The sequence below is a fragment of the Parus major genome, chromosome 5 (genome assembly GCF_001522545.3).
Source record: "Parus major isolate Abel chromosome 5, Parus_major1.1, whole genome shotgun sequence".
In the NCBI taxonomy this organism is placed as follows: Eukaryota; Metazoa; Chordata; class Aves; order Passeriformes; family Paridae; genus Parus; species Parus major.
The window spans coordinates 2,865,001-2,937,089 of NC_031774.1; the positions used below are offsets into that span (position 1 = coordinate 2,865,001).

The window sequence follows — 72,089 nt, forward strand, 5'->3', positions numbered from 1 at the left end:
TGCACTTTTCAAATTATATTAATGGCTCTTTATGTTGTTATTTAGCTATATAATTTTTTTTAATAATTTCATCTTGCTATTTTTTTATGTTTTGGCTTGTATTGCTCTACTCTCTACTGTCTACTCTCTACTCTCTAAGAACACTCTTTAGACCAATAACCAAAATATATTTTTTTAGAGAGACTTGGTAGCACAGGAAGGTATTAAATACAGTGATTTATATACTCCTAATTAAGTAATTGAGAGGCACTAGTATTCCATTACGTTCTTCTTATCTCCTTGCAATTAATCATTTGTTTTCCACCTTATGGTTTATCTCCTAGATTTTAGTCACAATTTTTTTTTCCCTTCAAAGTATTGCCACATAATTCAGGTTTAGTGTGGATTACTCCTGAGCAAGGAATGTCAAAAGACTTGTGAGAAATACAAGAAAAAAGATAAATATGAGATTATGAGAGACAGCAACTTCACAGAAACTGCATAGGAACAATCAAACCCACTGAAAGACAAAGAAACCTTAGGCCAAGTTTCATTTTGGTGTTGCATAGCTGCACAAACCTCAGATTATTAATGATAGGCAACTTGAGTTATCCCAGTAAATAATCTAGAATTGTATTTATTGTAGTTATCTGAATCTGCCCATCTTCCTTCCCTGGTAGTATCTGGGCTGCCTTCTCCTCCTCATGGAAGGCAGGCTGCCCAAAAAATGATTCACCCATAAATCAGAAAATATTGGCATACATTATCTGCCCCTCAGGCCTGTGCTTTGACCCGAGTGCTGATTAATAAAAAGCCTGATTAAAGAGAGAAGGCAGGTGGCACAGCATGGGCTGGCTGCTGTGGCATGGAGGGCCCCCAGCACTGCAGAGCTTCACAGGCAGCTCTTGCTGCCAGTACCTGCACAGGCGTGTGAGTTCCAGACACCCAGCACAGCAGGACCAGCTCCACGGGTGCTTGGGGGGTCAGCCCTGTACTCATCCTGCAGCTCTGGGGCAAGCTGGGGCTCAGAAGGATAGCCAGCCACAAATGGAAGGAAGGCACCAGGTGAGGAGCACAACCACTGCCAGCATCCTGTCTCCATGACCATGTGCTCCCAGACCTTCTGCCTAACCCAGGCTCCTACGACAAGCTGAGAGAGTCTATTAGGGAAAAGCTGTGGAAGTTGTTAACCTGGACCTTAGTAAAGTCTTTGGCACCTGAAGAAACTGCCTGCTCATGGCCTGGATGAATAAACTCTTTGCTTGGTGAAAACTGACTGGAGAGCTGAGCCCAAGGAGTGGTGGTGAATGAAGCTACACGCAGCTGGCAGCCAGTCACAGGTCAGGCTCCCCAGGGCCAGCTCTGGGGTTTAATGTCTTTATTGATCATCTGGACAAGGGCATCAAGGGCATCCTCGCTGAATTTGCAGAAAACACCAAGCTGGTGAGAGTGTTGATCTGCTGGAGGGCAGGAAAGCTCTGCAGAGGGATATGGACAGGCTGGATCAGTGGGCTGAGGCCAGTTGTATGAGGGACAAAATGTAAGTGCTGGATCCTGCACTTGGATCATGATAATCCCATGCAGCACTGCAGTCTGGAGTCAGAGTGTCTGGAAAGCTGCCAGGACCTGAGGGTGCTGGCCAACAGTAGATGAACATAAGCCAGCTGTGCCCAGGTGGGCAAAAAGGCCAAAGGCATCTTGGGCTGTATCAGAAATAGTGTGGCCAGGAGGACCAGGGCAGTGATGATCCCCCTGTACCTGGCACAGGTGAGGCCATACATTAAATTATGTGTTCTGGGCCCATCACAAGACACTGAGGTGCTGAAGCACATCCAGAGAAGATCAACAGAGTTGAGGAAGGGTCTGGAGCACAAATCCTATGAGGAGTGACTGAAGGAGCTTTGGGGGCCTCAGCCTGGAGAAGAAGAGGCTCAGGAGGGACCTTAAGGCTCTCCACAACTACTTGACAGGAGGTCATGGCAAGGTGGAAATCGGCCTCTTCTTCTGGGTAACAAGCAACAGGACAAGAGGAAACAGCTCCAGGTTGTACCAGAGGAGGTTTAGAATGGATTTGAGGAAAAACTTTTTCAAGGAAAGGGTTGCCCTGGATTGGAACAGGCTGCCCTGGGAGTTGTTTTTGTTAGCAACCTTGGAGGTGTTTAAAAGACACTTAGATGTGGCACTCAGAGGCATGGTTTAGTGCTGGGCTTGGCAGTGCTGAGTTGGACTCCGTGACCCTAAAGGTCTTTCCCAACCCAAACAATTCTAGGATTCTATTCTATGATTTCAAAGCTCTTCCATAAAACTTCCAAATTCACTACCCCAGGGTGCAGGGCATGCAGCATATGCACAAGAAACATGTTGTGACCCACAGGTGAGTCTTAGCATTTAGGGTAGACAATGTGAGTCTGAGAAGCCATGAGATGGAAAATCTGTTTGCTTTTCCCTCACTGTTTGCCCAACTTCTCTGCTTTTTCTTCTAATTTATGTACACTTCAAAAAACTAGAGTAATTTTACCCCCACATTAATAATTACTCCTTGCCAGTGTTTTGCTGTTAGGCCATGTGAATGATAAGGCATATCCTTGATATTATGGTGCAAATATTTTTACATGGATCTTTTCCCAGTGTCAAAGTAATATACTCAGCAGACACAGGAGAAGAGTCATTATATATTTCTTAGAAAAAATTGTTGGGACTGCCAAATCTTGACCGGCATTATTATTGTGGGTAAACTGCTTTGGGACCAAGATGCACTATCAGAGTAATTTACTGGCAGTTTAAATGCTCTCTGCCTCAGTTTTTGTAAAATGGACACAAAAATGTCCCTCAAAGCTGTAAAGACTTATTCAGGTTTCTGAGAGATTTGTGATCTGTGCCTGACACAAAATAATCAAATGTAATGCAGCTACTGATGAGGGATATATGCTGTACAGATTCAGGAATAAGTTATATGCATAGTTTTGAAGAATTATGTTCAGTGCTTTTATTACCCACCAGTTATCAGACTAGTAAACTAAAATAGGATGTCATCTAATTCATACCAAGAGAGACAGACTCACAAAATCAAGCAGATTTGGTTTGTGTTTCTCCCATAACTCTGTAGTAATACCACTTTAATTGAAAAAAACCCAAAAAACTCAATTTCTAGTTGTGCTTCAAAGTATTTATCCTTAACCATAGAAGCTCTACTCTTCTGTGTTTTATCTTTGTTTCTTTGAGAGAGCTGGTATAGGGTAGTTTGTGACATTTTCATAGTGAAAGATGCTTAACATTAAGCAGTTATTTAGAACCAAAAGCCTTTGCCCTAAGATACATATGGTTGCACTTAAGCTGAAATCACCACTTTACGTTAGAAAATATTGGTTTCATCATAAAAGGTAAGTGTTCCCAGAAGTGTATTAAAATGCACACAGATACAAAAGAGAGATATTGGAATTCAGTCTTGGGTATCAATGTAAAAGTATTTAAATATGCTATAAATTGCACAGATCCAGCATGGTTCACTGAAGAATCTTTCAGGTTATTAAAATATTTTCAGTTAAATAACAGACACTAAAAGTAATCATGCAATTTGTGTGCTGCTCAGTGTTAGGAACACTTCTATATATATTCATTCAATATTTATTCAATAAAGTCCCCCAAGTCACAAACAAAAGTTACTTCATCTCCTATGAGAAGTAGTCAGAACAGGAGAGCACATGAGAAAAGAGAGTGGAAGAGAAAATGTGTAGGTTGTATCTGGTTCAATTCCAGTGGAGGTGTGAAAGGTAGAAAGTCCCTTTTTGGCTGAAGTGGATTAATTGATAATGACATCTGTGCACCCAAAGTCTCCATATGTGCACTGCCATTAAGAAAGGTATTAACTCATAGAGCTCTTGCTCCATTTAAGGTAAATTGACAGCATTACAAGGGACACTAAATGAAAACAATGGCTTCTTTTTGCCATTCTAGTTTCAGGTTTTGGGGAAAAAAAGTCATTTTTTGGTCTCTGCTGGAACAGAAGATTTGCTAATTGCTGTACAGTGGAGGTTTTGCTAATGGCCCACCTTTTTGACAGATCATCAGGAAAAGCAAAGGAAAGGATGCTGCAGCAGTTATGTGGACTGCAAATGGAAAAGGCATCTTCAAATCCATGATGCAAATACAAACTAGGAGTAACAACAATATTTTTACTATCTATCTATATATATATATATATATATATATAGTATAAATATATCTATATTTATACTATATCTAACACTGCTGCATTTATGAATTTATCACAAAATCCTAAACAAACCTCTACAAAAATTTTCATCTAGAGTTGCCCCTATCTTTGCAAAGCTTGGTTTTGGAAACAGATCTTAGCTCCACAGCTTCAGATTGAATAAGGAGAATAGATCTAATTAATCTCAATGAACAACACATCTAAAGAGATGTGTTTGGTTAAGTGTGGAATTGCTCTCTTTAACAGGAATGAATGACCCTATCAAAAAGTTAAGAGAGGGTAATAGCACCACCTGAGACAGAAAGCATCATGCAAATTGTCATAAGACATAGTTAAAGCTTCATGTGCACCTTAGCTCAAAAACATATATACAGCTCCACAAAATAGTACTTTTTTCTTTGAAAATTTATTTGTGCCCTAACTGAAAGGTGTATCAGGACCTTGTGTTTTGGAATCAGAAGTCTTACCCCAAGTACCCCTGTTTTCTTCAGCAGTGCATTTATAAAGCTCTCAACCTTGTTTGCCAAACTGGGATAGTGAGACCATAGTGTCTCATAGGCTGTTTGTCCCCCAGGGTTTCATATGCATTTTTGCAGCAAATGTTTTTAAAGTATCTTGTTCTAAAGGATCCTTGCAGGAATTCTTACATGGGAGCAGCTTTATTTATTTAGGTCAACATTAGCACTATTTCCTGGTTGTTGTGAATCCTATCTCAGGGGAGAATTTGTCATTTTAGTCTGAAAACGACAGGATAAAAATAGACGGGACAATTTCATACATAACTGGGATGGAGGTGTTTTTAGCTAACTTGTTGCTAGAGCCTGGATGGAGGTTATTATTTTACTAAATGCCCCCAGTTCAGTGGCAGCCTCATAAGAGTTTCTCTGTATTTCTACTTTCCTTCATAATTTTTACCCTATAACACTATTTCCCTTTACCCTGCATCACTATTTCCCTGTTCCTCTCCTCTCACCCTCTTCCTCTTTCACACAGGGAGCAGAGTCTTGCAGAGAGCACAGTTATATTTGAAAGAGTTCATCCTATGAATGCAGAGACAAAGTCAAGGGTCACTCTTACTCAGAGCTTTGCCAGCATCTCTTAATAATCTTTATATGACAGGCATCAGGTTCCTCATGCTCTCTCAGTGTATAATTTCTCCAACAGATATTTTGTTCTTAACAATAACATGTTTCTCTCATGCTCCACGAGGTTCAAACATCAAGCTGTTACTGCAAGTTCCCATGGAAGCTGATAGTGTATTTGACTGTTGGGAAGTAGATTAATATGGTTTGGAAGGTAGTTTTCTTACAAACATTAACTTTAGAAAGGAATTAAGGTATGTGTTTACTTTTCACCTGTAAGTACAATTAAGGCTAATCCCCTACAGTTTTATAAGGATATTTCTGTGCTGGAAGTGCTGGTTTTCTTTACTAACTCACATCTGCACATAACAGCATTTAAAAGTACGATGAGGCAGTGGTGTAGCTTATTTTTTTCATGGTCACACTGTACATTTTCTCCTCAAAGAAGATTGAAGAAAGAATCTCTTTTTAAAGGCTGACATGCCTGGAGATATTTCCTTGTGGTCACATGAAGTAAGGTGTAGACTTTAATGCCAAAAGAAAGGGTCCCTTGTTGATGAATCCTATAATCAGGTTGCAATAGTAACAGATTACAGCTGTCATGTTTCTTTTTCTCCAGGTTCTGATTTCTCTCCCTATCTCTGGTTTTCTTCCAGTAAGAGATACCCGGTGTCTCATTTTGCTCAGGTCAGGCAGGAGAACTTACATGGGCCAATAGTTTCCATTACATTTATCTAATCTCCTGTCTTTTCCAGCTAACCTAAATGAGTGCCATACAAGTGTAATAGTTTGAGAGAAACAAAACCTTTATTCTGGGAGTTTTCCTGAAACACACCTTCTCTCCATAAATGACAGGAACAGTTTAAGCAAAACCTTTTTGCAACAGTGCTTTTTTTGCTATAGGTTGATGGCAAATAAATAATTAATGCCAAACTCTCAGACCTGTTCTTGAAGCCTTGCTACGGCCCCACTCCACTGTGAGAGGGATGTTGAGGTACCTACAGCCAGCTGAAGGTGCAGAATAGAGGATTTCCCCAGGATCTGCAGATTGGTGGCTGACTCAATGCTGACAGACCCCCTATTAGCCCTGACACACGTCCTCCCACTGCAGCCTGAGCTATTGCCTCTGCAGATTAGGAATGCTGGCCAAGGCATCTGTCTCAAGGTATTTGCTTCAGACAGTATGGATGATGGAAACCCAGATTTATCCTGACTTGCAGCAGGGCTGGGTTTCCTTAAGAATACTGAGCTCTCCTGGTTTTACCAAACGTGAGTATGAGCTTGGAGAGATTTGTGATGTTAAAAGAAGTCGATGTGCAAAATGCCTCCCGCTGATGGTGACATTGAAGCCCTTCTCTTGTGGGCTCAGGTGGGTTGGAGCCTAAGATCTGTGCTGGCTATGGGCCCACCACTGTCCTGTGGGAGCCTCACCCTCTCTTCCCTTCCCTGCAAACACCTGCTTGGAGATGAGTCCAGGCTAAGCCATTCTCTGAGGTACAGCCACAACAAGCACATGTGCTTGTCTACTCCAGAGGATTTCCTGGTTCTTTCAGGAGACTGAAAGCAAGCTGAAATGTTCCAGCACTTTAAAAGAGGACAAGGCATCGGTGGGAGGCTTGTTTAGTATCTGAGTGGGATCATGACTACGATGTTCATCTGCATGTTACCAGCATGGAATATACGCAGTTTGAAGACAAGTCGGCTCAGAAAGAAAGGAAAACTTCTAGGGAGGGAGGAGGCAGAGTGAAAGACTGCTAACACTTGCAGCGCGAAGATCAGGAGAAAGATGGAAATATCAGAGCAAGATAATCTGCAGGAGGAGGAAATCAGGCACAGAAAATCAACACTTGATGGGAGGCTACCCTAAATACGTACTGGGAGGCTGGTATTTACCCTCCAGGCAGTAGCAGGGCAGGTGCCAAATCCGCCTGTTGAAGAAGCAGGAGGTTACCAGCAAAACTAGCACACCATAACCCTGGGGGACCTTTCTTGCAAACACACCATTAGATTGCTGGCATGGAGAGAAGTTGGCAGCCCCGTTTCACACTAGCGATGATGTCACATAGCTCTTATTTCAGAAGCATCTCTGTAAAGCTGACAGCTTACTGCTATCATCTGATTCTGCTCAGATTGCTAATGTTGGTGTCTGAGGCTGGGTTTTCAGTGGTCTCTGAAGGAGCAGCTGTAGGAAATGAATGGAAGGTGTCTTTTGCACGTGCTCAGCAGTTATCCACGTATTTTGGTAGGCTTTCAACTATGTGAAAAAGCCGACCAGTAACGGCTCATCATTTTCTAAGGTATTTAAAGGCAGGGAAAGAACATTTGCAGCTTGCTTAGGGTTTTGGGGTGTTTCACAGGTTTGATTTAAGGCACTGTGACTTTCTAGCAATGCCCCTGCAGTATTCTCCACATTGTTTTGTCTAGGAGAGGGAAAATGTATGGCTGATTCCCGCTTAATTAGGCCTCATCTGCTAAACAGTTATGTCACTATTTACATATGAGTAGTCCCCACTGAAGTCAAGTCCTGCAGCTGTATACTTCATCTGGCAACCATGTGATTCCAAGATAAACAGACTTGGAACAAGAGATGTACATTGCCTTATATGTATGAACTACCTGCATACAGCAAATGCTGTGCCGTGTCATTCTGGCAAATGCTAACAGCTATTCTATTTCAACACCCTCTAAACAGACCACCTGATTATTAGTTTTGAATAGTGGGCTAAACTCTGCTCACTAGTCCCAGCTTTTACTAAAGTGTATGACTTTTCAGGTGAGTCACTTGTGCCTCGCTATGGAAGTAAGGGAAAAAACCCTCCACACCAACACACATCAAGAGATTTTTCATGGCTGGGTCTCCCATGGCCTGGGGATAAGCTCTTCTAGAGATAAAAAACATAGCTGGAAACAAGGCATGGGGAAAGGAAATGTCTAGAAACTCAACATGAATTTAGGTTTAATTCTAGTCCATCCCCTTTCTAATGCCCCTCTTGCAGGAATCCCTGACAGAGGAGTGACTCTCCTCTACCATTTTTGTGCATTGACCTGTGTCTCAACTTCAGCTCTGGTCCATCAGCATGACTTGGGCTGTTCTCTCACCTGGGAATGTCACTACAAGGAAAGAACTCTGATAGTTTTATACTGCCTCCTCCTACTCATCTTCTGCCAGATAATGCCCATTCTCCATAGCACTTTTTATTACCCTACCAATGACCTTTTGTTTTTCCATACCCTTTTGTACCATTCCCTTGATTACAGTGCCTGTTTATTCTATTAATTACCTTGAAGCAATCTAAAGCAATCCCTCCAGAAAACATATGCTTAATTTGATCTACTGAGAATGAGTTATCAATTGTCACCTATCCCCAGTGAGCTGGGTGGAAGCAGTTTCTGTCCTTAAGCAGAAACACTGACCAGGAGCTATTCTAGTTAGTTCTCTAAAGAAGTATCTTTGCTTGTGGTTCTGTCAGCATGAGCCTGCCTTACTACTGCTGACAAACCCCATCAGTTTCCTCTAGAAAATGCATCTGGACAGGGCTGGAATGACACCATGCTGCTTCCTGCTTTGGATCTCCTGGGAAGCTTTGTGAAAGGATTTTCTTTTTTTGTTGTTGTTATAAATTAAACATTATTGCATCAATATTATACTATGACCCACCAAAGGTTTCTCCTGGGCATCTCAAACAACTGAGAACTTCATCAGAAACTGAAGATGCCTAGAAGTTAATGAAATGAGAAGTAGGGGAGGAACGGTGCTGCAGAGTACTTTCTTACAAGTGCTAAAGAGGGAATTACCCTCTCAGTGAAAGACTGTGTTTCTTGAGCTATAAAATAAGTATGTATTATAAGTAAGTATATATTGTATGTGAAATATGCTTTAAAAGATACTGCATCTTTGTAAAGTTCCCTCTATAAAACACTGAGGACTTCACAGGGTCAGAAACCTTTAAGATTCAGATATGTGTTTATGTAGTCAAAACTTGAATTGTGCAACTCATTACCCAAAGTAGACATTACCAAATTATTTTATTCTCCTGAGGAAGAGGCAGGAGCAAATTGCTTAGAAGAGTGGGAGAAAGCAGAACTCATTGCAAGTCCACTTGTTGAAACACTTAAGCTTTTTTTTTTTCCCTTCTTCTTTACTTTAATGCCACTTAAAACCGGTATTCCTGACCAGTATTAACACTGAGTACTTGTGACTGCTGGAAGAAAACTTCAGCTTCCTAACTGAGGATCAGCACTTGAGGACGTATCTGGGGTGACACCCTAGCCAGCGCCAGGGTGATGTGTCGGGTGCAGTGTTACATCAGCAGCAGGCTTTCTGACAGGCTCTGCCTGCACATGGCACACAGGCTGCATGTGATGCGGGTGGAGGGATCCAGCGGTTCTCCTCGGGGCAGCTCTGCTGGATACCACTTGGCTTTTCTTCTGACACCTTGTCCCCAGGACAGCCAAGGCAGAAAAGTACCAGCTGTACCAGTCTTAGGGCAGCATCTGCTGGTTATTGCATGGATCAACATAGATGGTTGTCATGGAAGAGGCTGCTTGCTTTGGCTCCCAGGCAGAGGTACCTGGGACTCGGGGGGCGGGAGAAACAGGCGCTTTGGAGAGAAATGACCCGTAAATGTAATTCCAACAGCCAGTCAGGAGAGAACGGGAGCGGACAAGGAGCTTCTCGGTCTTGCTTGTTTTTTTTTTTTTTTTTTTTTTTTCTTATGAGAGGCAGCACCCACAAACTTTGGCAATTCCAGGTTCGGTTGACTGCAATTCGCCTTCAAAGGCAAACAAACCCGCCCCACCACCTCCCACACCCCTTCCTGCACCTGCTCCCCGCGGGGCTCTCCGGGCCGGGGAGGCGGGGCAGCCACTGAGAATAAACCCCAAATACGAAGACAAAATGGGGACGAGGACTTTGTGAGCCTTGGCAGGAGTGATACTGGGGCTCGGCCGCCTGTCTCGGGGAAAGAGACTGCAGTTGCGCCCAGGTGTGCGGGTGTTCTCACAACGTAAGCAGACAGGAATTGACTTAGCGATAGAAATCACGGGCGGAGTCGGGGCGCTGCTGGGGCCCCGAGGGGAGAAGGGGAAAAGGGGAGAATGGGGAAGGAAGCAAAGGCAGATCCCGGGGATGCGCTCCGCTCCTCCCCTCTGCCTTGCCGGCGGCAGGGGCTCAGCGCGGGGTCGGGGGAGCAGCTCAACCCCGGGATGCGGCTCCCGGGGAGGGTGGAGGGGAAGGAAAAGTGTGCGGGGAAGTTTCAGCTCGGGAAAGGCAGGGATTTCGGAAAGGAACTCGTCCTGGCAACTGTGCCATGCTCCTCTTGTGGCAGGACCTAGTATGCAACAAGTCCTCGGAGCACTTCCCGTGAGAGCGCAGTGAACGTGGCATTAAAACAAACAAACAAACAAACAAACAAACAAAGCCCCCAAACGCTTACTTACCTGTCCCGAACGTAAATCTCCAGAGCCGGCTGGTCTTGCCCGGCCCCAGGTGCGAGCCGGGAGGTGGAAGGAGGGCGGTGGGAGTCAGGGCTCACCGCACAGTGCGCCCGCCCGGCCAGGACTTTCCTCGGGAACTTTGTGTCCCGCTCCGGTTTCCTGGGAGGCGGCTGCGATCACGTTTTATACTGTATTGGTTGGTAACCCCTCTCATTCATTAAGATCACGTAAGAACTCGGAGGGAAACGTGACTCTGAGCTAAGGCGTTTGCGTAAATCTATAGGTTTTTAAAACTCCCTGCCAGTTGCTTTCTGTCTTCTGTAGGCACCAAGGTGGTGGAGAGTTTAAGCTTGCGGATATTGCAAAGGGTTATTAGATTCATAAGTCACACCAAGTGGTGGGCGATCCACTGAGCAAAGCAGAAGTTCTCACATGATGACTTCAAACAAGACACATTACCTTCCAGCATCTGTTGGAGAGACTGGATTTTAAACCACTTCTGTCTCCAGGACAGCAAAGAAACAATGGTGAGTACCTCCAAAAAAAAAAAGCTTATTTTTTAATACCCGGAGAGAAGAACAAAACAACTACAACAAAAAGCTCGAGATGTTGCTTAACGACAGTATCTAATATCACGGGCTCGGCTTTCTAGTACTTAATACGCCAAAGAGCGTAACCCGCCGAGGCCGGGAGAATTGTGTTTTAGACGGTGTAACTTTAATTGCGACGCTCTTTGATTTAGGGCTGCGATGGAAACAGCGCGTCTGAGAGAGAGAAACTTGGAGCTGTGGCGGCCGGGCTGCTGCCGGGCGCTCGCCTCTCCTCCCCGGCTGGCTCCTGCCCTCTCCCTCGGCGGGCACAGGAGGCGCCTGACGCCTCCCGTCGGGGGGGCTGGAGGCGGGGGGGGCCCTCCGCGCCGCGGAGCGGGGCTCGGGGCAGCCCCGGCGGCGGGGGGGACGCGGAGCGGCCGCGGCACGTGACAGCGGAGCGGAGCGGGGAGCGGAGCGGGGAGCGGCGGCGGCAGCACCCTGGACAGCGGCGGAGGGGGCCCGGCGGAGGCGGCCCCGCACCGCTCCGCATCGCTCCGCGACCCTGCGGCCTCGGGGAGCCGCTGGCACCCGGTAGCGGCTTCCCTCCCCCGCCAACCCCCGGTCCTTCCACTCCCCTCCCTTCCCCGCCCGCCGCCCTCTCGCCCCGCTGGAGCTGGGCTAAGTTGAATTCCTAGCGGTGCGGACTGGAATAGGAACAAGAGAGGAGGGATAAAAAAAAAAAAAAAAAAAAAAAAAAAAAAAAGAGTCTTGCAAGCTCCGGGGGTTGGTTTGACGGTGTCAACTTTGGGAAATGCCAGTATTTATCTCCGCGATCTAGCCACTGCTCGTGGTGTTAGCTGTAACCAAGGTAAGCGGAGGGGGGACACCCCCGGCGGCCCCTCTGGCTCCTGCCTCTCCCTCTCTGTGGTGCGGGGATGGGTGCCTGCTCTTTGCCTAGTTTTGTTACCTTGCTGGCTGCTTGGTGTGTGTGAGGGCTAGAGAAGGAAGGAAAAACTGGATGAGATTTAACTACGAGTTAAGTTGTGCCTGATTTAACCTAGGAATCTCGTCTATGTGTGTGTGCATGCTTTGGGCAGAGATGCAACTGATCTTTACCTAGAGAAGCAGATGCGACGGATTTTTTTTTTTCCTGGCTAAGGATGCAAGTTGATTTTGCATAGCTAAAGAGATGCAGCTGAGCTCTAGCTGGCACTGATCTTTCACAGATAAAGGGACGCAGCTGATCTTTACCTATACGGAGATTAGCTGACCCCTCTGTATACGCAACCTATGGCTCCAAGGGAGAGCCGTGCATGTATTGCTGATGATCCAATATCCGCATCTACTTTGCTATAATTAATGGTGTGTGTGCATGCGTGCGTGTGTGTGTGTGTGTGTGTGTGTGTGTTTGGCAAGCCTGAAACCCAAACGCAGCCCCCCCAACTGGAGATCATTCGGATAAGCTTTCTGCTCATCTCCCTCCCTATCTCTAGTGCCTCCCCCCACCCCTCCCCGCGCTTCCGATTCTTCCTACGTAGAAATGTAGCTAATAATATTTAGTCTCCGGGCTAAAAATAAGCTCTGGAAAGTCAGCAGTTTGGCGGAGAAGCGGCGGTAGCAGCAGCGCTCGCAGGTAGAGATGCTCTGGGGGTCTCCGGCTCCGCACGGAGGCTGTGCATCACCCCCCTCCCCCGCTCCCCGCGCTGCCGGGGAGAGCGCGATCCTGCCAAGGAGGGTCCGCACGGAGCCACGCCGTCCCCGCCGCCCCGTTCCAGACAGACTGCGCTCCTCCGCCCGGGGAATCCCGGCCACAGGGAGCCACCCCTCTTCCCCGCCCCGGTGGATCCGAGGGGCGGCCGGCCGAGCCCCCCATCGCAGCCACGGCGCCGGGGCGACCGGCCCTCCCTGCGGCAGAGCCGGCGGCGCCCCGCAGCCGGCCCCGCTGCGGTGCCGCGGCCCCGCCGGGAGGGAGGGCGGATCCCGGGGCCCCGCCGCCCCCGCCTCCCCCCGGGCTCCCGCTTCGGCTCGCACGTAGCGCCGCCGAGCAGGGAACCCCCCGGCAGGCGGGAGGCCGGCCCCGCCGCGGGGGAGGGGGCGGTGTCCCCACCGCGCAGCAGGGCGGAGACACCGCGCGGAGCGGCGCGCACCCCGCCGGGCCGGGCCGGGCCGGGCCGGGCTGCCCCCGCCGGGCCGGGCTGCCCCCGCCGGACCGGGCTACCCCCGCCGCCGTCCCCCCGTCTTCCCTCCTCCCTCCCCACCGCAGTTGCTACGGCGACCGCCTCCCCCCAGGAGGCACCGTCCTGCGGAAATGGGGGCGCGGTGCCGCGGGGATGGGGGCGCCGGCGATGCCGCCCCTCTCCCGCCCCCCTCCGCCCCGCTGCCCGGGAGCAGCTCTTCGCCAGCGGCCCCTGGACGGCATCGCTTGCAGCGGCGGAGCCGGACCGGACACCGGCGCCGAGCGCGCAGCCAAAATGGAGGTGGTGCAGGACGGCACCGGAGGGGCGCCGGCGCGGGGCTCGCACGAAAGTCGGTCATCTGTCGCCTCTGCTGCGGTCGTGTCTGTTTGGGGTGGCTGGCTTTGGGGCTTTTATCGTTAAAGGAAAGCAGCCGCTCTCCTCTCCGGGAGATGCGCTACCGGCGGCCTTGGCTTAGCGCCGTTCTCCTTTTACCCCCCAGCCCCCCACGCCGGCTGGGGAAGAGAGCGGGCAGGATCCCTCCGTGGATTTTTCCATTTCCACTTGAAGAACTTGCGTTTGCTGGGGATACCTGTCAGGGTGCCATATGAGGCAGTTCTTAGCAGCTGTAAGGCGAGGAGAGAGGAGCCCGAGAAGAGCCAGGTCTCAGCAGCATCCGTCGTCAGGAGGCCGGGTGACACTTAAACACCCATGATTTGCAGTATTGGTTTCATTAAATTCGTAATGAAACGTCCTCTGACCTTTTTTTCACTTAGGAAAAAGTAATGTGGTAGAGCTAATGTTTCAATACATCCACTGTGAACTAGAGGTTGATGAGCCCTACTAAAAATCCATCCACTTCCCAAAATAAATTTTTCTGTTATCTAGGAGGTTGTCAAGGAGCCTCTAGTTATGTGAATTTTCCACTCCATGCATAATTTTGTGTATCTTCCTGTATCTGAAGTTTGCACCCATTACTTTCTTGCCAGCTCTTAAAAAACTCCAACATTTCCCTTTCTGCCTCTGTTGCCATGTTTCTCTTGAATTCTAATCACTCTCTGCAGAGAGGCATGGGATGGACGGCTGCTAACAAATGACATGGGCCATATTTGGTCCCATTGTGGTGACTCATACCTTAATCTGCAAGTAGCTTTATTGATTTTAGTATCTACTGTTTCTCCACGAGCTGTCACTGCTTTGGTGGTGGTTCATCACCACCTTTCATCTCTTACAGTTATGATACTGTAAAATGGCCGATCTTCCTGGAGTATGTCTTCATCCTCCAAAGTTTTGATTGTCTTTCTTGCCTCTTTTTTTTTTAAAAAAAATATATTTTACCTGGTTCCACAAGTGTTGTCTTCGGTGGTTTGGTGTCTCTCAGGTGTCTGTGTCCAGCGTGAGATGGTTTTTATAACATGGTATTTGACACAGGCATTATCTGTATACAAAGTTTGCCATTCTCAACAGCTCACCATTTGGACAACCTTCTGATTTTCAAGATTGCTTAATAATTTCCTATTTCAAATGGTCTGATATTTCTCACTATTTCTTTTTAGTGGCCAGCATTCACAGGCATGTATGCCAGTGGATTAATGTCTAGCATTTCATTAATCTGCAGTGGCTGGATGCATACATTTGGCTTTGTACAAGTATTTTTTTATTTTTTATTTTTTTCCTTTATCACATTAATGCTGTTGAGCTCTTAGAAATGCACTAAGAAAATGCAGACTGGCTGCCATTCAGTAACCATAAGTTACTTCCTAAATATAGTGGCATATGGTTGTCCTGCCATAAGAAATTCTGGAAAGGTGGCTAAATCCTGAGGGACAGATTTTCCTCGGAGCTGCAAGTCCTACCATGAATCATTGTAGTAAATCACCACTAAGCACTTGAAGATGTAGCTGCTAGAATTTTTTTTAATCAGATACACAAACAAAGAGAGCATCCATAAGCTTTCAGGAGAACTAGTTCATTCCTCTGGCAAAAAATAGTAACGTCAAGTGCAGTAAACAGCATCTGCAAGAAGCAGTACCTATCAAAGTTGTTGAAAATCAGTAGATTCCCTAGACCTTGGGAATGACACAGGTAGTGCAAGGTAAAATATGTATGAAAAGACGCTTTCACGGCTCCCTCCCCTTTGAGCTAACATTAGATTGGGGCTAAGAAACTGGGGCTAGCAAAAACAGGCTTGTGAAAGTGGTCCTTAAAATGGATTTGATGGCTTTTGGGGCATGAAGAACTAGAAAGAAAGAATGGAGAAATGCAAGACTGGTTTAGTAATTCTCATTTTCATTTGTGGTCAGCAAGTCCAGCTAATAATAAGGAGTACAGAATATAGACAGATGAATGTAAAAGAAAAGCTAATACTTGTATGCCTGGAAGTAAGACTTTGAAACAAGTGTGAGTATCCCATGTTTCTCTCATGTTTGGGTTTCCAAATATTTTTACACTTCCTTTCTGCATCTCTCCCACCACATTATTAGGAACAGTAAAGTGCCCTGGCAAGGGAATGTCAGGGGACAACCTGCAGCCCCCAGGGCACGTGATGAACAGGTTCACTTGCAAGCTGCTCACCACCTTTGGTGAATTCCTACACCCACGTGCCAGCAAGTTGTAGGGTAGGGCACTGACTTCTCCCATGAACTGAAAATATCTCTGAGACATACTTTTGCAAAATTATAGCCAGGAAAACATACCGACTGACATGGAGTTCATATAACAACTGCCCACCCATTTCATTATTTCACAAATGTGTGATTCTTGCTTGTGAGCTGTCACCATTAACATTTCCATCTGTCTCAATATTGCTTCTATTCTTAGTTGCTTTGTGATAGATGTAGGTGTATGAAAAAGATTTTTCCCCCCTCCATGTGTCATGAAACAAGATAAATGAAAGCCACATATATGTATCCACACATTTCATGCAGGCAGCAAGAGATACAGGCACTTCCATGGCACTCCCATTACTAGATGTAGAGGTGAAGTAGGAAACACATGCCTGTGGCCTCTTGGTGCTGCTGGAACAAATACATAATGGGGAAAAGCATAAATAAGTCAAAATCTGACTGCAAAAGAACAATATTACTTTGATCTCCTTTTGAATATGCAGTTGGAGAGACCTATTTTCCCAACCATGTAAGTATGGGAATAATTTTACTTATCATGTAATCCTAATTGGTCTTTTCCTGAGGCAATCTCAAAGGGAAAATAGCTGTGACACACTTTGGTGTTCAAAGGATCAGGTCCTCAGCTGTGTAGATATTTCTAAACTTAGACCTTTCAAGCTACTCATTGCTTGGACAAACAGAAAACTCTCTGCAATATAGGCAAAACCTGCTTTTGTCAGTACGTCTATGCCAAAAGTGGGATCAATGGGATACCTGTGGAAATGATCAGACATTTCACAGGAGTCTCCAGCAGAAGCACATCTGGTTCCAGTCATGTTATTCCTGCTGTCATTTGAACTTCATGGCAGAGTGCAAATTCACAGTCCCACGATGGGAAAAGTCTTTTGAAATTGCTAATGGACGTGATGCATTTTCACCCCTGGCACGGCTTGGTGCTTCCCAGAAAGGCAGGGATTAGCCATGTCTGCTCTGGGGAATAAACTGGCCTGTGGGGGCTTGGCTCCTGCCCTTCCTTTGCTAGTGGAGAGCCTTGGGACCAGGGCATTGCCACAGAGCCAGTTCTGCTGTCAGTAAGAGGTTTCCCCACAGTCACAGGGTGTTGTGTTGTCTCTTGTGGGGAGCACTGGTAGTGGGGCTGTAATGCACCAAGGTCTTGCCATAAGTGGCCAAGTGTCTACTTTCTCTTCCCCCTGCCTTTTCATGGTGTGGTCTGCTTTTTGGGTTTTTTTTTTTCCTTCCCAAAATAGCACTCAAACCCCCAATTTAACAAGCACAAGCCATACACTCTGGCCTCCAATTTATTCTGACATTTGGCAAGAATGATTTTGCAACATGTTCATTAAGTCATAACGTTTTCGCTGCTTTCCCATTCCAGATCCTTATTGACTATAGCACATATGAAAATAATGAAGTTATTTATTCTCCAAATAGACAGTAGACCCCAAAGCTCCCAAGAAGTTGCATTTTTTATGGATGCAATGTATGCAGAGACTTTTAAGGCCGTAGGTCTTCCCTGACTTTAAAAAAAATGGTTCACTTCTGAAAGGGGTGAAGAGGGGTTTATCATCCACTAAAATGTTAATAGGATTGTTCAGTTAAGGAGGTCTCATCAGACCAGTTGTTTCTTTTTTCTTAAACAGAGCCTTTGTGGGATTTGGGAATAATGCAGTAAAAAGTTATGGTAGTAGGTAATTAGATGGACCAGCTAAAAGCAATATGAAAGGGGGCTGGTAGCACAAGGATTACAGAAGGTGTGTGGGCATTTTGACATCCAGAAAACATTATAGATCTGGTCTCAGCTACCTCAGTCTCATGATGATAATTAAGAAATGTGGGTGTAGAAAAGCTCTTTGCATGGTTTGGTTGGATTATTGCTGCAGTTCAAAACACAATTGACAGAGACACCCACATTGGACATGATTGCCCTTTGATGAGGCAGATACTGACTTTTTAAAACTGACACAGTTAAAATTATGTCCAAAGTTTATGGGGCCACAAGCTTCTCACTAGACTCCATTATTATAACAAATGGTAAAATACAAATTGAAGCAGTTAAAAAAAAAAAGGGTGAGACATGCTGAGGTGGAAAGGATCCTGGGAGTGGGAAGGATTCAGAATTAACTTTCCTCTCACCTGTCTGGCAAGAGTAGCACATAGGCAGTGTCTGGGGGTTCACTTTGTGTGTGTGTGTGTTTGTGTGCTCTTTAAAGACAAAGAGGAGGGAAGACCACTGAGGCTGGTTTCATTGATAACCCACAGTAAAGCCAAGTTCCTGTGCAGCTTGTGTGTTGTGTGGCAGATCTTTCCAGCTCTTTTATCTCCATTTGTTCATCAGCAATACAGAGATGTTACTGAGCTCCCATCTGAGCACTGAATAAGGTGAAATATACCATAAATTAAAAAAAGAGTGAAACCCAACCAGAGTTCACAATTCTTTGTCTGAAGGACGTGTTTTTAGGAAGCATTTGAGAATGGAAAGAGAATGGTGGAGGCTGTTTAGATGGTTACTGCTCAAGTGTAAGATAAGATAGTATAGCATAACACACTAACCCTTGGAGTGTATTATTCTAATATTAGAGATACTAAATCTATACAGCTATGGAAATGTCAAAATACTGACTTCAACCCCGACCCTGAATTCAGGGGTTTTTTTATTCTTTTTGTGTGTTTCACCCCTTGAAACAGCAGCAATAGCAGGAGGTTGTATGGTGTCCCACAAGTAGTTCTGTGTCTGTCACTTAGCTCCCATTCAGATTTTCTATCAGGAATCAGAAACACATTGTCAAAGTACAATTTTTTCAGTATTTGCAACACAACCTCAGTTCTATATTGTTTAACAGAGTATTCAAAGAGGCTTTCAGTACTTCCACCTAAAGCTATAGTCAATAATCTGACAATGACATTTGATAAAATATTCAGATTCAAATCCAAACAATATCATGAAAAGACAATGGATTTAATGGATTTCAGGTAAACAGGTGGCTGCCAAAGGGGGAAAAAAAAAAAGCACTTATTTCTGAAAGCGAATACCTTTTGAAACCCAACCAACTCTACTGAGAATGGGATGAAGCAACAGACATGAGCAGAGGTCAAGAGACTGAAGCTGCTCGTATGTTGGTTTGCTCTGTAAAATACATGTTCACTCACACCTGCCAAAAGTCTATAAAACCATCTGAGGAAATATTTGGCTGAATTTTGTAAACAGAGAGTTGATAATATAGTATTGATCAGGAAAACAAAAAGACTTAGCAGTTTTTAAATGAGGATAAATACTAGGTTTGAAATTTTCCAGTGGATGAGGATGTATCTCAAATGTCTTTCACTACTCTACAAATCTCTTGCTGTAGACTGAAGTGTGATACCCTTTATTATGTTGGTAAAAATTAATTGCATCAGAGAGAAAAAAACCAAATTACTGTATCTATTGGTCATAGAGTCATCTACGGGGGAGTGAATTTTACAGTATTTTCCATATGAATCTGTTTTTGTATCCAAAATTTGGTTTATTTACTAACATCTTTTAAGTCCTTGCACCACACTCATCATTCATCACTGTTTTTGAACACTTTTCTAAGTGACATGAATAACCTCAGCCACATGTTTAGTTCTCATCCTTTTATGAGAGTTTCGGGATTTTTACCCAGTTTTGGTTTTTGAGGGATTTAATTGTTGCACATAAGGTTCACAAAGATCTCATTGGTAGCAGAAGGTAAAAGTTTAATCATAGGTTCACCTCTTTTCTTTCTGTTTGGCATTTGCTCCTACATCAGCAGCCAGTCACTCTATCCACCACTTATTCCCCAGGCAGATCTGATTCTCGTGCTTTTTCTGCCCACCACCTGTTGTTTTCCTCTTCCCAAATCCTTCACCTAGACTCAGTCAGCTGTCCAACCATGGTCATAGCCCTGCATACCCATTGCTTTTCTCACCTCTTTTTTTTGAGCTCTTTTAAAGATACAAATGCCTCTGACTTAAGAAGAGCTTTTAATTCCCTGTCTACTGCCTTTGGCACCTAATAGTTATTTTTATCATCTACTTTCCCATCAAAGTATTTCTGCAGCAGCCCCTTAAGAAAATTTTGCTGGCTCCCAAATTTTAAGGAAGCCAAAACATCTGACAAGAAGGCTAAGTCCTTAAAAAAGAGAAACCTAGAAAGTTAATTTGCAATGGCCAGAATTTCCTATTCATTTTCCAGATGAAGCAGGGAATAAATTTAGACTGATGTGATGCATACCCTTCAGTCCAGGAGAAAAGCCAATGATGGACCTTTCCAAATTATTTTTCTTTGGATCCATCAGCCTGGCCAAGAGCAACAGGGTAGCACCAAAGCAATGTACTGACTGATCTCCTTAAGCACCAGAGGCCATTGTGTGACAGCTGCCTGGGGCTCCAGTAAGCATCAGAAATTCCCTGGAGTGAAGCCCTGCAGGGCTCCTGTGGACCCCCAAGGGGCCTGTGAGGAGGTGTGGGAGCACCTGGAGGTGAGGGGCAAGCAGAAGTGATGGATAGTGCTGGAGTCCTTGCAGGCCCAGGCTAGCCCACATTAGGGGAGCAGTGATGGGATGGAAAAGAAATAGTGATGAGTCTCTCCTAGTGAGGAAGAGCACAGGGTGAAAGGTCTACCTTCCTGACAAGCTGGTTTGGCAACCCCTCAGCCATCTGCAAGCATATCCTGCCTGGCTTCATCTGAAGCCTTGATGGGGGAAGCTGTCCACTGCCTTCCGAGTCCATACTTTCTGTGGGTAGTTAGTAAAGATTAATGGTCAGTTAAAAATCAATCATTAAATTTAGATGGATGTCTAGTACCAGTTTGTCAGGCAATTAGAATTGTATTCAATTGTATTTCATCTACTTGTCTTTCATTTGTGTTAGCACTCAGGCTGAGCCTTTTTTCCTGAGTCTCTGTAAGCCCATCAGTTAATGGAATTAACACAATGTTCATTTACTGGGAGGATGGGGGTCTGATGAAACCACAGCAAATCCAAACTGCAAAGTAAACTGTGTTGTCAATTATGCTTCCCCAGCTCTGCTAGTTGGTGCAATTTTCTGGTGGTTAACAGGGTCTAAATCAAGAAACTAATCAGAAATAAGCCTGAAAATTGTACTAGCTCTTATTTACTTTTTTTTATCTTGATACAACTTCTTAAAACAGTATTTTTAACAGATCCTTTAAACATTTGTAGTAAGAGGCAATAGACAAAATGTCATAATTTCCATATGAAGGAGTGCAATTCCTATATAAAAAAGCCATTTTATCCTAATATGGTCTCAGAGTCTAAGTAACGTATTCTGTCACAAGAACTTTTGCATCAAAACAATTTTTCTGTTTCATATCCAAGAAGAAATGTTGAATATTTAAATTCCACATTCTTTTTGATCTTAATTCCCTTCACAGAAGAGCTCTTTAGGTCTCATCAATGTGCTCTAGGTGCAATATCAGTATATTTTTCATATTACAGGATCTAACCCAAATTAAGAAACCAAAGGGGAAGAAGCTATACATGCCTGTAAGGGAAAATGATTCTGCTTGGAGCACGTAGCAGGGTAAAGCATCAAACAGAAACATAACAAAAAGTCTAAAATAAGGGGTTTAATGCCTTGGTGCAAAGTCCTTGCTGAAAATCTAGCATTTGGCTCCCTTCTGATTTAAAAACTTTGCATTCCTGCTGACTTCAGTGGTGTTTATGTTCAAATAAGTAAAGGCACCGTGAGGCCATATAGTACAACTGCAATTTGCAATAAATTACAGCAGATTAAACAGCCAACTAATGAAATACAAAGAGATGTTTAAAACACTCCCTTGTAAGCATTTATGTCTCAGATGTATAAACTACATAAAAAATAAACATTGTCCAGAAAATAAATGTATATTATGTTGTTTATGAATTTATACTCTAATGGCACAAGTACTGAACCACCATGGCCCCACTAAATGTCTTGCCAAAGCCAGGGGTAGATTTTACTTGGGTATTCTTTGAGTCATATCCAACCCTAAAAATACAGGAGCTCTGAGCATGCAGGATTGCTTTCCTCCTGCTCAAGATTATGTTCAAATGGGTTTTGTGGTGGTGGCCATGTCTCCACTGCTGGATGCGCCAGACCCAACCACCCCTTACTCCTCAAAAACCACCCTGACCTTGTGCAGGCTGGGTCAGAGAAATCAATATGTTTTCCCATTTGAGAAATGGTGTAGAACGTGAGGAAAGTTATTTTTAAATAGCTTAAAATTTCTATTGATTTTGTGGATCAATATTTCAGGATTTTTGAATTCCAGAGTAGTCATACATCCACCCCATGTTTTGTTCCCATCTCTCTGCATCTATAAATGATAGTCAGGGCACATCACATGCTGCAGAGAGAGAACCAGCTATGCATCCACCTACCCCCATACTGTACTACTGAGGAGGAAAATCATATTTTAACAGTAGTACCAAATAAACACCTGTGCTGGCACTAGTTACTATTTAAATCAATTCTGCCATGCAAGTCAATGAAATAATTTCATCTGGCCAATGCAGCAATAACGGCCCCTGTACAATTCCTGCTCTTTGGAGCTGGGTGTTCCAGAGGAAGGAAAGAGGAGTGAGGAGTGAGTGTTGGAATCTTTTGTGCATCTGCCAAGGATGAACAGGTCATAACTTTTATCTGGACAAATGAAAACTCCTGGACAGACACAAGGCTGCCTATTAACCTCCGAAGTGGAATGTAGTAACGTTTACACACAACGTGGTTCCAGTCATTAAATTACCGAAGGATTAACAATCCCAAGTATTCAATAAACAGAAATGACACCATACAAATGAAATGTTTTAGTCAAGGGAAATTTTTGCTTTAATGTGACTAATCAGTGCTTGTTTCTTGAGCCACAAGTCACAGTAAGTGGAGGAGGAGAACCTAATGGGGTCTGAGTTTCATTTTGAGGACTCATTTTAGTATTTATTGCTGCACTGATAATTTTAGTTTGCAATTAACAAAAGTATCTACTGTTTCAGAGATACTTCTCTCTTTAATGCTTTAGGTGGTTAACATAGAAAATGTTTTGAACTCTTATGTTTTATTTCTTAGGTGAAATAGCTCAATATGTCATTTAAAGAAAAAATATCCTGAATTTATCTTTAAACACATCCACGTGTTTAAAGCATTGATGTGACTGTGCTTTGAAAAGGGATGGAGCCAAAGTACCTTAACCTCTTCAGGGAGATGAAGACAACTATCTAAGTGCAGCATGAAATACGTTAATATGAAAGTCCTGAAGGGCAGGAGAGCCAGAAGCTATTTCATGTTTACACATGCTTTGCATTCCCAAGGATTTCTGTGTACCCAAGGAGGATCCCTCCTGCCAGCTCCTGGCCAGAGTGGGACCCTGTGGGTGGTGGGCACCACGGAACAGCTCCTGGCCCTGGTGCCAAACACCATCTTCCACCTCCCCTCCCCAACTGTTTGCTTTAGATCTCTTATCGCACATCACCCTCCTGGCAATATTGCTGAGCTGCTGCACCTGGCAAATAGAGTGCTTGAGCTTGATGTCAGAGGAGATTTTAGTTGCTTAAATAGAAATAAACTACAAAAGAGCATTCACAGGGCTGCGGACCTGGGATTTTGGGGCTTGCTTATTTTTAGCACACTCTCAAAATAAGTTGTTCAAAGTTATGCACTGAGGAGGGTTTGCTAAGGCATATACCTATTCTGACAAGATGCCTGGCTAAGTTTATAAACCCCCTGGCATCCGATCCCTTTAAATATTAAAAATAATCCACTATATTGCCTCTAATTGAAACCCACTGAATACTTAGAGGAAAGGAGAGATGACTCAATCCCAACACCTTTCACCCACAAGTGCACCAACAGTGTTCTGATCTTCTTTAATCATAGAGCTCCAATGGCCTGATTCATCACAGGAGTGCATCTCTAGCCATCTAATCCTTCCACACTTGGCTCAGGTTTCCAGCATCCCAAGGAATCACACGCAATCTCTTTGGGGAAGAGGGGATTTTCTTTTCCCTTCCAATGTCTGCTGCACCCTCAGAGTCTGCATTTTTGCTGTTGTTGTACCATGCCCTCTTTTCTGTCTGCTCTGCTGCAGCCTTGGCTGGGCTGTAAGCAGGAAGGTCAGGGGTGAGTGAGGAAGGCTCAGGCACCATACGCCAGACACCTGGTACACTGGATACTCTTCAGCACAACACAGATACTTTCCTCTTTGCTCAGGTAATGGGTGTTTAATGCCTCCAAAACAACAGCAGTAAGGCAGAGGCTCAGGAGATGAATTGCCAGTTTTAGTGAATGTCAAAGCATGAAGAAATGACAAACCAAACTTTTAATGTTTCTGCTGGGTTGGATTCATTCTCTCCTTACTTTTTTTTTCCTCATTCTCACCTTTATTTCTGTGCCATCATCCTCAACAGCTGCACCTCACAGCGTGGGGCAAGCCTGGCATGGCTGGACACTGGCCATGGGACCTGGTGTCAGAATGAAGGGTGAATTATCCTCCTCCCTTCCCCCAGCCCTTCAGCACAGGGAAGAGGGACTTAATGTGTGGTTTAGGAGTCCAAGCAGTTCCTGGAGTTCATGCAAAACCCCAAAAGAAAAGCCTAGAGGTTTGAATGGGGAGGATTCTGTGTGTGAGTGCACAAAATTGCATGTGGCAATTTTATTTCTACAACACTTGATGCCAGTAGAGCCAACTATGAGCAGTAGTAAGGAACAAACCCAGAACTGGCGTGCTCACCAAACAAGTATGTTCATGAGCAGCTTAATAGATTTATGTGTAATAGACACATGCATTTCCTTGTTTGCAAAAGACTAATCTGCACCTACCACAGAACTCTGTCAGAGAAGCGGTTTCATGCACATAAATTGTGCTGAAATTCCTGATGAGAAGACATGGGACAAGACTCAGGCTACAGATCCTGCCAGAGGAGATTGAAAGCTGGCATACCTCTGGCAGACATGAGAACAATTATTTTAATTGTTTGTTAGAGTTTTAAAATCACTTTTGCTGTAGCTGCAGGGTGACAATTCTGAGCTATTAAGTGGTATTTTCTTCAGGAAAAATGTTGTGGTTTGAGTGCCTGTGGTTCAGAGTAGGTTTTCCTGCTTTATCCTGGGTATGTGCAGCCTACAAACCATGTCTAATGAAAGATCTTTGGGTTTGTATTCCCATCTTTGCTGTTTCACTTAATACTTCCCCTGCTAAAATGAGGCTGAAAGACCTCTCAAAAAATGTTGTTCACTGGAGGTGAAATTTTGCTTGAAATTAAGAGCAACTACACTTCTCTGTTTAAGGCACAGGGTCTATTCTACTCACCCAGCAAGCTGCTTGCAGACCAGAACGACAGCAACTCTTTGTAGGTTGAACTCAACATAAACCTTGAGGTTGTGAGATGCAGAAACCACCAACCAAGCCCAGGGCATTAACACTGATACCTGGGGAGGGGCTGTGGTCACAGCTTGGCCAGCCCCTGAATGCAGGGGGTAAACTGGGGAAGTGATCACCACCATCTTTCTCTCATCATCTCTCAGTTAAAGCCTCTACAATACAAAGATTTTACAAAGTTGAGCAGAATTTGGCTTTGGTCCTCAAAGATGCTGAAGTTTTTCTGGTGCACTGATGTTGGTGTGGAGCATGAGGAGCTCTCTTGTGTGTGCTGCAAGCACTGAATCACTGTAGAGCAGCATCACAGCCCAGTCATCTTATAAATGCACCGTGTCTGCAGCCCTGATTGTGTATATAACTTGTGTATATATCCATTGCGATTTTTAGCATTACTTGTGTTGGAAAAGTTTATTTCCATGAATTTTTCCTCCCTTTAATGTGAAAAAAATAGCAAATAAAGGTAACTAGGAAACATGAATAAACATAATTAAACATAAAATGCTTGTAATGATATAAGAAATTACTTCTGCCAATTGAAAATTTTAGCAGAAAAAACCCTGTAGCATCAAAACCCAAGTACATCAATAGCACTGTCCTTTTTGTAATCAGGATTAGTTTATATTTCCTGACAGCCAAGTGAGAAGAATTCCAAATTGTAGCTTCTTGACCTTTTTCTCATTCAAAAACAGTTCAAGATACTACATGAATAAAATGGGGGGTGTAAAGACACAGTTTGGGGGAGGGGAGACTCAATCACCCATTACCTTTTTATGTACCTTTTAAGAATGCTACTCTTTTCAAATATTGACTTTTTATTGCTTCCCCTACAATTGCAATGGGGGAGTTTAGGAGCCTCACAAACTACTTTATCATATAATTAGTTTATCAGTAAATTTGGACCTCATACATCAATCACTATAATGTGAAAGCTCCACTGAGACAGAAACCAGGTGTGCATGATTCTGCTTTCTTCTTTATAGTACCTACAGCATCATTAGTGCCTATGCTACATACAGTTTAAATTGAATTTAGCAAAAAGCAATGGTCTTACCCCACTGCAAAAACTATTGCTGCAGGGATAAATCAACATTTTGTTGATTGACAACTCATACTCTTTCCCTGTTGCTGTTTGGAGAATGGTGATGTATGATTTGTGTATGCAAAAGATTATTTTAATTAGTCGTGAATAGAAAAAAAAACTTGGTTCCAAGGTAAATGCTGTAAAGTGGGCATCCTGTGACAACACCAAGAGGCTTGATACATTGAATTATCTGAAAACACCAGAAAAGGGTCTGCCTGACCTTTTCTTCCCCATGAACTGTGGTGTGACTTTCTTTTCAAGTGCCTCTTACTTGTGACATCTGTACAATCCAAATGGGAAAAACATAGCTGCTCCTGAGACAGGTTGGAAGACATCTTTTATCAGACACAAGACAAAACTCCTTTTGGGTCAAGAAAACATCAGGATCCTGATCAAGAAAATCTTTGCATCCTATGTATCCCACAAATCTCAATGGTCACGGTTTATGTAAACTCTAAATTTTTAGTCCATCTTATGGACAAAGGAGTGGAGGTCCAGGCAGAGCAGTGTCCCCATGTGAGGGCTATCAGTTGCTTCACAGACTAATACCTCAGAGACCAAATTTTTGGGGGTTCATTCATAAAAATTCTCTTGGATGTCAGGGTCTGATCAAAAAATATGGAACCCAGCTTGCATGTGCATTAAAAATCCAAACAAGTAATTATTTACACTACTTTTTCATTTTCCAAGTAATCAAGCACTGGCTGGTAATAATGCTCAAAGGGCTGATTATACCAGCAAGAAACAGCAGCTCCTCTGACCACACCTCTTCCCTGGGAAAATCTCAACACTGATGCAAAATGCAACATGTTTGTAGCAGAGGAAAATGGGAATTTCACGGTTGCACGGAATTAATGGTTCTCATGTTCTTAGCAGAGCTGAGCTGAAGAGCTTACCACAGAGTGAGGACTTGTCAGGCTGTCTGTAATGTGCTTCCTTTCCAAGATTTAAAAAAAAAATTTGTTCTGATTGCAAGCAGATTTTTTCAGAGTGTATCCCTTTTCCTTCACTCCTGAGAAAAAGCCAGCAGTGTTTCTAAAGCATGATACTTGCTGTTGCTCATCTGCATGTCTAGTGTACTAGCAGAAGAGTCTTTCCTCCAGGAATAACAAGTGTGTAATGTATTACATTACAGCTGATTAAAGTAGCCTCTCCTGCTACTGTTTAACTTGTCTGGTAGATCATCCAAATACTTGCAGGCACCATCTTATAAACACAGAATATTGAAACTGTGCTGTTTTATGACTGTGCAAAAAGGCTGCTGAAAATGTGCTGCCTTAGTAAAATCAGGTACCCACACTAATACAGTCATATCTGGAAAGTTAAATGGTATTGTAGAGGGAAATCTAAAACAGACAAATAAAGTGCACATATTAACATAGCAAATTCCAGGTATAACCATGTTTTTGAAATACTCCTGGAACATCCACCCTGAATTATTGCTGAGAGATATAAGCTTATATTGGCATATCAGAGTGGGAAAAGGAATGGTTGATATATCCCCAATGGCAGAATTTGAATAACACAGAAATAGCAGAGCAGAACTTGGCCTGAAGAGCTACCTGTATCAGTGACTATCAGCCAGCGAGAGCTGGACATGATTCCTCAGGCCCAGGCTGTTAGAGAAGGCTTTGAAAATGCCTCCTTTCTCATAAATTGATTTGGACTGGAAAACACTGAGACAAAAGAGGTAGAACTGTCTTCATGCTAGCTGACATTTTTAGTTCAAACCCGCGAAACCAAATCCCCAAGTGCAAGAAGGATGGTGATGTGGTACTTAAGCATGATTTTTTTATTTTTTTTTTAAAGTTCTTAAAGCTGCAAAGGTTATTAACCACCAGGAATCATTCCTTTTATATATTTTAAAAGCTGGTTTATATGGAAGGCCTTAGGTGTACTCAAATTTCAAACACCTGGGTTATTTTCTTTGCTTTACTGATCAATGCAGGTGTTTCATAGCAAAAGCACACAGGCAATCAGACTGTCTGAGGGCAGCAATGAGTTGCACACATTTCTCCTAGTATAAATAAATTTCCTCAAGTGTGTGGAGTGAATGGGCCTTTGGCATTAATTGCAATTAGATGGCAGTCAGGCTTTGAGGTGTAGAAAAATACGTGTTTTAACCGATTCATAGAAGAGTTGCGCTATCTTCTTCCGCAAATTAGCTGCTTCTAATTTTGCCTGTGAGGGAAGAGGGAAGGAAAGAGGCAAGGCTACCACAGCCCATGCCAGGCAGGGGGTGAAGCCAGTTCTTCTCCCACAGCTCGCTCTTGCCGTGGGATGTGGCACAAGGCGCTGCGCCCTGCCAGCACACGCGTGCGCTCCCACTTGCCGCAGCCAGCCCAGCCGGGGAGCGTGCCACCTCTCTGTCTTTACCAAGATCAAATGGAGCTAGTCAATCAGGGGATACCATTATTGACTCCACCAATTTCCACTATCAATAATTTACTGTATTTGCTGCACGCCCAGGAGGAGGAGGAGGAGGAGATGGCCGAACGGATTTTTGTCAGGGGGTACAGAATCCACCCCGCGGGTGACCGGGCAGAGCCGAGCACGGCGTTTCGCCCGGGGATCCCCGAGCTCCGCGCTCGCCCCTGTCTCTGCCGACGGGCGCTGCTGATGCGACGGGCGGTCCCGATGTCGGTCTCAGTCCGGTCCCGGTCCCGTCCGGGTCCCGGGCTGGGCAGAGCCGCCTCGGGACCGCTGGGACTGAGCTCCCGCTGGGCGCCTGCAGAAAGTCACCGGTGTAACGTTACCTGGGGCGCTCATTAATAAGCAATGCCTGTTATTATCTTGATTGCATTCTTAATAGGCGAACTACGGAGAGGTCAGCGCGGGAGCGATATTTAAATGGATTGGGCTTGCTTAATACCCGGCGGAGTAAACCAATATCCCGCCGCGAGCGGACCGACACCCCCCTCCCGCCCCCCCGCCCCGCTCCCCGCTCGGGAAGCGCCGGGGGAGCGGAGCCGAGCGGAGGGGAGCGGAGCGGAGCGGGGCCGGGCGGGCGGGGCGGGGGCGGTGGCGGGGCCGGGAGGCGGTGCGGAGTCTCTAAGCGGGGCAGCGCGGTGCCTACGGCCGCCGCAGCCGCTGGCCGGGGGCGAAGCCGCTCGGCGAGGAGAAGGCGGTGGGGCTGGGCCAGGAGGCTCCGGCTGAGCGGCGGGAGTGTGGGATCCGGCTCCGCTGCCCTCCCGCCCCTCATAAAGCTTTGATGAGACACTTGAGACGCCGCCTGTGTTGTCGAGGCGGCGGGAGGCGGTCGGTGGGACTGGGCGCCCGGGAGAGGATGTGACTTCCCGGAGGGGACCCGGACAGGCTTTGTGTGGACGACAAGGTATGCGGCGCCCCGCCAGAAAACTTAAGGGGCCGGGGGTAGGGGGTGAGGGTGGCCGCGGAGCTGGGCGGGCGCTGGCCGGTGAGAGGCGTCGGGGAGCGGTAAGGGCGGGGGAGGGCCGGGGCAGCCCCGCACCCCTTTGTTCCCGCACCTGTCGGTCCGGCCGGTGCCCGGCGGGGTTTTTGCTGGGGCCGGCGGGAGCTGGGGCGCGCTCCGGGCTCCGTGAGGGGGAGCGGAGCGCGGGACCCGGCGGCGCTTCCCCGACGGCGGCGCGGGCGCCCCGCGCGGGGCGCGGCGGGCGGCCCTTGGGCGGCGGGGGGCGCCCCCTGGCGGCGGGCGCGCGGCGGGGCGGCGGCCCGGCCTCCTCACGGCCGGCGCGGCGGGGCCCGGCCCGGCCCGGCTGTGGGGCGGCCGGCGCGGGGGAGCCGCGGTGCGGGGAGGGCCGGGCGCCGTCAGGGAGGGGCGCGATGCACTTGTTGAAGCTGGACCGCCGCTGGAACGCGAAGCATGCCGGGCACCGCTGCCGGGATCCGGTGCCACGGGCGCCTTCTCCCCCGCCTGTCCCGCTTCCAGCAGCCACCGGGCGCGGGGAGCCCGCCGGGTGCCGCCGGCAGGGAAGGGAAGGGAAGGCGGCGCAAAGAGCGAGACCGGCGGCTTGAGGGGCTGAAGGTGTCGGTGCTCGGGAAAGAGCAGGGACCGGCCTCGACTCACGGGCTGTGCATTCATATCGGGGGGTCAGACACGCCTTCACCAAGAGAAAAAAAAAATCCCGAGGTTAAATGGTAAATTTGTTTACCAGAGGTTTAATTAATACTTTGGAAACCTTGTGCCGTCCCACTGATTTTTATTTTTTTTTTCCTAGGATTAAAAACATGAGGTGTTACAGTTGTGGGCCATGCTTGCTTTGCTTGGCTGTTTTTGAGAGGTGCTGTCTTGGTTTGTACATTCCAGTTAAGATATGTCCTTTCCTCTTAGTTTATTGTAGTTTGATGTTCTGAGGTTATGCAAGATCAATAGTCATTACTTATTTATGTTTCTAGTAACACAGTTCTAATGAATGCAAAGAATCTATCCTGGCAATACATTTTTCTTCAGCCAGTATTTCTGTAATCTTTAATTCATGGTGATAAATAGATAAAATGAATTTCCTTGGTTGTCTGTAGATATGAGCAAAGGGCTGGATAATGAGCTGCTTGCTTGTGGGCAGGAGGAACTTTCACAGCACCAAGTTTTAATGGCTTCTTGGTCACAAAAGTGAAGATTTTGCTCTGTTTACACGAGTGGCTGTCCCGAGTAAGGAGATCATCATATTGCCTGCTCTTTTGCGTTGGGTAGTGTGCTTGTGTAAATCATAGGCTCTGCTTACAAAGCTGTGTTTCTGTCTGCAAGCCCTCAAGTGAAAACTCAACCCCAGTGATGGCCCAGAGTTTGTCTGGGCATAGGAGAACGTAAGCAGAGGGGATGCTCTTGGCTTCATGCATGCTGTGAATCCTGAAGTTTGGCACGTGAGAGGAGGTAGCAGCTGGTAGGGGGATGCTATGGCTTCCTGTGTGCAGAGTTCCAGGGCACTGGCTGTGTAAACAGACGTGGGGAAAAAGAGAAGAGAGACAGTGATGTTCTGCAGGAATGAGTGCCGTCCCTCACCTGGGTCTCAGAGTAAAGCAGCGACTCTGTTTCAGCTCCAAAATATCTATTTTCTGCTGTAGTACTACCACTAACATTCAGCTTCACTGAACCTTGTCTGGGAAAACCCATTTGTAAGCAGTGTGCCTTCTGTTCATGTTGCAAATGCTCTCTGCTTTCCGGAACTGCAGGAACTGCAGGGTAGATCCTGTTGTTATATGGCTGTGAAATCAGGGTAAACCAGGTCAAAAAGATGAAGAACATTTTATCTGAATAGTCCAGATATAATGGTAGAGGAAGATGGGAAAGGACTTTTATCTTTGATGGAGTAAGGCTAAACTGAAAAAAGTGTAACTTCAAGCAGCATGCTGTTAAGCACCAAGGCATTATGTTGTAACAGTAGTGCTTGGGAAGTACTGCAATATGCTGGAATACTACAAAATGTAGTGCACAGATGCAAAGGTTTTTAAAGGCTCGTTAACATGTGAAAAAAATACAGGGGAAAATAAGGTTCTGTGCTTTTGCTTAAAAGCTTTGTATACATGATAGTGCTGAGCTGAAAGTGGCTGCACTTAAAAAGTCCTTGCAGTAGCTGTAGCATTTGTGCAACTCTTACTCTGCTGTTGCTGTAAGGAAAACACAGAAGCTGCACATTTTGCTCAGATAATAATTCTCCCAGGGGGTGCATGTATAAAAGCAGGTCACAAGAAACTTGGAAGTAGGAGACCCTCTCAGCCCTTCTATGGCTAAGGACTGTGTGAAGAGAAGTGTGATCTTTTTTTTTTTTTTTTTTAAAAAAAAGGTATTTCTCATACCTGCCTTCCTGGTTTGTATAAAAAGCTGAAAAGTTCTTCTAAGAATTTGCCCCATGCCTACCCTAGAAATCTCACATTAGGCATTGTGTGAATTGTTGGAGGCTCCACTAGAGAAGGATATGTGCTTTTAATAGGTTAATTGCTAACATGTCTTGACCTGTTTTCAAGCATATGTTGTGAGCACTTGTTTTCTCCTAAATAGCTGAAATGCTGCTTAATTGGGAAACTCTCAATCATTCCTTAGATCAGTTCATGCACTGGCATTCTTGGTAATCTTTAGTTGTAAACACCCTTTAAAAGGAAGCTTTTAAAGGCAGTGAAGCTAAGCTATTTTTGTGTGTTGCTGAAATGAAGTGTTAACCAATAACCTACTGTCTTCAGTTCCAGCTGGGAAGGTTCTGTAACAACTCTTGTATGCTGTGATACACCATTAGGAAGCAGCACAGGTGTGTAGTGAGTGAACTGCCTGACATTTGAGTTGGGATGGGGCTGATAGGCTGTGTCCCCTGTCTGTCAGCTCACAAATCTTATTGTTTCCTTATCCATCTCTTACTCAGTCTTATCTTTGACTGCAGGTTCTTTGAGGCAGAGATAGTCTCACCTGTCTTCTCTTTCTGGTACCCAACAAGAACTCACCAATGCTCTTGTAATATGAACAGTAAATAATAGGTTTTGCTATGCAGTGCATACAGGCAACTCTGCTATGCTACCTTAAACTTGCATGTTATCAATTCCAGGTGCTGAGCAGTCCAGTGAGGAGCACTGTTTGCAGGAGTTGTCCACAGGGAAAACAGTCTATGTGTAAAGTGTAGGTGATGTGTAGGGTCAGACTCAGCCTTTCCTCCTTTTCAACATTCAGGATCTAACTATCAGGCAACTGTAGACTGGTGGAGTTCAACTGCTATACCCTTCAGCAACAATGAACATGAAACAGTCTGAAGTACTGGAAATGCCATGACTGACCAGGCAACAGTCTTACCAAAAAACCCAAAAAAGCAACAGCAAAAACCAAACCAGCCAACCTCATCTCAGGTGCAATGTCTACCCTTTATAACTAGTGGACAGAGGATGGTACTGACCTGATGTGATTGTAGTTCTTGGTAACACTGATACTAGTGGTAGCAGAATGTCCCATTACAGCATTATTTAGGCACCACATGAATAGATACAACTGTCTAGAGATGAGTACCATGCACAACCAGAGGAAGCAAAAGGAAACTTCATTTAGTGATTTTTCATGCCCTGCTGACAGCTGCCATAAGACTGTAGCAGTTGTATACTTTCCTTGGTAAGAATATTGTATTTTTCAGAGAAGTCATTTTCTGAAACCAGTTAATTAGGACAGTTATTTCTGGCCGTGGCATTTGTAGAGAACAGAAGGCATGATTGTTCTTATATTTGTTTCTCTGAGTCCTTTGATCGACTAGAAGCTCTCAATGCTTTACGCTATAAATTACCTCAATCCTTTGGCAGTTCATTTCTTTTCTTGTGTACTTGGTTAGGAAAATGCAGAAATCCTTGTGACTCAGCTACAGACTACTATAAATTATGAAGAAATGGGGGAGGGGGGTCACATTTCACGTTAGGAAAGGCAATTCTAGGAGGATGGAAGGATACTGGTTGCCAAATTTGAGATAAGCATCTCAGAGTATCTCAAAATCTGAGCAGCTACTGCCACCTAGAGATGCACAAACCACATTGGGTGCTCAGACTGTCTCTGGCAAGGGAGCCTGCACCTTTAAAACAAGTTAATCCCAATCCTTACTCCACAGTATAAATTTAGTGTATGAGTGCAGACTTTTTTTAGCCCTGTAATTGATGATTACGTGTTCTCTAGTGATGAGTCCTGTTCTAGTGATGCAGGTAAACTAAATTTTATAGAGTCTTCCTTGTGTGGCTTGAATAGGTAAGCAAAGAAGCATCACTTACAGTACATCATTTGCTGATTAATTTAGACTACACCTAAAGAACTATTTGCAAGTCAAATTTATAAAGGTTTGGTACACCTGTTGCTGAGGCTTCATAGCCTTTGTAAAGCCTACACCAGTAAAATGCAATGTAGAATTAGTCCCTTAAGGATTCGAGTTCATTTGAAGGTTGGTTTGTTCCCTATGTCATCTTTGAAGTCTATTTGTTGGGGACAGTCCTTTAGTATATATTTCCTGGAATAGAAAAAATTCTGGTTTTCCCAGATGTATCAACTCAGCAGCCTTTAGATTGGTTTCACTAGATTCAGAATTTTCTCAATTTAAAAATAAGTATCAAAGTTAAGTTGAATGTGTAGCTATTTGTTGCTACCTCAAATCTAACAAATGGAATACAGTAGTATCTGCTCCTCCTTTTTTTTTTTGTTTTGTACATCAACCTGCTGTAGCAGTTTTTTCCTCTGTGCTGGAGAGAGAAGCAGTGTTCCTAACTGAATTTGTTTCCTGATTACAGAGGGAAACAATGAGCCTTTTTTTACCCCCTGAACTCATAATCTCATGTTCAGTTTCTCTGTTTGACTCTTAGAGACATGGTATGTTTTGGGGCTTTTATAATAACTGCTAGCTCTCAGCTATCAAATGCCTACTAGAATAAGAAAACCAACACAACTTAACCTGGAGTTGATAACATCATCTCACAGAGCCCTGAAAATGCGATCTGCTAGTCAATTGCACATACTGGATAACTTTCCAGGTGATGGTTGTTTAAATTTCCTAAAATATTTGAAATCTGTCAGTGTAAATTATATTGGGATAAGAGCTTAATCCAAAACTTCAGAAGGAACAGAATTTTCCTGTGGGAAGCTGAGAAACTGTGATACAGGGATATTTGCCACAAGTCAGGAGGCAACTGCAAACTGCTTATGCCATATCATGGTGCATGAGAGTTGTAATACCAAACTAGAGTTTGAAAAACAATCCTTGGCTCACCAGAGTTCAACATCAGCCTCAATCTTTCCAGTATGTGCACTGAGTTACAAGTAGGCTTTGCATGAATGCAGGAGGAATCTGGAAAAAAATTGAACTAGGCAAAACCTTGAGCAAAATGCTGTTACATGGTCTTTATTAATTCAGCATGTAAAAGACTCAACCCAGAATCCTGTACTATATATCTTTTAAAAGTGAGTTAAGCTTAATCTTGTCCCAATTCTAATGCATATTGTGCCTTATCTAATGCGATCTAAACACCGTTTCTTTTCAACTCTGCTCCTGGAGAAATGCTGTTTCATCTAGATCAAGAAATTAAAGGTTATGATCTCAGGATTCCTTAGTCTGTTATGCCATTTACTTTTTAAGCTTGGTGCAACATCTAGTATCCACATGGTTTAGTTTATCCATCTTTACACTGGCCATGGTGCTTTTGTTGAGTGTTCAGTACATGATACACTGAGAAGAAAAGAAATTAAATCCAAACTTTATTGAAAGGCTGGATTAGTAAAGCCAACCTCTCCCCTTAGTCATAGCTGTCACTGTACCACAGAACTGTATGGATACTGTTGGGATGAGTGACATGACTTGTTTTGAAGTATTTTGAGGTAATTCTGCCTGCTGGCTGCCTCCATTAAGACTTGGATCTTCACTTGCTATTTACATTCCTTCTGAGTTGATTATCCAGTTTGACTGAGCCGTAAATGCCGAGAGAGAAATGCTATTTGATAGAATTTGTACTGGGAGCCAGTGTGAGAAGGAAGCACATTCAATAACAAGTTTGAGCTGGCAAGAGTGATTTAACCAGAATTCGTGCCAGGAAACTGTGGTAAGCTATGAAAGTCCTTCTGAACATCATGACCACCCTTTATCTTTATAATGGGTTGAACCAAAACTAGAAATAAACACATCTGAAGTTCTGCATTTTTGCTTTTCCAGATGTAAACACTACCATTAATGTCATGACTTCTTTTGTTGTTGTCAGCTTATGTCTTGTAAACTGGTGAAGGATTGTTTTTATTTTATGGGAGGCAAAGAAGGATGCTTCACTTGTCATTACAGCAGCACAGTATTTACTGGTGTGGCGTTGGCAAATTGATTTCAATGAAGTGGTGCAAAGAGAAGAAGCAGGTGCTTCATTACATCTTCTCACAGATGTACAGATGTTTTGACTGGCAAGAAATGTCTGAAAATGAGTTTTCCCCTTAGAAGCTAATGATTGGCACATGAATTTAAAACAGGGAATAAAGCTGCCTTCCTTGAAAGGCCTCATTTAAGTCCTTTCCCTCTCTTGATTTTGCACTAATGATAAATTTCTGCTGTCCCATGTGCAAAACTTCTTTGCCATTGCAAGTGCAAAAGTAGGAGGAATGTCACCAGTGAACAGGGTTGTTGCAAAGGAATGAGTCAATTCTGCATACCTCCATTAAAAAGAAAGGCAGAAATAAAGTTTAAGAATAAGTTAGTCAGAAGTCATCCTCCAAAGGAGTCTACCTTTGAGAGTGACAAACCTGTGGACAACATCTTGAGGTCCATAAACCTCGAGCATGAAGTCATATCACCTAGTTCTTAAAAATTTTGTTCAGTGTGGGAACAGTTGTATATTTTTTAACCTGCTCTGATTCTTGTAACTGTTATGAAACTTACAGACTTTTATGCTTGGAAATACTATAAATCATTTCCCCTGCCTTTAGCTAAAGGAAGGGCAGGTATGCAGTGAGACCTAGAAAACGCAATAAATAACTTCCATGTCTACTGTAAATTGAATGCTTTGGAGCAAGTCTTCAGTTGTAAAGCACCACCAGATGTTTTAATATTCAAATTGTGCTCACTAGAAATGGCTGCAGGGGAACTACTGATATTCTGTCTATTTTGTAATTTGTTATGTTCAGGCGTACGTCAAAACACGACCCATAATTTTTTTTAAGGACAGTCTTGAGCCATTGGTGTTTTAACATAAAGATGGATCTGTGGATGTCCATTGGCAAAAAGGATGACTGGAACTCAGACATCTTTTTTCCTTTTATTGTTTTGATGGTGCTGCTACCTATATTACAAGTAGGCATAACCTTGCTCTCCATTTTATCCAAATTAAGGATGACCCTTGGTACCTGGAAAGCTGCCTGGTTTGTGTTTTTGTAGGGTTGCTAAATACCTGCTTGTGCAATAGTCTTCTTTATGGGAATAGGTCTTTCCCAAATTTCATAACAAGTTTGCTGCAGGTAAAAGCAGTCTCTGGTCTAGATGAGATAGGAACTTGTACTTGCATTTCAAATCAAACTTAGAGGTTTTAATGGTGGAGAATATTTATAGTTTAACACTAGTTTTGTTTTCCTTGTTGCTCTTTGTTATGTAGTGGTTGAGCCCACAAATTGGAAGCATGAGGCCAAAAGCTGAAAAATGAAAGAAGAAACAGAAATCCATATGGCAATTGCAGGAGTTTTTGCCACCCCACCTTAGGCTCGTGACAACATGCCCTATAGTTAACCTACAGTCAGGAACTAATAATGACACAGATGGAAGTGAGCTAGCATATGTATTCAAGGTAATACCCCTAAGGTTTTACTCAGCATCTCTCTGTGTTAGACATCTAAATTGCCATGGAGAGATTAGCAAAATATGCATATGATACACATGGTAAAGGCAGCTTTGTGTAGTGGTGAATCTGAGGGATTTTGAGCAAGATCTCCTCTGTTCTCCTCTGGTTCAGCAGTGACTTGCTGTGAAATCTGGGATAAAATGTTTAAAATACTTGTGGGCTTTAGGCTACCCAGAGGGAAAACACAGATTCTGATGTGGTTCCTTCTCACCTAAGTATGTTGAGATTCAGTGTTTGCAAAGCACTTTGGTAGCTTTTGATAGCATGTTCTCCAAAAAAATGCTGTACAATTGGAGAGTCACAACAGCTTAAGTAGCAGATTTCTTAGCTTTTGCTAAGAATTTCTTTCCCTCTACAGCTACTTATAATCTCTGGTATGACATTTTTGATTTTGAATAGGATGGTGACTTCTATAACTAGTCTATTCTGCTGTGGTGATATTTGGGAGAGGAAAAAGACTTAGCTGTTTCCAAGAGTAATTTTGTAATTTAATGTTTCTCGCTTCAACTTTCTCTTTCCTCCCCCACCCCCAGCTATTAGAAGAGAAGCTGTCCTTCCCTGCAGCATAGTGGGATCTGCTTACATGAAGGGACAGGTATTGAAGTTTTTCTAGAGACGTGTTTATTTAATGACTGAAATCTCATATACAAACCTACCCTTTGGAGCTTAAGGGCTCTTACAGTGAGAACAGTGGTTTGCTGGCAGCAAAGCCACTTTCTTCAGTGGGGGGTTGTGCATGAAACAGGACACCCAAGTGAGGAACATTAGGTGGTGTTGGGCTGGATTTTGCATACTTCTCTTTATAGACATGTCCAGGCTATTTATGTGCTTATATCAGTGAGGGAAGAGCTGGCCTGCACACCTAGAAAGGTCTTTTCCTTTCTCCTTAAACTGTATTACCGAATACTCATGTATCCCTCAGGAGTTCTGAGGAAACTGTTTTGTTGAAACCTGTCACATTTTGTTCTGATACAGCTATTAGCTATTTTTTAGGTTGTGACCCCATCTGATTTTTCTAAGCACATAAATATTGAGTCACCTTTGCAACTGATATAAATCTGTGAATGGAACATGGTGGATTTATACCAGGCAGGGACTGTGTCCACCAGAATTAAGGTCCACTGGAACTTACTGCTTCAAGGAACTTCAATAATTTTTGTGGAAATAATTCCCCATGATGCCACAATCTGTTATATCTAGTGGCAGGTATGAAAAGTCAGGGACCTTGTAAACTTAATTTTTAGTTAGGGAAGGTAAGGTCCCAGTGTCTCTGTAATTCACAGAAATCACAGTGTAACACTCTTGGTGAAAGAAATTACACCATTATACATTTGGGAGAAGGCAGGAGTTGGATAAATTAATTTTTCCTGTAAGACTACAGGGGCTTTTTTTTCTTTGTTCCATTAAATGCTTGTACCTTGAGTAGTACAACTAATGAAGCTTGTTTTGAAACCTCTGCCAGAGGTACCTCCTCACCCCTTCTAGTGATTCCAAACCCTTTCCCTCTGTGGAGCTTGTGAAATGAAATGAAAATACGGTGTTGTAAGTCCATAAGCCTATACACAGGTGTTTTCCCAAGGATGGAGGAGGAGGAGGAGAGCTTATTTGGGTTGGTTTCAGGTGCTGGCATGCTGGTTATACAACATGACTATGTGTGTCCCTCTATTGAATCTGGTTGATGTTGGCCCCCAGATTTTTAAAATAGATTAGGGATAGAGTACCAGCCATAGCAAGTGCAACAGTCTTGTTTCAACATGAAACCACTTAGAAGGTGGGGATTAAAAAGCTGAAAACAATAATGCTTTGAAATCTGTGGTAAGCTGCATTGTCATTGTAAAATATCATTGGTGAAAGAGCACTTCTTGCCAAAGTGTTTTCAATACAGTTATGTTAACATACTGACATAATTTTCCAATAGTGTTATCTCTAAAGATAAAGCTGTTATCACAGCAAGACACGTGCAGGGCTGGCTGCCCAGTGAAGTGGATTAGATTCCCAATGAGCATATCCTTATATCGTTATACAAGTCCTCGTTATTCCATTAACATTGATTGAGGTGACTTTGCAAACCTACAGATTTCTGCTGCTTCTCTGGTTCTACTCCCATGTAATTTTTAGACTTGAATACTCCCAGAAACTGCTCTGGTACCTCAGTGTAAGCTTTTATTCCTTGCTCTGTGTACAGAAATTATTTCCCTGGAGATCCTGTGCTGACAGCTGGACTGAGCATGTGTCAAGAAAAATCCACACACAAGGGCAGACAGCCAAAAGATGACTGAAACACCACTAGCAAATGCAGGAGCACTGTTAATACCTGTCAGAGCTCTCACAGAAAGCACTTCTGGTTTCTGGTTCATTCACATCACAATGTAGTGATCAGCTGCATTTCAAGTACTGGCTATGGCTAAAAGTAAGGTATTCTCTTACAGCAATGCCACACACAGTCAGGGTCTCGGCAAAGGTAAGAGTCTTGCTACAAACAGGTATAGCCCTTGCTCTCCTCCCCTCACCCTAGTGAAAGCACTGCCTTCCCAAACCACTGGTAACTGCACTATCTGATGATTATGCTTTTTAACCATTTCTTTTCCTTGGCAAATCTTCACTTACGTTTCTGTTGGGTGCATAATGTTCTATAAGTCCTAGGAAGCTGCCACTTGCAGCAGAACTGATGTATGTGTGGGATCCTTTCCATGCTGTTCAATATTTTATAGGCACTCTGTGAAATCAAGCCTCAACTGGTGCAGGAACTTCTGGGTTGTTCCAGGGCTGCTGGACACATGTCACTGTTCAATGGATCCAGCTCGTGCTAGATTGCACGCAACACGATCCGTTCTGTTCCTGCTTCTGGGTGCCAATTATCCTTGACTTCTCTGTGAGCTTCATGTGTGTACTTGGCAGAATAGCTTAGTCCTGTGATGATTCAGTGCAGTGTTTTGTACCAAAGAGCTGTAGTGAAATAGAAGACAAACTGCAGATGCTGCTCGAAGGTCTGAGGTTCTTTCTTAATGTTCTTTTGCACGCAGGTTGAATTAGCATTTTATAAAGCTCTAGTGGCTATTGAAGCAAATGATTTCAGAGAACTGTAATTATCTGCCCCCATGGAGGAACCAGATAGTATCTTGGCATGGAGTAATTACTTAATGGATTGGTTTCATGGGTTTCATGTTGGGGAGGGGAGTACGTACCCCATTCTATAGGTGAACCTTCCTCTCACAGAGATTGCTTTAGTGTTACTTCTGAATGACCACAGTAATGGCATGAACATACCTTGATGTGTACTCTAAAGAGATAAATGCAGTTTTCTAAAGTCAATTTTGAACTTGGAATTTGCTAATGCACAAGTTTTGAGCTTAGAAGTATCATCCCTACTGCACAGTATTTGTGACATAGTAATAGAAGTGCAGCATGTTACTCAACCCATGATACTCTGAAAAGAAGAAACCTTTTTATTTGTGGAGGACATTCATTGCATACCTTGGCATTTCAACATGAAATTTTGGCAAGAAATGTTGTGGTGAAGGCACAAATGGTGGCACACACAGAGGGCTCTTTTGGGAGCTAAGTTTCTTTGTGTACAGTTGGAATCACAAGTTCCTGTGCAGTTTGAGTGCCTGAAGTGTGGTGTGCTGTACGAACAGCTGGAAAGGCAGTAAGTGTTGAGCTAGCTCAATAATTAGTTCCTATTACAAAGTATAAAAAAAGTGCATATCTCCTCTAAAGATGTCTCTCTGAAAACCTATGATACCATCTGTGAATCTGGTCTGCTATTTCTTCACTTGTGCATACTGTCAAAACTCATCCTTACTGTTTACTGGGTCTGAGATCTGTCCGACAGAGAGCCTGCTGGGAACACTTTGTATTCCTGCACTTAGCCAATTTAAGCATAATTAAGTGTCTTTGCAATGAATCTGCTCTGCACTCATTAAAGCAACTGAATTCTCACTCAGAGCTTTGAAGTGAGCTGTTTGAGTATCTAGAAAGGTATGAGAAGTTTGTAGGAAACTCTGATGCATGGCTCTGTGAAAGATCAGGACTGTGATGTCATGGCATTATTATTTTGTCATTATTTTCTTTGGGTTCTTTCTCACCTCTGGTTGTCAGAAGCTGTGATTTCTGTATGTACTGAGGAGAGAGTCCAATAAAACCTTGGAACCCCACAAAAAATGCCTTGTAGTGCATACTTTAGACAGATGCATACTTTTCCAGAGCCAATATAGACATTACTGGAGTTTGTTTGCTCTCAGAAGCTGTACCACAGACAATATTTAGCAACATAAGATAAAAGCCAATTTCTCATGCTAAAAGTTGTAGTTAAAGTTAGCACTACTTGTAAATTTGCTTGCTGTTTATCTTGGACTTCACAATACTTCATAGTCTCTGCTATCTCTGGCATTAAGGCTGAGTAGATTTCATTACCTCAGGGGAAACCAACATGAGAATAAAAATAAAATAGGTTTATTCTTCCTGATGAGAAGCACCAACTTACAAGGATACAAATTGGATATGGGTGTGCATGTATATGTATTGGGGGGTGGGTGCTTTATTTGCAGTAATAAAATGTAATTATGTAGTTTGCTGCATAAATAGCCTCAAGGATAAGTAGAGTGTGTCAGACATCCAGTTATGCATGTGATAAAGGTTAATGCTATTTGTTCTCAGTACATTTAGTCTTTGCAAATCATGTGCTGACATGCATCCCATTTTGATATCTGTTCACACACTCTGGCAATGATGCATAAAGCAGAAACTCATGCCTGTGGCATTCAGGAGGATTTGGTAAATTGAACTTTTGTGTAAAGATCTTAGAAAATGGCAAGGCACAAAACGAATGTCACATGCTGCTAATTTTATCTTCCTCCACACACTCCTTTCTGGAGATGAAAACATGAATCTATTCACTACTGAAAGTTATTTCAACTGTCATGGCACATACTGGGATGCAGAAAAGCAAGTACATGTTCACAGCTATTCCTTAGGTCTCTCTGGTGGAAATATAACCTGTAAAGCTACTGGATTTCTGCTTAAAATAACTAAAAATAACGAAATGAAACAATTAACTGGTGAATCTTCATTAAGTACAAATACTGAAATAAATAGTACAGCAAGGTCATTGACTGCATATGTTAAGTAGCTGTAGATAATTGACGTGACCTTCATTTAATGAGCCTGCTTTCCATTAGTGGAGATGACTGCCACAATTACATGTCCTTACTCTAGCTGTAATTGTATGGACTTTATTGGAGTATGAAGTAGGTCTCATCTTCCTGAGATCTGGTCCACTGGGTGACCTCTTTTCATTGCTACAGCTTCACTGTGCTGCATGAAAGCAGAAAGAACATTCTTGTGGCCATGAGAGTGTCCACCAAGCTGGTCTCAAATGTGATTTCTGATAGATGCATCTCAAGTCCTGAGGGAGTAGTCTAAGGGTTGCTCTCAGGGAAGCTAGTGTATATCTATGTTGTACAAGTTAGTGGGTGTACAGTGAATGGGACAGCAATTGGACTAGAGACTCTAGCAATTGCTAGAGATGTCTTTGATCTTTGATGCCCAGAGATGTGGCTGAATAGCAGTGCAAAAGGGTTGCAGCCTTTACTTGTTGTTCCTAGAAGGTGTGAAGTAGAGACCTGAACCTCCTACACCTGAGAAGGGAGGGAAAAGAAGTGTGTTGTAGGATTACAGACTGATGTTGTAACATCAGTAGTTTTTTTATTGTATGATTCTGGGTGCACATCTTACTACAAGCAGTCATGGCCACACTGTTTGTCTGGCATTGTTGTATTGATCAGTTGTATTATCAGCCAGGTTGCTCCAGTTCAGAAAAAGTCAGCACTGGTGACCTCCATGGGAGCTAGTTGCTCAGCCTACAGCACAGCCTCAGGCATGGATGTACACAAAAATGCTGGGGCATCTCCGTGCAAGACCTCATAGCAGTGGATATGCCCAACACAGAAAGGATCAATGCCTTGCTCGGTAGTAGCAGGCTAGGGAAATAGGAAAATTGTTTTGTCCCATGTTCCCAGCTCACTTCCCCTTCCACACAGGGTGGCACACTGACTGGCTCATAATCAGAAGAATATAGACAATAGTTAATGTTTGGGATTTACAAGACACTTACTGTAACAGGACAGGCAGTATCTTAAATCTTTGCAATATAATGAAGGTTTGGTGGTTGGGGAACAGAGAGGAAAAGGACTGGAAGCTGCCCTCCAAAGTGTTTCCAATGATCTTATTGGTGCAGCATTGGGATATTAGTCCTGCCTCATTAAGGAGGTGAACCTGTTGTGGTTTGATGCTGGCTAAATGCCAGGCACCCATGAAAAAACTCTTCACCCATTCTTCTCTGCTGTAGTTAAGTAATGGAGGGGGAAAGAAAACCCAAAGGGGCTCATGACTTGAGGTAAGGATTGGGAAGAAACACTTTAAGGGCAAAACAGGGTCAAAACTTAAAAGGTATTAAAATAAAAATATTAACAGAACTAAAGGAGGATAATGAGAACTAAAACCATTACAACACCTTTCTCTCCCTCCTCCTCCCCCCAACCCCCTCCCAGCCCTTCTTTCCTTCCCACCAACAGTACAGGGAGACTAAATATGGGGGTTTTAGTCAGTTAAGCACTTCTAAAAATCTTTCTTCAATTAGCTTAGGGAGAGAAGTCTTCTCTTGTGTCATGGGGTCCTTCCCACAGGAGGCAGTTCTCTGTGAGCTTTTCCAACACGGTTCTAATTTTCATGAGTTGCAGTCCCACCCAACCTGCTGTAATGTGAGTCCCTTCCTTGGGCAGAATAGTCTTCCCAAAATACATGGTGTTGGTCATTTTAGTTCATGGGGTGTCATTTCTTTAAGGATGAGTTGTTCTAGTTTGGAAGCAAGGGTTCTCTTTATCTTCTTTCCCTCTGTTTGAGTTTTCCACTAGATTACAGCTTTTCAGCATCCATGTGCTCCAGCATGAGCATCTTTTCTCACGGGCTGTGAGTGGACCTCTGCATCCCCCCATGCACTTCATGAATTAAAGGGAAGTTGTTTGTTATATTATTGTCCTCACCACACCTTGCAGAAGAATCTCAGCTGCTACACAAGAAAAATAATCACTTCCATGGCCACCTTCTTTCCTCCTCACCAAAAAATCAAGCCAGGTGAAACCAACACACATACATTCATGTGTGAGTTCAACAATAGCTGAAAGGTTGTGTGATTCTACTCATGAAGTGAAATAATCTGATTCTTCTATAGCATGTTAAACCAGTTGATTTTTAGCAACTGCTAACACAAATTGCTCTGGTCTCTAAAATAAAGGTATTTTCCAGGTGATAAAATATTACACCCTTGTATTACATCACTTGACATAATTTTGCTGCCAAAGATAAGGACTCTGTACAATGCTTGAGTCAAGGTAAGATAGAGAGAAGAATGGTTTTACATCCTGCTTCTGGAGTTCAGCTTAGTCTGGGACTCATTTGCAGAGTAGTAGATGTTTGTTCTGTGGTTGCTTGCTGGCAATATTCCGTGTATCTGTGCTGCTAAAGCTTACTTCAACATGCTCTTCTAGAGTTTTAAATGGGAGGAAGAGGATTGGCCTTTAAGCAGATACGGGTTTTTTGTGTATCATCAGTATGTTATGTGGGTAATGCCTAAATGTCTAAAAATTGTTGGTTTTCAGTCCAGTTGTACGTAATTTCTTGCTATCCCAGATAATAGTGGTGGTTGTATCATCAGATAAGATGTGAATTGATCACACTTGACAGCAGTTTTCTTGCTAAATGGAAGGCATAATTGATTAAGGAAAATTGAATGTGATATATAAAGTACTGTTAGATCTGGTGAGCAACCAGCTGTGGGCAGAGGATGCTGAGGCCTTATCAAAGTCAATCTGCACCACTGTCCTCCATTGTCTTCCTTTTAAGAAAAGCATCCATGTGAGTGAAGCTGTGCAGCCACTGTTCTGTTTTCACATCCATGCAAGGTAAACAGCCCAGTGACAGGAGTCAGTGATGTGGCCTGGACCAGGGATTCTTCTCTCCTTTGTTCACCTGTCTAACTTAAACAGCAAGCGAGCTACTCCAGCTGGTGTGCTTACCTGGTGGGTGCAAACCTCTCCCTGTTCTGTGCTTGTCTTGGTGCCTCTGTGCCCTCTCTCTTTTGCTGTGGAAGGCCCACTGGGGGGGCTACGTGCTCAGAGAGACTGTCCTACAGAGTCAAGAACTGGCCAGGACCTCTGGGCACTACTTTGATAAAAATAACAGGAACTTGGGTAGGAGCCAGAAGATCTGTTTTCTGTTCATTGCTCTGGTGGCCACAAAGTGTGATGTGAGTGTCTGGGGTTCTTTTTAGGTTTTATATTAAACAATTCTCTGAAGAGAGACTGTATAAATATTATTTTTTGTTCCACTAGCTCTACATTTGTATGTTAGCTGAGCCACCCAATTTCAGGAATGAAAATAAGAGTTGTCCCTCATTTGATAAAGGAAGACTATCAATCTTTTTCCTTCCTTTGTAAATCACCTTTGTAATGCCTCCTTTCCTTCCCTTTGAGGAAGAAATCTGACACTCCCTGTAGAATGTTTTGAAAATCCCAACATGAAAAAAATCTGCAAAATATGAATGTTCTGCATGGTTAGAGCAAACACTATGTTCCTGTGAGTCACAGATGTCAGGTTTGTTTAATCTTAATAAATCTATGCCGCAACAACACTATTAAACAGGAAGAGAGATGGAGGGATGAAGGAAGAGTTGTGCTGGGTTACAAAGAATTCTTGGCCAAAATCTTGTTTAGTGGGGGCCTGGAGATGAGGGGGGCATGGACATAATCCTGAACACTTCCCACCCTGTCTTCATTAGGTATTTTAAGACCTACATTTTAGGCATTGCCTTTCTAGTGCACATTTCACTTTATTTGTATGTTTTATGATAAATTGCCTTTCCATGTTAAGTCATAAGAGTACTGATTTCCCACAGCATATTTGCTGGAGATAAAGTAAGTCTTTTTACATAGCACCCTGTTGGCAAACAGAAATAGCATTTACTCCAATGAGTGTTGCCAAGTATGAGGTACTTCCAAATGAACTTCAAAAGCTCTGAAACATGCATTAGCTGCTTTTTCAAAAATGTGAACAATGCCATTGCTTTCTAGCAAACAGAACTGGTGAGAAGAGAGATCAGAAGGTGAAAAAAATGACAACTGGATATGATAGATGTTGTAGTAGTACTTGGGATCAGATGGAAGGCATAGATCTCTGTCACTGCAGGATTTGGGGGCGGTCCTTTTAACAGGACTTAAAGTATCTACTCTGCACTTGTGGAGGAAACAATTTTTACCCTGAGGAGACTCAAAAAAGCCCTTGGGAAGGAGTTCATACCAGCTCCAAGCAGTTGGGAGTCCTGATAGGAGTGAGCTGTGCTGATTCCAAGCCTGGTGAGGAATTTCCTTACCAGCACACCTTTCTGGTGCTACCCCACCTCTCAGTGACGACAGAGATGAGAACACACATAAACATCAAAGCATGACCCTTAACATGTGCCAGGTTTTGGGGCAGAATGCGAGAGAAACAGGCAAACTGCTGTGTTTCAGTATGGCAGTAGGGTTGGTTATGCTGGCTTTAATGATGGCCTCTGGACTCTAACTAGGTGTAAATGAACACTCTGCCCACCTGAGACTCTAACTAGGTGTAAGTAAACGCTCTGCCCACCTGAGAAGAGGTGGTGTGGGGCTCTGGAAAAGTACAGAACAGTGGTTCTGCTACTGTCACTTCAGTATAGCTGTTACCAGCTCTGTAATCCTGCGTGCCCTTTCCATGCTGTTCACGTGATGCAAGCAACCTGTCCAGCTCCAGTTCAGTGCACTGTTCCAGGCCATTTTATTGTTCTGTATTTAGGTACATATACCTTCTACATTTACATGAGAAATTGACCTGCTGAGACCTCAGAATCGTATGGCTTCTTCCTGTGTTTCGGAGATTGCTTTCAAAACACAAATGCAGTTTATCCTGGTGCTACTCTGTGTTGGTTTTTTTTGTGGGCAGAATGAGTTATTTTCTTCCATAGAGAAGTCCTCAAAATCAAGTATTTACATTTGCTTGAATTGGAAGTCTTGCCTTTTGCAGCTGTGAAGCTTTTATTGCTGAAATGTTGCATTGTTAAATAGCAGTGCTGCTTTTGCCATTACTTGAAATAGGTGTAATTGGTCAATAAATGAGGAGTCTGCATAGTATCTAATCAAATACTTGCTGCAAAGAGGTTTTAGCATATAAGAACTGAGTTGCTGGGATCAATGTTGCCTTTGCTGCAGCATATACTTTTTCTGAAACTAAATTAAAGAACACTCTTTTACAAGAGTATGTTTTATCACTGGTAATGAGTCGCAACTGCATGCAGAATTTCTCTGTAGAAAATGCATAGTTTTGTGTCAACTTGGGTGAATTTTATTCCTCCAAACCTTGTAAGTTAATTTATTTTTCTTGGTTTTAACAGTTCCACCAAGTGAGAAGAGTGATGACCATCCTTTTCTTTACTATGGTTATCTCATACTTCACTTGCATGAAAGCTGCCCCAATGAAAGAAGCTAGTCTAAGAGGACAAGGCAGCTTGTCTTACCCAGGTCTTCGGACCCACGGGACCCTTGAGAGCATAAATGGGCCCAGTGCTGGTTCAAGAGGACTGACATCGTTGGCAGATACTTTTGAACATGTCATAGAGGAGCTTCTAGACGAGGACCAGGACATCCAGCCCAGTGAGGGAAACAAGGATGCAGACTTGTACACATCCCGAGTCATGCTAAGCAGTCAAGTGCCTTTGGAACCCCCGCTGCTCTTTCTGCTCGAGGAGTACAAAAACTACTTGGATGCTGCAAACATGTCCATGAGGGTCCGGCGCCACTCCGATCCAGCTCGCCGCGGGGAACTGAGCGTGTGCGACAGCACGAGTGAGTGGGTGACGGCAGCAGAGAAAAAGACTGCAGTGGACATGTCCGGGGCAACCGTCACAGTCCTGGAAAAAGTTCCAGTACCCAAAGGCCAGCTGAAGCAATACTTCTATGAGACCAAATGCAACCCTAAGGGGTACACAAAGGAGGGCTGCAGGGGCATAGACAAGAGGCACTGGAACTCTCAGTGCCGAACTACCCAGTCTTACGTGAGAGCTCTCACCATGGATAATAAAAAGAGAGTTGGCTGGCGCTTTATAAGGATAGACACTTCTTGTGTATGTACATTAACCATTAAAAGGGGAAGATAGTGGATTCGTGTTGTATAGATTATATTGAGACGAAATTATCTATTTGTATATATACATAACAGGGTAAATTATTCGGTAAAAAAATAATTTTATGGACTGCATGTATGACTGAAGTTTATACAGTACAGTGGTTACACAATCTATTTATTGAACATATCCATGACCTGAAGGGGAACAATAGTCATTTGCGCACAAGTTTAAACAAACAAACAAAAAAAAACAAAAAAAAAAAAAAGGAAAATCAAGCAAACAAAAAAGTCTGCATTACATTCCTCCATAACATTGTGGTTTGTCGCCGTTGCCAAGAATTGAAAATATAAAAAAAATTTTTAAAAAAAAAAAGAATAAAATTGCATGCTGCTTCAATTGTGAATTAATGATAAACTGTCCTCTTTCAGAAAAATAAATTGAACCAAAACATTCTGTTTACATTTTAGACAGTAAGTATCTTTAGTCTGTTAGTATATATGTTTACTGCTTCTAACTTCTGATAGCGTTGAAATTAAAACAATGTCAAGGTGCTGTTGTCATAGTTTTACTGTTTCTCTTTTACTTTTGAACTCCCATCAGATTGAAAAAGAAAAAAAATCATTACCTTATTCTGGATTAGAAAAAAAAAATTGGTTTTTGTATGTTGTGAAGGTGTTTGCGATAGCAGTCCGACTACTGACAAAAAATAATAAAAAGAGGCAACTGAAAAAGAATGGTGATGTTCCACTTCACATTGTTGAACTTCAGGCTTAAAGACAACACTTATTTAACTGTATGGCAACATGCTTTTTTGGTTTTGGGGGGAGGGAGGGGTGGTTTGTTGTTGTTGGGGGTTTTTTGTTTTGCCTTTCTTTTTCAATTTTCAGTATTTTGAGACATGCATTTGCTTATACCATGTTAGCTTGTGTTTGAGAAATTTTTTTCCCCCTTTTCTCCCTCTGGAGGGACATTGGTTGTGACCTTTAAGTATTTCACTTACCATAGAACTGGAGCTTGTCATATAGAGAATATTCTATAGTGTTCAGAGCAATTATTTTCATATAATAAAAGACTGTGCTTGGATGAAATGTCTTGGTGAAGCACGGTGAGAGTGTCACTAGAAAAAGGGTCTAGAAAAGATGACGGGGGATCTGAAATCAGGTTGGTTGTGGCACTTTATAGCTCAGCCAGTTTGGGAACAAATAACAGTGATTTGGGTTGACTGGGGCTGCTCCAGTTGCAGTGATTACTGAGTGTGGTCCTGTGCATTGTGTTAGAGAGCAAGAGCTTGGCCATGTACATGGATGCCCTTTCCCTCCAGAGCATGCCAGCAGCCCCAGGCCTGCAAAGCTGGTGGGCAAACTCTGGGGGCACCTCTGCCTGAAGGAGCCCTGGGAACAGCTTGGGAATGAGACAGAAAAGAGCGCTACTTCTAGCAGAAAACAACTCACATTGTGTTTGTGTGGCTCTACCTCTGCTGTCAGACTTATTTTATGAAACAGATATTGGCACTAAAAAACCACTCCTGAAGTAAATGAAGAGCAAGTGCTGGAGGAGTTGGCTTAACTTGCTTAGTTTCTGAGAGATGTGTTTAGCTCTGTGTTCCCTCCTCTCCTGACAGAATATTGCTAAAAAGGAGGGTTGTAAGGCTGGGAGCTGTGCATAGCACTTGCACCGGCTACAGTGGGCTGAGAACAGAAATAGCTTGTTAGTAAGCTCACTGAAGGCTGATGCTATATTTGTAATTCCTGTAGATAAAAAAAAATAGCTGAACAAGTAGGAAAATACTGTGAAATATAATCTGCTTCTGAATGCCCTAGAATCTGTGTTCATTAAAACTTTGACTGGGCAAAGCTTATGGAAATATGTTGGCCCCGGTGATGCTCTTTGAAGAGCATATTTAACACTGATTTTATGTGATCACTGATGGAAACCCATGCTGGAAGCTAACACACTTTCACATCAGTGATTGCTCCTACTTTGGGTAGAAGAGCAGCCCCTTCCTGAGGATAACTGGCTGTCGAAGTGCTGGTTGCACTGGCCATGTGCACACGAGACTGAGTGAGAGGAGAGGGTTGTGTGACCCACCTGAACTTCAAACTTCAGCCTTCCCCATCAATTGCTGATGGGAGTTTCCCACACAGGAAAAAAAAACAAACCAAAAACAACCCAAAACCTTACTGAAATTCTTAAAATTTCATCTAGGTTATTCTTTATGCAAATTAAATTATAGAATCAAAGAATGTTTTGTGTCGGAAGGAGCCTTAAAGATCATTTATATTACAGGCAAGTACATCTTCCACTAGACCATTTCATTCCCCTGGGGCCAGTACCTGTGTGTGTATTGTAATTCACATTTAGTAAACCCAAGGTGACTCAGGAGCTATTCTCAGCAATACTCTTAATCTGCAGCAGAGAAGTGCTGTAATGTTGGCTTCTCTCAAAATAAGGGTTGGTTGCTTTAAAGGAAAGGATGATGCTGATATGTGAATAACAAACAGATCACTCATCTAGACTGGAAAAAAAAAGAGCTAGGATCTGACAGTAGTCTAATTCAGATCCAGGAATAAAATAACTACTAGTTCAAAGAAGCTGAATTTCCAAAAGAGAAGTGTTTGCATAAATCATGCTAGAAATAAAGTTCCTTACTTCCCAAAGTTAACTATGGCTATATCCTTTACTTATAAACCCTCACCTGGCACAGTAAAGGTGGTGCAGGTGTGGCAGAATTAGCACAGTGGGATGGTAGGTCCAGAGGGGGAAAGGACAGCCCATGTAGCTGGTGAGGGATTAAGGGATGGAGCTGGGAACCCAGAGAACTGTGTGCAGTAACTACACCCAGACTGATATTCCCCATAACATACCAACCCTCTGCTTATTGATATGAGGTTAATTAATCCAATTAACCTGCAGTCCCATGGCCCTGCCGTGCCTGACCTTACACATCCACAGGCTGGGCAGTTGTAATTAACACAGACAGAGAGGGGAGGGTTGGTTTTCCTTCATATCACTTCATTAAAACTCTTGCTCTGGTCTGTTTGTGACAGAAGTATATCATGCATGTCAGCAGGCCTAGTGCTGTGTTAAAGACTCTTGCAACTGTAAGTTCATATCTGTGGCCTTGTTCTGTATTATTCATCTTGTGTAACATAAATATTTATTGTATATTTATATAATTTTATGTTTTTTTGGGAAAATATTGAAATTGGCATTAAAATTTAAAAGCAATTGCGTCATATTGTAAATATAATTAAGCTATATTTAAGTGTACTGATTAACATAATATATGTTTAACTAGAGTTTTTATGTTTTTAAATATATTTTCGAAATACATATATATATATATATATAAAAAACGGGGTTTTTTGGGGGACCATGTGACTTTTCTCTAATTGTAAAACAAACTTGAGTTTTACTATAAATATGTGTGTTCTTTGTTTTAAAACAGTTTTTACTCTATTTTAGCAATAAAATCTCACTCGGAGGGCAGACAGCCCCCTGTTTCATAGCTGGACAGTTAGCATCGGGAGGGGAGGGATAGCAAGAATTTACTTCACAGAAAAGTTGGGGATACTTGCAGAATTACTTATTTCCATTTAATTCTAGCACAAAAGTCCTCGTGAACTAAAAGCCCATGAATGACATATATATGGTTTTACTCAAGTATAAAATAAAGAGCATAATGGATGTAAGGGGGGGAGTTTCTACCCTTAGTAACTAAGGGATAAGTGAGAGATAAACTCAGTAGCTATAGTCATGTATCTGAATTTTAAATGGTGTCATTTATATTTATATCCCCTGCACTAATTCATGACCCTATGGAGTATTAGGAGTGGGATTCCTTGGATTTAACATTTTGTTAGTATTTCTGAAATAGTATTCTCTACTACAGCTGCCAAATCTGCATATTTAATTATCCCATAGACCTATAATAATCAATAAATCCTCATGACGAGTAGAAAACTTTCATATAACTTAAGGAGGGAGGTGCGGGGTGGGGGGAGCACAAACCCAAATTCATACAAAAAATTCTATTGCTGCAGATTTTTCAAGAGCCCAGTACTAGCAATATCTCACAAAAACTGAGGAAATGATGCTTTTGCAGATGGTCATTTATATTAAACACACCTGCATGCACATTGCTTTCTTTGTTGCCTTCTTAGCATAAGCTAACAGAAGCCATAATGGATACTAAAATCTTTGGGATGTGGATGAACAGAGCTGCGTTTTGACCACACCATGTGCCTGCTCCTGGCTGCAGGAGCTGGCTCTGCTTGGACCCTGCCTCCTCCCTGAGGTAGGACAGAGAAGTTCCTTTAGCTTATTAAATTTATGTTGATTACATGACATGAAATGCTCGCACTCAAAGCACATATTTGATCTGCAGAGGAAGGTAACAAGTGCTAACTGTCCAGCCAGCCACTCACACTGAGTCCTAGCTCTGTAGGGGAAAACAAAGGTGTTTCCTTGGCTTTTCTCACTTGGAGCAAAGCAAAAAAAAGATCCATAGCTAGATTTTAAAATTACTCAGCAAAAAAATAATAGAAAGCAGTAAAAATTTTTTTGAAAAGAATTGAAGGGTACATTGGAGTGTAATGAGAGGGGGAGGATGCTTATTTCAGTTTGTCCCAGGTGGATCTAATACATGGCTTCCACAGGCTCCTTCCCCTAATTAGGTTCTCATTGAGAAGATCCCTTCTGGCAGGTCAATTAAAATGAAGAAGTAATTGATGCACTTGTTTTGAGTAAATATAAAGAGCACTGATGTCTGACCTTTTGAAGAAATTGGGATTTGAAAGTCAGGAAGTTTCTGTAGGGGGTGTTTTGGAAGAGGATGAGATTAATTTTTTTCCCCCTGAACTTTTTCATAGGTAGACTTTGGCTTTTAAAACAACTTGGTACCATTTTGGGTGCTCAGAGACTGTGGTGTTGCTATAAATCAGAGAATTTAAAGTGATAGCTTTTGTTTTGATGCCTATGGGAGATGGACCGGAGATAGCACAAGTGATCCTGCTTTTCCACACAAGATCTGGATTCACCTCTGGAATTTGATACGCTCCTGGAAAGTCTTTCAAGTCTTTTAAATCCTGCTAGACAGTGACAGAAAGCATTTGGAGGCAAAGTGCTCTTGGCTACACCAACCCCTCTCTCCTGAGACAAAGGGCACACAGCTGCTGGTTTTTTGCTTTGCTGTGCTCTAAAACCTGCCTGTGACCTGCCCTGCTGAAGTCACACACATGTATATGTATTTATCCAGCTGTAAAATCACTACTGCTGCTGCTCACTTGTCTCTCTTGGTCTGCACAGAGGATTGCAGCCACCCCACCTGCTGCTGCTGCAGGTCCTTGCTCTGCAGGAATAACGTGCAGAGGGAACAAGGAGAGACAATTCCAGTAATTGCCAGTGCCTGGGAGGACCACGCAGGCAGCAAGGGCTTCCCTGCTGCTGCTGAGAGTCCTCCACTGCCTCAGCTTGCAGCAGACACCACTGATCTCATCTGAACAGCAACTGCCAGCTTGCTCACACAGGGATTTCAGGGATGAGGAGGAGGATTTGGCACAGAGCTGTGAGGCTTAAATCCTCTTCTCTGCCTCTGCCAGCAAAGGGATGGGTTACAAGGAAGGATATGTCCTGCTGGGAGTGCAGAGTTTTGCACTTCCAGAAACAGCATCTCATGAGTCTACATTCTGAAAATGTTTCCTTTCGCTTAAAGAATCCTTTATACTGTCCCTTCCTCCCTTTTAGTAAAAAATCTGGTGTAGCTTACGCCTATGAAGTTCAAACTGCAGTTCATGTGTGTAAACCAAGCTGCCTTCTCCTCCTGTGTTATGTTAATTATAACAGCCTTTAAAACTGCTGAGCCTCTAAACAGGGGGGCAGGTACCTGGTGGATTAAATGTTCCTTCAACTCTCATCTACACTGAGGGTTTTAAATTATCTTGAGGTTTCCAGTTACAGTTTTTTTCTGACCTTTAAAGGCCATTCTGCTATGATACTCATTTTTTCTCTAACCCCATGGTCCTTCATAGAAGTCCCACTCTATTTGGACTCCAACCTTGGGAATCTGTTACTTCAAGACAATATAAATAAGTGTGACCATGTTTCTGTTACAAAAATAGTGCTGCCAGTGTCACCATTTACTTCCATGAAACATCCCAGTGAGGCCCTTTTCCTTCCAGATGTACACTCTGCCCTTACACACAGGGACTGGTGCAGCTGTAAAATTGAATGGAATGATGTACCCAAAAAAAGCTTTGGGTATATAAAATAATATGATATTATTTTTATATAAAATATAAAAAGAACAAATCTAGTGAGGTTTGTTGAGAGCAAGGTGCAAGTGATGTAGTGCTGCTTCCCCTGTTCATAGCAGGCTGGACATCCCCACCTCTGCCTTTCAGCCACAAATGCATACCTAAAGTCTTGTTTAACTACAAGAAACTCAAACTGTGCAGCATCCTTTATATATATAATATATATATATATTTTATTTTTTATTATTTATTTTGTTTTTCTTTAGTTCCTCTGGTTTGCTTCATTGTTGGGCTAAGCAAAATGTCTGTCCTTGACATCCCTGTGTTATGCAGGCCACCTGGTCAGGAAGAACAGTCACAGCAGCACAAGTATTTATTTAAAAGAAAAAATAAAATCACTACATCCCCTTGTAAATTATAATACCTTTATACCTTTATAATACCTAAAAAATTATAATACTTTAATACCTTTATAGTACCTAAAACAAATACCTTTTTTTTGCCTTGTAGGAGCTACCCTTCCTGAGGGTAGAGCCAAAAGGATGTGCTGATAAAGGTGCAGATCTCTGCCAACACGATTGCCAGTGCAACAAGGTGACATGTGGCTGTGTCACCTAATGTCAAATCACCTCCCAGCTTGTTACAGATTCTGACCACTATTCCCTTGGGTTTGGGTAAATTGGTCTTGGAGATGCTGCTGCCTGGCTGTTTAATTCTGAAGGGTACAGAGAAAGTCTCATTCAGCTATTCAAAACAGCCGTATTACCTTACACCTCCTTCCCTTTGAGTCCCCCTCCCTGCTGCCAGCTGTGCTGGTGTGGATCACTCCCCATTTCAGGGGATGTAGGTTCAGACATGCCCGTTCAATCTCACTCAGTAGCTGCTGGTGCATTCCACTGAGCTGCACGGCTCTCTGCTGAGGAGCTGCCACACAGCAGAGCCAGACAAAGCGGATCCTGCTGCCCTGTTGTGCCTTGCCCTCCTGTGCAGCGCTGCAGCTCCTTGTTGGCTCACTGCAAGATGTGACAGGGGGTAAATGACCCTGTGCTGAAATCCTGACAGTGCTGAAATCCTCAGCCCAGCACTTCAGGAGGAATGAGCCATGCCCCTGTTTTCAGAAGTCTGGTTGCAAACAAGCTGTCTAGTGAAATAGAGATTCATCACCTGATGTGCCAAACAGCAGCTTTGTTTCCCCAGGGGAAAAATAGGGCAAGAGCTTGGAGGAGGCTAAGAGAAGAAAAGCATCAGTTTGTGTGCTCCCTTAAAACATGCACTTACTGTTAGCTTCCCAAAAAAATAACAATCTTCATATGACTGTATGCACTGAGGCCTTGATAGTCAGCTATTTTATTTCTGTGAGCCTGACAAGCCCAGGGACCACACAACCCTTTCTGCCAGCTGTTAGCAGCTTGCACAGTGGGGGACACAGAGGAAAGGCAGACAAACACATGAGATCCCTCTGTCCATCTGTCAGGTGGGCACCTGCAGTTAGCAGCAGCATTGCCTGTGCCTTCTCTAATTAAACCAGAGATTCCAGGCATAATTCTGCATGTCCTCACGGCTATGTAATTGTTGCCTGCATGGAAAGTCAGAGCAACAATGAAGATAAAGTAGTGCAAACAAGTTACATGAGCTAATTAGCCCTGCCTGTCACTGAAAATAGTGGATGGTCTGCCTTGCTTGAACTTCCAAGGCAGTACATTAATATGAAGAGATCCTGAAATAAAGGGTTCCTGCAGCCTAAGATGACATTAGGGATCTGCAATCCACAATTATGCAATGGTCACCTCATAAATTCCCTTTAAAAAACAAAATACTCTGTTCTGTGCTTTGTAACACAACAGTTTCCTGTGGTTTCTAAGAATTGGTGCAGTATCTCTAATAAAACATGTATCAGGTATTGAGTGGGGCTGTAACTACAGTGTAATTTACACTGTAATTTAATTTAGTTTGGTGCCAGACTAATGAAATGACCACCTGTGCAGTAGGTTGGGACATTGCAGAGCAAAGCTGCAACCCCAGAGACCTCTGCAAATATTCTTTCTTTGAGCTTTTGTTTTTCTCCCCTTTAAATAGGACAATTTTTCCTTAATCACAGAGCCTAATTCTGCCTTTGAAAAGCACACTGAATTTACTTGGAGGATTAAAGAGCACTCAATAAATCAATAGAGTAGAAATCTAGCAGAAGTCATTCTGGACAGAATCACTTTTAGCTCAGGAGAAACTTGGGATGAAGACTGGCAGAGGAGTAGTCTGGGAGGCAATTGCTGTAAAATTGCCCCATTTCCACCCCCATCCTGGGACCTGGGAAAACTGGGGACTCGTGAGGGTGGCCACAATGGTGATTTCATTTGGTGTAGGAAAGAAAACTTCTTTTCTTGCAGAGTAACAAGAAGAAGCCCCTGTGGCACTGGCAGAGGGACCTTGAGCACGCTGTGGTGTGTGCCTGTGTGGATTTCAGCCCTGGAGACCACTGAGCCCAGAGGAGGATGGAATGGGACCTTGTCTGGACTGGGAGCCTGCTCAGAGGGCACAGGGGGTAGAGCCATCTCCTGGGGCCTGCACACAACCACACCTCACTTCTTCTGCTCTTCATGCTCCTAAGCTGTGTGAGTTTGCCTTTCTAGTAAATTAAAGTCAGGCCAATTGGTTTTGTTTTTTTGGATTTACACAGATGTATTTGAGCTACAGCCAGCCATGGGGATCCAGCAGGGATGAGAAACCTGCCACAGATGTCTCCGTGGTGCTACAGACTTCACGTGGCCTCAGACACAGCTGAGCTGCCTGGCTCTACTTTAGGTTTTGCCTTTTTGCTGCTCTGAATGTTGCTGATTTTATTTTACCAGTGGGTTTCCAGCTGCAGAGCTCCACGGGGTCCATGGCTGGCTGGGAATTGCCATTTTGTTTTGCTTGTTCCACCCAAGAGTTTTCATCCTCTGCCACACAGAGCACAGACCCTCTGCTCTGCTTCAGCTCTGTGGCCACCATCTATTTTTGCCTCTTTGTGTGCAAAAAAACCTCTGCACCCAGGTTTATTTCATTACCCAGGAGGGAATTTTCCTACCTCTATCCCTAAGCGTTGCCAGGTCCCAATAAAATGTCACTTAATTTACCTTTTGGGGTCCTGCAGTGTTTTGCAACCTGTTCTTGTTGAACTCTGTTGAACACATACACTTAAAAACAAAACAATACCAAAAAAAAGCACGAACAGAAAAGATTTTCTGCCAAAGCTATGATTACTGGGAGTAGTAACTAGGAAATTACAAGAATTTGTATTCAAAATACGAAGTTTAAGCTGCAGGGATAAAACTCAGTCTCTTCTCCTCACATGGCAGGCACACTGATCTGTCTTCTTGGCCAGTTTGATCTACAAGGCAGCAAACACTGTGTTATTCCTTTGATCTATTCCAGGAATATAAAGTGTACCTGGAAGAAGAATTTGGGCAAATGGCATCATTTGGGTTAGGAAGTTAGGATTTGAATAAACACTAATTTGATTAGGAAAAGTGTTTCTTTCAAATATTGCCACCACACCTCTGACCTACAGTTTTCTATCTTCTGAGATGAGAGATATATATGGTGCCAAAAAACTTTTTCGTTTTGAGAGAGGTATTTATGAAGACTACAGCACACCCCAGGATGCAAAACTCTTATTCTTTAATAAATTACATATTGCAAAGTATCTGTTCATTGATGTTAGAATGTCTACAATGTAAATATTTGGTAATATAAATATAACCTTACATGAAATAATTGAACAAAGCCTATGTGACAGGCTGTGTGAGTCACTAATGCAGATAAATGCTGTATTGATTACCAATGCAAAGGTCCACACTGTAGGCTGATTTTATTTATCAGAATACATGTACCACTCCAAAACTGGAAATACTCCTACCCACAAAGTATTTAAAGGATGTTCAAAATAAAATCCCCCTCTGCAAGTATAAAACCCTGTCAAAGACTTCAGACTTCTCAAGTACACTGCAGACTTGAAATTATGGAAAATATGGGCTTCAGATTTTTTTTTTTTTTTTTGGCCTGGCAAGCAAATGTGACATCTTTGAAGTCCCTGGATCCAGCCCACCCCTGCACAGAGCTGGGAACACAAGGCAAAGTAGTTCTTGCACTTTGTGTTTGGACAGGTCCTGCTCAGTCAGGATCCACAGCTACGTGTGCTCACATCCTACAGATCCTCTAACCCAAAACTGTGTGACCAGATGGATCCACATGAGGATCCAAGAGCCTGACTCTCATCAACAGCTAACTGGGGACTTGGGAAAAATACGAGAAATTTGTATTACCTGTCCAAAAATCCCCATGGATAATTCCCTGGTGATCACACCATCACTGGTCCCGTTCCCTCAGTTCTGCTTCCCTCCTTTTTGTTGCTCAAACTCCTCACTTGCAGGAGAGCCCAGGGTGAGCACAGGTTCTCTTCAAAGCCAGGGCCACCAGAGAAACCCAGATTCAGACCATCTCAGGGCAAAGATGCCCTCCCTCCACAAGAAAACACTGGAGAGCCCATCTGCACAGAGGAAGCAGCTTGCAGGACATTCCAGGGGGCTGTGTGGGTGTGTGCTTCCTTCACCAAGGAAGTAAGGCTGATTAATAGCTTCCCACAAATTAAAAAAAGGGACAAAGCCATTTCTTTGGCAGAGAGGACAGGATTTGCCCCAGAAAGGAGAAACAGGGGATTTGGATGGAAAATCGCCTTCCCTTGGCCTTGGGAAGAAAAGGCTAAGATGTAGCAGGTTGAGGGCCACTAGACAGAACAAATGGGAAGAAAAGTCAGAGAAACAAGGGAAGATGGTGTTAGCTGGGTGAGTGTGTTTGCAAGGAGGAGAAAAAGAAATGTGAGCAGTGCAGCCAGGGGGAAGAACCCCCCTTGGAATATTGTATTGACTGGCAGATCAGAGGATGCTGCTGAGTACAGAGGGTTAGCTGGAGGCTGTGGGGGGAGAGGGGGGAGCCAAGGTGGCCAAACAATGAGTCTTGACATGGGGATTTAGATATGAGCAGCCTCTGCTCAGGGCTTGTTGGTGCTTGCGTGCTCTCAGTGTCTGAAATGGAGCAGCTTTGCTAATGAGCAGATGTTTTCTTCATGTGGCTGTTACGACATCCGTAAGGGTTCCTGTTGGAGATGTGTAACCAGCCCCTCCCCACCCACGCACCAGCTTTGAATCCAAGCTGTAACACACAATTATGCAAAAGCATTTGCTTCGTGCTGCTCCTGACAGCCCAGCATACGTACAGAAATGAGTTTGGAAAATAAAAATAATCCTGCTACTGCTGCAGCGATCTGCCTTACCCAGAAACTCAGATTTGGGGTTCCCAGGTGCCAGGTGCTGGCTTTGAACTTACCTGGCTCTGGATCTGCTTGGGAAGGTCACCAGAACTGAGAACAGGACACTTGGGGTACCAGAGCTGCAGTCCCATCCCTCTCATCCAAAGTGGCCAGTGTTCAGCCTCACTCTCTAATTAGCTCAGCTGTGGGGATGAAAAGGGTGTGAAAAACTACTGGGTTAGTGTAGAGTAACAACTGAAATGCTGGTCCTGTCAGTCATGAGCACTTGCTGCTTTCATCAGCACTATGTGATATCAAAAACTTTTCAGAGGAAACCCCCAGCCACCTGCATGCAGATAATCAATGCCACGATCAATTAAAACCACTGTCAGAAATGTACAGAGGATGTTGTTTGTGCTGCATCCAGCTGTAATGCAAGAAACCCAAACCAGTGGGGTTTAGATAGTGCAGACTGTAATTGCTGGTTTAATTATAGAGGCATAAGTCCCATCTCTTCCATTTTTCTGGAAAAGCCTCATGCAGTTTATCATTTATTACCTGAGAATTAATGTCTCACATAGACACCAAAGAAGGTGGAAGAAAAAGTACCTCTTTGTGCTAAAATAATTTTCATGAAAATGGAATAATAACAAGTACTTCTTTTATTGTCCTACTGGATTAGGTGACCTTTTTAAAAAGATTCTTTTTTCTTTACCAGCTGTATCTTGTTTAAATATGCAGTTGTGTGCCTCTCATCTTTCTTTACGTGTTTGATTTCTGAACCTCCCTAATTGCTGCCAACTTTTGTGCCTGAGCAGGGATGGGTGAGGATGAAAATTCTGCTTTGATTTAGGCAGATGTGTTTGCATATTGTCTAGGTTACCATTTGCATGGAAGGAAAAATGATCACAACTACGGTGTCTTCCATCTTTCCTAGCTGAACCATGGCCTGTGGAAAATGTTACACGCTGAAGAAATCCTCAATAAATCACAATGCTCTGCCCTGCTTGAGCAGCTTACCCTGGAGAATCTGAAATTGCAGTTCTTCTCAGAATACTTCTATGAGGTCTGCATGTGTCTTGTGGCTGGGTAACCTCAGCACAGAGTGTTTAAGGAATTCACTAGAGATGTCACAGCAAAGCAGAGGCAGAATCACCACATGCCCTTTCTTTAACAAACTGACCCATTGTCTTTCGTTTGAAAGAAAATGAGAAATCCCATGTCTCCCTTCCCTGCACTGCAGTGAGGAAACAGAGTGTTTTCAAGGCTCTGAAAGAGGAGGCACCTGGCTTTGTGGCTGGAAAGAGGTGGCAGCAGTGCCAGCAGACTGAACCTGAGCCCTCTAGGCCAGCCCTGCAGGGGATGGGGCACGGTTGGCACTGCCCAGGGACCTGTGGTACCCAAGGGCTGCCAATGGCCATCCACCCTCTTTTCCTCTAGTCCAGCACTGCAAGGACACGGAAAGTGACTCTTGTGTTGTACCCTTGGATTTGCACCCTCCATCTCTGCATGCAGCTCAGCCAGAGGATGGTGAGCTCAGTTTTCTGGTGTTCACTGTGTGCTTACAGGATCCATTTCCCTTGTGTTTGCTCCGTTTGGAGGCCCTGTGCCCATCGGCCAGGGAGAGGGCAGCCCTGGGATGAGGGAGGCACCGTGAAGGACCAGCAGGTAATGGCAGAGCCAAGGCTGGGGTGGCTCTGGTCTGTGCAGGACTGGGTGTTTGGAATTTGGGCTGTGCCATGTGGAACCCCTGATGTGCATGTGCTTCCTGAGGTGCTTTCTTAGCCATCCCTCTCCTGACATCGACTCGCAGCTCTCACACAAAATGCTCAAACAAGATTATTTCTTATGCAAAGCAACAGCGCCCTGTTTGCAAAGCTTGCCTCCACTGGGATTTCTGTTTACATTATCTTCCAAGCAGCTAAAGTTCAAATGAGAAACAAACTGATTTGGAACCGGGGTGGGTGAGGACCAGGGCTCAACAGGACAGGGATAAATGGTGGTGAGGAGGGTGCAGAAAGAAGCCAAGTCACCAGGTGCTGGTTACAGCCTTGCCTCAAACATTGTGATTAAAGCTTATCAGGTGCACAAGTAAGACTGCTGGAGTTAAATTAATCTTGGCTTAATGGAGCTGAATCCCTCCCATAGGTTTCAGCAGCACTGCTGAATGGCATTACAGGCTGGATATGTAATGCTAGCTGGAAAAGGACATCCCCAGGTTTGGGCATCTCAGAGGATGGCTGCTGGGGTAAAGGGGGCCTGACCTGAATCATTTTCCCTCATTCTGTGTGTTTTCCCACACAGCTACACTATGTACAGTGCTCACCATTATAGATGCCCAAAGCAAAGAACAGAAGCTCTGCTGCTTTTTTTTTTTAACCATAGATGCTAAGGTTCCTCATACTTGCTATTGAAATTAAGATTTTTCTCTGTAGCTCTCAGGAAACCATTATTAAAACCTCTATTAAAAGCTGAGATTTTCACAAATCAACGTGATTTTATTAACTAGAACTTGAAGAATAAGGTCAGATAATGTGACACTTTAAATAAAACTCAAGATATGACAAAGCCATATTAAGTTCATTTCCCACCTGAATGGGGAATTGCCATTATTGCATTCAGTTTAAAGAACACTTACATTTATTCCAGGAATGCTCTAATGCAACCTTTTCCTATTAGCTAAATCAAAGATTAAGTTAATTAACTAAATTAAGATTTAATTAAGTTAATGCTGCCACTTACTTCAAAATTTACTGAAATAATTATCATGGGAGGAAAAAAAAAGTCAAGATCTTGAGATGAATTTCTATGGAAATAAATAATGTTGGTAAAACTTTGCTTGGCACCATTTATTAATATTCACAGTAGGTTTGACCAACACTTCCTCCTTTCATTTTTTTTACCTTTTCAGCATTTCACAGAATTTCCTGAGTTGTTTTATTATATATATAGATATATTTTGCATATATTATTATATATGCATGAGTCTGTATCCTTGAAAGCAAGGGCAGGAGAAAGTTTTAGGGCATGTACTTCATGGAAGGAAAAGGAATTGAGGGAGGTGTCAGCAAGTGGGTACTGCTGGTCCTCAAAACCATGGGGAGCTGATATTGGGACAGAGCTCCTGTGGAAATTAAGTGTCCTCCCTCAACCATTGCTTGGTGTGGGACAGCTACCATCAGCTTTTATCCTTCTGGTATTTCCAGCAGAAGAACATAAAAAGTGTGACCTCAAATAACATGAACATAGATTTGAACAAGGTACTTACCTTTTCTTTCCAACATGGCACAGCTCAGATTAGGAGAAGATTTTTCCTGCTTTCTAATGGATGACAGGCTTTGTGTCCAAAGCCCAGAGTGTGCAGGGGACAGAGGGGTTAAAATATATAATATTTTCATATGTAATTTCTATACATATAATTATGTAAAATATAAAAATATTCTTGTAATTTTATTTTTATTTCAGCTAAACTTTGTCCTTTGTCCTAAAAGGTTTTCAAGAAGTCCTGCAACTAACTCCTTTTGTGAAAAGGATTCTACCACACACGTTGTTCTTTTTTGAGAAAAACACAGAAATATGTAAAAATTGGTCAAGGATAAGATGTGCAAATAATATTCAATATTATAAATGGGAACACAAAAAAGTTTGTGGTGAAATTTGTTGTTTTAATTCATAAAGATTGTTTCAGAAAGGGTTTTTTATTCCTTTTTCCCTTATTTCGCTACCAAAACCCTAGATTTTATTACTTTTCCTGCACCATGCTTTTTACCAGCACTGCTGATGTATAATGCAAGCTCCCATATTTCTGCCACTCTTTACTAAAATGTTTTTAAATTACTGAGCTCAGTTCTGCACTGGTTTATGACCATGGGCTTCACTGGGTAAGCACGGCCCTGTTCCTTCCTTTTGCATGTTAATTAAACATGTCATATCATTGATATCAATTTTTGATGGATTAAGACTTTTTCCTTGTATTCTGAAAACACACAGAGAAATGTTTCTGTCAAGGTCTGGCATTTGTGTAAGGAGCAATTCCTGATTAGCAAACAGAGTAGCATCTGCTGGGATTGGTGAAAACTCTGATTTAAGGCTGTGGGAATAATCCCCTTAGTCATGGATAAAAAGAAATATTACCCGTGCTGCCCCCTGAATAGCTGTATGTAAATATTTCTAGAAAGTTCTATGGTTTCTATGCTATTATTGGTTAGAATTTGGTGCATTATTTTACATTATTTTACATATTCCTAACCCCCAGTTCTTATTGGTTCCTTCCCCTCAAACTCCACCCTCAACCCACCTTATATAAGTCATTTTCAACGCTGGGGCCTGGCCTTTTTGGGGCACTGTTGTTCAGCTTGTGTGTTTGTTGTTTTGGTATGAAAGGTTTTTACTTTTTGGGTCACTGAACTGTGCCTGTCCCTCTTTTGTTTGTCACCCTCTTGGGACTGTGAGGATCCTGAGGTAGCACCAGGCCAGACCATCTGGGCCTGGTGTGCTACAAACACCTACTGGAAATTAAATGAAATGACAGCTCAGAAATAAAAAGTACAATAAAACTTTGTCAATACAGAGAGGGGAGCTGCTTCCACTCCTCAGACACAACATTTCCACAGCCTGTGGGACAAGGTGAAGACCAACCTGAATAAATCCACAGAGCTGGGCTGTTTGGCATACTCCTGTAGGTGTTCCCAAGGCTCTCAAATGGAGGAGAAGCCTTCAGGGGGGGCACATCAGTGTCTGGTCCCAGCTGCACACCTATCCCACCCTCTCTCACAGACTGGCAGGGACCTGTGTCCCAAAAGAGTGTCTGGGATGGAAACAGGCTGGGCAAAGATCTCCCACTCCTGCCAGCTGGAATTCCCTCCTCTCCTGAGGCAAGGTTTTGCCTGAAGTTCCTACAAAAGGAAAGGAGGTGGTGTTTTTCAGAGCTCCAAAGAAATCCTTTGGGTTTTGGCCTGGAATTTCTTTATGAGGCCTTCCCCCTGGAGGTGTCACACAGCTGGCATCTCTGTTAGCATTGCTTTGCAAAGGTAGCTCAAACCATGCATCTGGAGCAAAAGACAGAAGGTACTTCCACTAAGTGGGCTGCCATTGATTTTCATATGTTCATAGGTATTAGAGAGGAAAAAGACCTATTAAATCATCTAGTCAGTATAATCACAGCAGAACTACTCCCTGCTGGACATTTACTGGTGGTTTGTCAACTCTAGTTCAGGAAACTGAGTTGTAGTGTTCAATATAATGGATCCTAAATTTCCATTTAATATCAGTTTTCTTTGGTTTCTGCTTTTATATTAATGCATTGATGGGCTTTATATTGATTGACTTTTCTTAGAGTAATGAGAACAAAATGCCACTTATCATTTAAGTCATTTAACTCAAACTAGCAAGCTATCAAGCTAGCTCCTCCCAGGGGAAAGTCTTAATGGCTGGAGCAGAGAGCTACGTCAATACAGAAGTGTTGGTCAGAAAGATAATTCTTCAAACGTTTTAATTTGTTTCAAAACAACAGCAGAGAGTTACACAGCTGACTATACCAACAAGGCCTTCAAAATCACATGGAGCAAAGCAAAGAGAGCATTAACCTTCGAGCCAAATCCCTGCTTGGTTATGGCCACCAAACTTTGGAGATCTGCTTGAGAAGGACTGAAGGAAGAAGAGTAGACCCACTGCTTTCCCTCCCCTCAACTAATAAAACCTGATGTTGCTTGTAGTGAGTATAAATAAAATGTATAATCTATAAATATATTGATTTTCACATAGTAGCAGACCTAGCATGAGAATAAGTGACAGAGGAAGGTTTTGATCCTTATAAATTTTATGGAAAATACACTGCAATTGCCATCATATATGGAAAATGCCACATCCCTCTAGTACTAGCACCAGGCTCTTAGAAACATGTTTGGAGTTTGAACACTCCAACTGTTTCACAAATGCTGCCAAACTGCTGCTGGAAGACAGCTCTAGGATTAAACATCTGTAGAGCCTAGACACAGTGCAGGGTGAAGTGTAACCTAAAACTTCTGGAAAGGAATTAAAATTTTATCATTCTGATGTAACAGCATACCCTATAGGTTGGGTGAGAAATGATCAAACTGGAAATATGTTCTTTGCACCAGATTTAATAACTTTGGTGTAAAGAAATAAGGCAGGTGATACAAAATATTTTCTTTGCAGAGCGATGCAGTTGCTTTTAATAGTGAATTTATAGGAATGTGTGAGGAGGAAAAAGGATCCTCTTCCTTTCTTCTCATTCTTGTGCTTTCTACTGTCACATTTACTGCAAGTGGCCAACATATTCTCCAGAGCATTCAAGAAGTTCAAATTTCATGCAATATTTCTCTGAGGTGCTCCAATCCAGCCTGAAAATAAAAAACCCTTACAAACACTTGTGACCATCAAGAGAGCTGTTCTCATTCTCTGCCCAGAAAAAAAAAAAAAAAAGAAAAAAGAAAAAAAAAGTTAAATTACAAATAAATTATTTCAAGAGAATCTGAAGTATACTTTGCAGACTGCTATCAGCAATTCTCTCAAGAAGGTGAAGAATCAGAAGATTTCCCATGACTTCATGCTGTTTCCCTGGAAAGGTGTCAAAGACTGAAGCTGAGAGACAGTCTTTGGGAGTTCAGCTAAGTCACACTCCTTATTTCCAGAACTAATTACACTATTTACATATGGCTACTCTCCAAGGAAAATAAATCTTTCCATGCTTTATCCATCCATCTTACCTCATTCCAGAAGCTGCTTTTGATTCATCCACAGTCTTATTAACAACGATGGGAGGCAACATGAAAACAGCCAGGATGAAGGTCCCTGCAGTCCAGCAGCCCTTCTCCAGTAATGGCATGAGCAGGCTATGGAGAAATGAGAACCAAGCAAATAAATAACATCCTTCCCCTAGTGATGTCCCTGAAAATGACTTCTTGCAGATGAGGCAACTTTTTCATCCTCCTGTTGGCCCCTCAGTCATTGCATTCTTGGGCCAGTAGTGTTGGAGACTTTTTTTCTCCCCTTCTTTTTTTTGCCCTAACTTCTTTCATATTCAAATTGTATTTCCTATTCTTGTGGTTAAGGGTTTTTCTTTGTCTTATGGATATTTTTCATGTTCCCCTCAGCTAAAGTTTGGCAAAGGCAAGTGAAACAGGCTCTTTTAATCGCTGCTTAGGAGCAAATCCTTCTGGGACAGTTTCACTGAAACTATGGGTCCCCCACTAATCATTATGCCTTTAGCTCAAGCAACAGTTTACCCTCCTTTTAACAAGTTTACCCTCCTTTTCATCACTCATAATAACATCAAGTATTCAACCTTTAAATTATTAGATGACATCCACAATATCTGTGATAGACACAATCTCTTTTTATCTACTATATCCTCTGGTGAGGTTATTTTAGGGGGCTGAGGATGTATCTTGGGAAAATCCATTGAGAAGGAACACATTCCTAATTTTTTTCCAACTTTAGATATGGGTTTGACTTGTCAATTATCATAACCCCATACCTAATGTCTCAGTAATGTCTCTTACAGTGCCAAAGCTTCTTAATCTGGTTTTAGTCAGGCTGGTATGTTAAACACAGCACTAGATTTTGTTCTGCTAGCTGGCCAAATCCTTTGAAACTGTGTCTGGAGTCATGAAAGTGCTTATAATATGGGTACAATTTGCATATGGGTGTATCTTTGTTTCTGAAGATCTTGTAGACATAAAAAGCACTATTTTTCCAATGGCAGTAACATCACGGCTATGGTGATATTAAACTCTCAAAAAGTGATATTAAACTTTTTACACCCATGAGCAAAATCCAAAGCTGCCTCCTCTGAACAGACTCACTTTTAGTATTTTTAGTACACAAAATCTGCTTCCCTGTGGTTTAGGTGCTGCTGCTGTTCCTCCAGAATTCCTCTTGAACCTGTCCATGAGGAAACAATCTACAGCTCAGAATCTACTGAAATACATTGGATGAGAGATGGTCAGAGGGTGCCAGGGGCAGGGCTGCTCAGCTGATTTAACAGGGAGGAAAACACACTTTTTTAAGGTTTGCATCACATGAGAAATAGCCATTGTTCCCCTAGTGTCCACGTTTACCATAGCAAGAAAGGTTTGTGCTGTGTTCTTGTCCCACAGGTGAGCCCTTCGCCACCACCACCTGCTCTGCTGGCTCACTGCTTCCTCCAGGCCTAAAACCTGTGGGTTTTAAGGTTTTAGTTTTTACTGGCACTTCATGCTCAGGCACAGGAGTGCCCACACATCTGGCCAGAGGTGGGAGCTGCTGGGGCTGATGCAGGCACGCTGTCACCCGTGGCCGTGTAGGAGCTGCGTCGCTCTGCGTCACCCAGTGCCACAGATGAGCCTCCCTTTTCTGGGCACTGGCACAACCTGTTCACTGCTGAGAGAAGTTTGTTGCTGCTGGTGTCTGCTTGGTTAGACTGCTTTTATTATCCTGTGTGGAGGCTCTCCATGAGCAACATCTGAGGTGCACATTCCACAGCTGCGCCTCGCATGAAATACATGCGAAGCCCTCAGCTTGGAACATACAGGGAAAAATAAACAGAGTTGACTTCCAAACTAAAACCCTTAACCACCTCAGGAAAACCCAGTAAGTTTATGCTCATTCCTCTGAAGCAATTCAATCAGCTTATTTTAAGCCCAGGCTTGGTACAGACAGGTCCTGTAGGACCATAAATCAGAGCAGCTGTCCCTTTGCCAGCATAAGATGCATGCCTGCTTCATTTTAAGGACTATTCAAACCGTGCTCAGGCTCCAAAAAGCAGCATGGAAATGCAGGGCTAGCAGGGTGCAGTGCTGAAGGTAGATCAGCTGGGACTTTATCCCATGGAGCAGGGATGTACCAGCAGCTGCCTTGGCTACCTGTTCCTGGAGAAGCTTCAAGGCTGTGGCAACGCTGCTCCATAGCTTGTTTAGTGTCTTCTGGAGCATCTGCTCATCACTCCTGCAGTAGCTATTCCTTGGTGCTTTCCCTGCAGTTTTTTGGGGTTCCTGGACACTGTATGGTCACTAGGATAAACACTTTGAAGCTGTCTTTCCACAAAACCGAGCCTTTACTGAGATGCCTGCTCAACTTTTCCCAGGGCTGTGAGAGTTCCCTGATAAGATCCCACATAACATGCTGGGGAATTATGTGTGGCAGGCTCGTTCCTCACCCATGAAATGAAATTAGTGGCTGTTTCACAATGTATAAAACAACAGGGAAAATATGCCAGTGGGTGGCAGGGAATGCTGCTGAGTCACTGGATATTAAGCAATGCAGAACAAAGCAAACAAGGATTACAGACTCCTTGAAGATGCCACATCAAGTATTTGGGAGCAAGCAGCAGCCCTTGCCTGACACAGGCAGGCACAGGAATCTGTCACCACAGTCATGCTCTGGCCCAAGGCAGGGAGGTAAGAACCTTGGAGCCAATGTGGCTAAATGACCTCATCAGGGTCCCTCACCTGGGGAAGATAACATGAAAAGACTAGAAAACTTTATCTTACAGCAGAGATAGAAGTGTAGCTGCTTATTACAACAAATCCTGATTTTTTTTATTTTTATTTTTTATTTTAGCTATTTTATTTTTTGAATTCTTTTAAAAAATTAATTTTTATTTTTTTTTTTTTAAATAAAGATATGTGTCTTTCATTTAGCAAAATTAATATAGTCTGCTGCCCACCAATGTGGAAATTTTTATTTGTATGTTCTAAACCTGATAATGGATACTTAATTGCTGTATTTCAGCTCCAGTATTTAAACAAAATTTTTAGTACCTCTTCAGCTACGTATTTTACTTTTGTTATATTCATTTTCAGAAATAAATATATTTCTGATAACATATTCCAGCATGAACAGAGTGTGGCCTCAGATATACCCATCAGAAAACATTAAAGGCTAAAGGTATGCAGTAATTAATTTGTGCTAAGGGGACTTCCTGTGAAGCTGTTACACAAATCCATTGAAGAAAGGATGAAAAGATTAAGTGTGCTGTTGACCAAATTTTGAGTAGGCTTCTTAGAAATATGTTTACCATTAAGTTGCTGGGCTCAAGCAAGAATATCTAGTTAAAACAAGAGGTACAAAAGAGATAGGAAATGATGGAGCAGTTCCAAAATAGGCAATATCCTCATGATTAATTTATTCACCTCAAAAGAGGTAGCTTAGGATATTAATTTGGAACTAGAAGTAAGATAGTTTTATGATTTCTGTGGCTGATTATATACTTGCCTCTTTCTTTGAATGGAACCACATTCGATTTTGCATTCACATGTCAATATACATTCATGCAAAGGCTGCAAATCACTGTTTTTTACCATAACAGTGAAGAAATAAACCTGTGATTCTTCTGGTTGGTTTTGATCTGGACTGAAAGAAAAGCAGGCATCTAAAGGGGTAGGGGCAGAATGCAAAAAGCCAGTGGATGATAGAAAAATGTTAGAAAATACACTAGCCCTGTGACTAGTGAGCTGACCTCAGACATGACATCTCTGGGTTTGACTCCCTGCTTTGTATCACATCTCTGGAAAAGCTTCCTAGCCACAAAATTCCTAGATATTCTGCAATCTTTCTCTCATTCGAGCTCATCATTAAAAATTTTAAGCCTGGTTTCATCTTGATGTAAGTGAAAATAAGTACTGAACCTCTTTTTTTTTTATTTAAAATAAATGCCAATTTTCCCAACCACATCTGCTCCTTTGCATTCACTCCTGAACACATCAGACTCTGGCTGGAGTGCCAGGTTTGGGATCTGGCTTTTCCAGTTTTTCCTCTTCTAGAAAATCTTTTACACCTGAAGCAACAAACAAACCCCTTAATCCTTCTATTGATGTTTGAAATTTCTTATGCAACCTTTAATAAAAGCATGTCTAAAGAAATCTGCATAATACTGCCCAGACTTGTGGGTGGTAGCCTGGAGTAGGATTTCTTGTGGTGCTCACCTACCAGCACATTTGATAAATGAGGAGTACTGTCTCAGACTTTGGGACCTGGTAGGATGTTCTTCACTAGCTCTCTAAACAGAAGGGATTTGCCCCAGTTGTTTTGTCAACAAGAGGACACAAACCAAGAAAAAAATCTGTCACTGAATATTTCAAAGCTGTGTAAGGGTCCACACTGCCTTACCACATCCCAAGGGATTGAAAATCCAGCCACTGATGGTCACATTCCTCTCAGATTTATTCATCATCCACCCTAAAAGAAACCTGTGTTGTTAACATGTATGAATGCTCTTCCACCTCAAGGACATCACAGAATAACACATGGTCACCTATTCAGGATAATGATTTGGAGGATCATTTACACCTGCAGAGACAGGATATTTCACTTGTGTTAGACTTTTGTTGCAGTTATAATGTGAGTTTTAATGATAAATGCATGTGCTGACTTAAAAAGGTGTGGATTTTCACTGTAAGAACAGTAAATCTCACCATTGTAGTCGTGCTTAATACTGAAATTTCTCTGCCCTTCCAGCTAATTCATTGTTTCAATTTAAGACAATCCAAGGGGAACACTCTCTCCCTTTGTTTTAACCAATCGCTTTCCACTAATAAGGAGAAAAGGAATATGTTATAAATGGTAATGTGATGGTT

At 43.0% G+C, this 72,089-nt stretch overlaps 1 protein-coding gene across 4 annotated transcripts; it reads left to right on the forward strand.

Annotated features, from left to right (window-relative positions):
• Window positions 1-9,285: 9,285 nt before the first annotated feature.
• BDNF (brain derived neurotrophic factor) lies at window positions 9,286-50,681 on the forward strand. 4 transcript variants are annotated; one of them, XM_015631662.2, is made up of 2 exons: window positions 9,286-11,237; window positions 48,244-50,681. In XM_015631662.2, exons 1-2 carry the CDS (start codon window positions 11,235-11,237, stop codon window positions 49,003-49,005), a joined length of 765 nt encoding a protein of 254 aa, XP_015487148.1. In that variant the 5' UTR covers window positions 9,286-11,234; the 3' UTR covers window positions 49,006-50,681. The 4 variants fall into 4 exon arrangements, with proteins under 4 accessions (XP_015487148.1, XP_015487145.1, XP_015487144.1 ...); XM_015631659.2 differs by lacking the exon at window positions 9,286-11,237 and adding an exon at window positions 11,931-12,108; XM_015631658.3 differs by lacking the exon at window positions 9,286-11,237 and adding an exon at window positions 29,555-29,829.
• The last annotated feature ends 21,408 nt before the right edge of the window (window positions 50,682-72,089 follow it).